Source organism: Gossypium hirsutum, chromosome D13 (genome assembly GCF_007990345.1).
Source record: "Gossypium hirsutum isolate 1008001.06 chromosome D13, Gossypium_hirsutum_v2.1, whole genome shotgun sequence".
Classification (NCBI taxonomy): Eukaryota; Viridiplantae; Streptophyta; class Magnoliopsida; order Malvales; family Malvaceae; genus Gossypium; species Gossypium hirsutum.
Window position 1 is genome coordinate 51,431,645 of NC_053449.1, and position 72,089 is coordinate 51,503,733.

General features: G+C 34.2%; 6 protein-coding genes and 1 pseudogene across 16 annotated transcripts; 4 read left to right on the plus strand and 3 right to left on the minus strand.

The window, feature by feature from the left end:
• Nucleotides 1-830: 830 nt before the first annotated feature.
• Nucleotides 831-12,420, minus strand: LOC107919263 (protein REDUCED WALL ACETYLATION 1-like; annotated as a pseudogene).
• Nucleotides 12,421-25,032: 12,612 nt separating this feature from the next.
• On the plus strand, nt 25,033-29,888 carry LOC107920225 (cytochrome c-type biogenesis ccda-like chloroplastic protein 2). 2 transcript variants are annotated; one of them, XM_041109070.1, is made up of 13 exons: nt 25,038-25,309; nt 25,393-25,491; nt 25,632-25,687; nt 25,986-26,116; nt 26,208-26,293; nt 26,415-26,446; nt 27,146-27,307; nt 27,775-27,847; nt 27,951-28,051; nt 28,163-28,255; nt 28,466-28,512; nt 28,666-28,777; nt 29,446-29,888. In XM_041109070.1, exons 1-12 carry the CDS (start codon nt 25,219-25,221, stop codon nt 28,739-28,741), a joined length of 1,047 nt encoding a protein of 348 aa, XP_040965004.1. In that variant the 5' UTR covers nt 25,038-25,218; the 3' UTR covers nt 28,742-28,777; nt 29,446-29,888. The 2 variants fall into 2 exon arrangements, with proteins under 2 accessions (XP_016705301.1, XP_040965004.1); XM_016849812.2 differs by lacking the exon at nt 29,446-29,888 and having other exon boundaries at nt 25,033-25,309; nt 28,666-28,831.
• LOC107920224 (ADP-ribosylation factor GTPase-activating protein AGD5) lies at nt 29,236-33,889 on the minus strand. Its single transcript, XM_016849811.2, is given in 12 exon segments — nt 29,236-29,652; nt 29,890-29,942; nt 30,039-30,476; nt 30,685-30,863; nt 31,029-31,178; nt 31,181-31,223; nt 31,539-31,773; nt 31,870-31,960; nt 32,057-32,111; nt 32,469-32,559; nt 32,733-32,791; nt 33,585-33,889. Coding segments are annotated over 12 exon segments (1,605 nt in total). The 5' UTR covers nt 33,636-33,889; the 3' UTR covers nt 29,236-29,492.
• Nucleotides 33,890-35,379: 1,490 nt separating this feature from the next.
• Nucleotides 35,380-37,162, plus strand: LOC107919984 (uncharacterized). Of its 3 annotated transcripts, none has more exons than XM_016849448.2 (4): nt 35,380-35,523; nt 35,987-36,226; nt 36,358-36,426; nt 36,901-37,162. In XM_016849448.2, exons 2-3 carry the CDS (start codon nt 35,999-36,001, stop codon nt 36,412-36,414), a joined length of 285 nt encoding a protein of 94 aa, XP_016704937.1. In that variant the 5' UTR covers nt 35,380-35,523; nt 35,987-35,998; the 3' UTR covers nt 36,415-36,426; nt 36,901-37,162. The 3 variants fall into 3 exon arrangements, with proteins under 3 accessions (XP_016704937.1, XP_016704939.1, XP_040965012.1); XM_016849450.2 differs by having other exon boundaries at nt 37,025-37,162; XM_041109078.1 differs by having other exon boundaries at nt 35,428-35,523; nt 36,063-36,226.
• Nucleotides 37,163-37,237: 75 nt separating this feature from the next.
• On the plus strand, nt 37,238-39,543 carry LOC121203622 (uncharacterized). 2 transcript variants are annotated; one of them, XM_041109076.1, is made up of 3 exons: nt 37,238-37,480; nt 38,634-38,970; nt 39,091-39,543. In XM_041109076.1, exons 1-3 carry the CDS (start codon nt 37,463-37,465, stop codon nt 39,351-39,353), a joined length of 618 nt encoding a protein of 205 aa, XP_040965010.1. In that variant the 5' UTR covers nt 37,238-37,462; the 3' UTR covers nt 39,354-39,543. The 2 variants fall into 2 exon arrangements, with proteins under 2 accessions (XP_040965010.1, XP_040965011.1); XM_041109077.1 differs by having other exon boundaries at nt 37,238-37,343.
• A 689-nt stretch (nt 39,544-40,232) lies between these two features.
• On the plus strand, nt 40,233-43,132 carry LOC107919983 (monodehydroascorbate reductase). 7 transcript variants are annotated; one of them, XM_016849447.2, is made up of 3 exons: nt 40,233-40,403; nt 41,306-42,701; nt 42,808-43,132. In XM_016849447.2, exons 2-3 carry the CDS (start codon nt 41,327-41,329, stop codon nt 42,957-42,959), a joined length of 1,527 nt encoding a protein of 508 aa, XP_016704936.1. In that variant the 5' UTR covers nt 40,233-40,403; nt 41,306-41,326; the 3' UTR covers nt 42,960-43,132. The 7 variants fall into 7 exon arrangements, with proteins under 7 accessions (XP_016704936.1, XP_040965007.1, XP_016704935.1 ...); XM_041109073.1 differs by having other exon boundaries at nt 41,306-42,013; nt 42,098-43,132; XM_041109075.1 differs by having other exon boundaries at nt 40,262-40,396; nt 42,770-43,132.
• A 295-nt stretch (nt 43,133-43,427) lies between these two features.
• On the minus strand, nt 43,428-46,856 carry LOC107919982 (lysine-specific histone demethylase 1 homolog 2). The gene is made up of 3 exons (XM_016849445.2): nt 46,663-46,856; nt 44,646-46,296; nt 43,428-44,544 (listed from the first exon to the last, which is right to left on the minus strand). The coding sequence occupies exons 2-3, from the start codon at nt 46,174-46,176 to the stop codon at nt 43,823-43,825; spliced, it is 2,253 nt and encodes a 750-aa protein (XP_016704934.1). The 5' UTR covers nt 46,177-46,296; nt 46,663-46,856; the 3' UTR covers nt 43,428-43,822.
• Between the last annotated feature and the right edge of the window lie 25,233 nt (nt 46,857-72,089).

Consider the following 72,089-nt stretch of genomic DNA (forward strand, 5'->3'; position numbering starts at 1 on the left):
TTCAATCAAACACCAGAAAATATTTTCCAGTAAGTCATTTTACAGAAAAGTAAAACATTTTCCAGAATTCATTTTACGGAAAACATTTTACAGCCAATCAAACAGACCCTTAGTTCCTCAAAGCCAAAATGATATAATCCGAACCTAAAACAAACCTATACACTTTCAAATGTATGATAAATCTCATAACTACATACAACAAATCTCAACCATAAATATCAGTCACATCTATGAACCATACAAGTTGCATCATCAACTATCACTACATCAAAACAAGCTTTTAGCGGCGTTTTTTTGAGCCTTTAAGTGCCGCTAAAAGTATTTGCGACGCTTGTAAAATGCCGCTATTGACAATATCGCTAAATTTTGCGGCATTTTTAGAAATAAGTGCTGCTAAAAGTCATGACCTTTAGCGGCGCTTTTCCCATAAATACCGCTAAAGATCATGACCTTTAGCGACACTTTTCCCACAAACGCCGCTATAGATCACGACTTTTAGCGGCGCTTTTGCCACAACGCCGCTATAGATCATGAGTTTTAGCGGCGCTTCTTTCACAAACGCCGCTATAAAGAACGACTTTTACCGACGCTTTTTCACAAACTCCGCTAAAAACATGACTTTTAAAAAATATATTTTAATTAAATAATATTTATCTCTATGATAAATATTATATTAGGTTTTATTTTTGAAATTTAAACTTTAAACTTTAAGGATAAAAAATATTAATTAAATTAAATTTTCTATTTAAGTTTTAACTTTAAAGCTAAATATAAAAATTAATAAATTTAAATTTAGAATTAAAATATTATGTTTAAATAAATGAGCAATCTACCTCACAACTCATCTGATCTATATTAACTTGGCCAAATATAAAAGGAGCTACAAAACGCGTAATAATTAACAATCATGGTTAAAGAAGCTAGTACACAAGGTAGCTACAAAACCCTATTTCAATAACACCAAATTCAAGTTCAAACTAATATAAACGACCATGGAATGCAACATTAAATAACACTCCACTTGAAGTTGTGGAGAAGACGCTTGTTGTCTTTTGTAGGTACAAAAGCTGATTTCAGTATATTTGTCGAGTCAAAGAGTCTGTAAGAAATCTGCAAGCAAGAAAGAAAATGTCAGGGCATGACTAATGAGAGATACTTTCAGTTCCCAAAGATGACACCGTTTTACTTACTGCAAGGTATATGGAAGTCGTAGTAATCTGGGATCAGAGAAAGGAGCAGCTTAGGCTGACCATCTGGAACCCCGGATCTGCACATTGATCGGATATTGAGTTAAAAATTCATATGCTATGATTTAGAGGTTTGAATTCGGATCAACTCCTAGCGAGCGGTTGAAGCACCAAGAATTCTCATGTTGTCAACTTCAGCTTACCTTAGCCAGATGTGAATCTGCGAGATATAGGTCTCCAGTGTAATCTTTCCAAGCCATCTGGAAATGAAAGACATATATTAGCTCCACCTTATTGGTCATTGGAAAACAAAAGAATAAAACAAGAGACGATTAAGGGTTAAACTGTAGCTTCGGAAGGATTGAGTAACATTTCTTAAACATATATACACACTGGTGAAAACAAGGAACAAAAAGTTATCGGTAAAAGCCAAAATGTTCAGATATGTCAAAATACCAAGTGCCCCATAAACCATAAGAGTGAATAGAGTATGCATGGGGCATATATAGTACAACATATAACTATTATTGAGGACAACACAGCAAAAAAAAACCAAGAAATTGAGCCGCCACATCATCTGTTCAATCAAAACACTCAATGTTGGAACTTGGAACATGGAGTAGTTTACATGATCTTTACTTTAGGGAACTCATACCTGTGCAAACCTTGCAAGACTGAAATCTTTACGCACATAATAATATGAGAAGTTCCCAAATCCAGTCATCCAAACATAAGCAGCAATGAAAATTCGGATAGCATTATAAATCTCTGATGCTGCAAAGTAATGGTACATAAAAATAAGACTTGCAAAATAAATGGGGGAAAAGTAAAGCACAAGACTATCTTTAATCATTGTTTAGCAATGCTGGAACAGTTTGCGTGTAAGCAGCATTGGCCACAAGTGTTTGCACTTTCTATGCAATCCAACACATTCTATTATTACAAGTAAATGAAGATCTTTCAAGAAGAAGATTTTGCAGGTTTATTGCATCATTTCAAAGAATTACAAACCTGCATCCAACCTTTCCACTCCTCAGTTTGATGTTTGTTCAAATAAAGTATAGATTTCCCTGAAAATGGTGACTTATCATGGTGTATCTTGAATGAAGTTATTGCCGAAACTATGATGAGAAGAAAGTAGAGGAACAAGAAATGAGATTCTCATAGTTAAGACAATATTCTTAGGGCCCAGGGAGCAGTACAGACAGAACATTCTAAGGCCAAAGAGATTCTCATAGATGATTTTAAATGCACAAATATGATGTCTAAGAATTAAAAAGAACAAAAGCACATTAACAGATCAGTTTAGTCACACTTGCTGCAGTCAATGCCAAAACTAATAATTGAACATTTACACCAGTATATCAAAACTAATAATTTGCAGACCAATTTTTCATACACAGTAAATCACGTGATACAAGAAAATAAAAAATAGAAGAAATAATGGAAGAAATGCATCATTAAAGAAGTAAGGAGCTTACTTGCATCCACCAACACCTCAATGCAACATCACGTACAGTTTTATCAGGCAAGGTAGCTGCAAACTTTATGTACTTCATAATACTTGGTTCATCTTTATACCTATATACACATACATTAAAGTAAAAGCCAGCACTTAATCTCATCTCAAAAAGAAGACATACCCAATAAATACCTCATTAAAAACAGTTATACCATAAAACGTATCAGCAAAAGCACACATTAGAGAATCTATTTCTTAATATTAACTACGTTCACCTGGACTAGGTTTCGTATATTAGTAGCACAAATTAGAAGACTTGCATATACAGTAAGAAAAGAAATAATTATTACATACTTTTCAAGGCTGTCCTCCAATATATACTGTTCGTCAATAGACCACTCGACAGCAACCCCTGCCTCATGCTTTTGCCGATTTCACCCAAAATCCACTTTACCCATAAACTCAGACCAAATTCAAATATAAAAAAACTTCCTTACTTCCACCTCATTATCTCATGCTCGCATATCAAAAAAACTTTATTCATTTCAGTTGCTCAAAAACTTACAGTTGCATAAGGAGAACAATACCAAAAACAGTAACAAAAATGTCATATAATCTCTGAAATTCAACCCCGATATTGAATCTAGAAAATAAAAGAGAGCCATCAATTTGAACTAAAACAAAAAAGAACCCAAGGTTGAAAAACAACACCAATAAACAATAAACAAAAGGAAAGGAGAGGAGTGAAGTGGGTAGGAGGCAAAATTACCTTGTGGAGGGCAACTTTTCTAAAATCCCTAATTGGCTTTGCCTTTTTCTGGTCAAAGCTTACCCATGAGATACCATCAGAAAGAGATGCTTCTGCTCTTGCTTGTCTAAGTGAAGCTTCCCGGTCTAACATCTCTTCTCGGATCTTAGCTTCTCTTATGACTTTCAAGTCTTTTTCCTAGAACACAAAAGCATGAAACAAATTACAGCAACCAAACACAAAATACAATTGTATATATGACAATTTTAATAATAATATTATTATTTTGAGATTCGATTTAGCTAGATTTTCGCTTTTGTGTCCTGCACTTAAAAAAGCCACTAACAATATTTACGTTTTGCAACATATGCTAAGAAACAATAACAAATAAACATGAAATTATGATATTTTCTGCTGCAGATTAGCTAGAGGAATGGTCAAAGACATTCAAACGAATAAAAATAAGGGAAACCAAATTGGAAATTTGAGTATACTTTAATAACAAATTTTGACAAAAAAAAAAAGATGCCAAAGTAAGAAAACAGGTATACTTTAGAAGTTAAACCGTGAATTAAACTAATAAACCGTGAACTAGAATCCCCACAAATGGAGTACAAACCCTAACATGCATAACTTTTTCTACAAAATTATCGACCTTAAAACATTTAAGCAAAAAAGAAAAAAAAAGATTAACCATCGATAAGAAAAAATCCCAAATTTGACTGAAAGAAAACCCTAAATGTAGATCGATTATTGAGGGAAAAAGGGTTACCTTTAACACAAAAATTTCGCAGCTTTGATAACAGAGTGTAGATCGATTCAACTCTTGCTTTGTTTCTTTTGATTTCTGAGTTCTCCTCTGATTTTTTTTTCTTTGTATTTTTTTCTTTTCCTTTCGATTCTCTGCTCTGCTTTCCTGTGTTTTTGCCATTGCTTCCATAATGGCGCCGTTTTCAACAAAAAAAGCCAGTACAAAATTAAATTTTGAAACAGCGCCGTTTTAAGAACCTTCAATATATGTTTGCAGCTGTTTTCAGTAAAAATGCCACTAAAAATTAACTTACTAAATAGAAATGGCGTCATTTTAAGAAACTTTAATCCATAGTTTCGGCGTTTTCCGCAAAAACGCCACTAAAATTTGAAGTAAAATGGTGACGTTTTCAAAAACATTAAATACATCCTTGTGACGTTTTCAGCATAAACGCCACTAAAAGATTACACTCATCTAGTGAAACGGGGCTATTTTTATAAATTATAATACATATTTATGGCGTTTTCCCAAAAAATGCCACAAATTAAATTAAATTCCTAAATGGATACGACGCCGTTTTGAAAAATTTTAGTACATAGTTGCAGCATTTTTACCCAAACGCTGCTAATGTTTTGTATTTCTTATAATGTGGTCCTATATATCCAAAATAAATAATTATACCTAAATATTCATATATCAATCTATTACTTTTTTAACTTATTTATTAATTCGGTTTAAACTAACATTTAAATATATCAAATGGTTTAGATTAAATTTTTTAAATATAAAAGCATTAATTAATAGTATAAAATTTTATCATTTAACAAATCTCAAGTACTAAACACTTAATTAACCTTAAATCCTAAATTAACCATTCAATATATATAAAGTCTATCTATTACATATCTCTTAAATAATTTAAACTATACTCATAATTTCAATATATTCAATTTATTATTATCCCTTTTACAATTATATAAGAACAGATTTAAAATATAAATTAAAAAAACTAATTAATCTAAACCTAAAACCTTAACTTGACCCATCAATCCTTAAACCTTAAATCATATTCTTAACCCTTAATGTCTAACCCCTAACCCTTAAACCTTAAATCCCAACCTTTAAACCATAAACCATAATCCATAATTCATAATCCCTAAATCCATACTCTATAAACCTTAAAATAGTAACTCCTAAACCGGCCTTAAATATTAAATTAATCATATACCCTAAACCAAAAACCCTAAACAAATTTATTATTATCTCTTTTATAATTATATAATAAAATATTTAAAGTATAAATTAAAAAAACAAATTAATCTAAACCTAAAACCCTAACCCGACCCCTAAATCCCTAAACCTAAATCATATTCTTAACCCCTACGTCTAACCCCAAACCCCAAACCCTTAAATCCCAACCCTTTAAACCATAATCCCTAAATCCATACCACCTAAACCTTAAAATAGTAACTCCTATACTAGCTTTAAATCTTAATTATATACCCTAAACCAAAAACCCTAAACAAATTTATTATTATCTCTTTTACAATTATATAAGAACATATTTAAAATAGAAATTAAAAAAACTAATTAATTTAAACCCAAAACCCTAACTCCACCCCTGAATCCCTAACTCTTAAACTTAATGTCTAACCCCTAACCCCTAAACATTAAATCTCAACCCTTAAACCATAATCCCTAAATCCATATATATACTCCATAAATTTAATTAACCTTAAAACAGTAACTCCTAAACTGGCCTTAAATCTTAAATTAATACTCATATACCCTAAACCAAAAACCCTAAACTATAGTGATAATTAATTCAATATTTTAAAATTAATACTATCTCTTTTACGATTATATAATAAATTATTTAATATATAAATTAAAAAACAATCAGTAATGTACCCAAAAACTTTAAAATTATTTTAAATAATAGTATCTTAATTTTTCCATTTTAACAAATATTTTTTATGTTTTTTTATTTCAAATTATTTCTATGTGTCATTATTTTTTTCTGAAGATTTTAAATATTCAATTAAAAATAAATTTAATTTTAATTAATATAAATAAACAAATTACATAATAAATAGACAGATAAAATTATTTTTGCGGCGCTTTTTTAAAAATGTCACTAAAGATTGAGTATTAGCGGCTCTTTCTCAAAAACACCGCTAAAAATAGAGCATTTGCCGCTCTTTTTCAAAAAAGCCGCTAATTCCCGAGCATTAGCAGCGCTTTTTTAAAAATGACGCTAAAGCACGAAGCATTAGCGGCGCTTTTTAAAAATGCCGCTAAATCACGGAGCATTAGTGACGCTTTTTTAAAAACGCCGCTAAAGCCTTGAACATTAGCGGCGCTTTTTTAAAAACACCGCTGAAGCCCCAAGCATTAGCGGCGCTTTTTCAAAAAACGTCGCTAAATCCCCGAAAGGTTAGAAAGCGACACCGTTGGGCTTAGATTTTTTGCGGTGCTTTTTGGAAAAACGCCGCTAGTGCTCATTTCTAGCGGCGTTTACCAAAAAGTGCCGCTAGTGCTCGATCTTTAGCGGCGTTTTTCAAAAAGCGCTGCTAATGCTTGATTTTTAGTTGCATTTTTTATCCAAACGCCGCTAAAAATGCTGCTAAAAACCTATTTTGCTGTAGTGTATGAAATAATATTCAATTCATGAACCTATTCCTAAGCCAAATAAGCTTAACCAAAGCATCATCTAAATCCAATATGTCAAAAGCAAGAGTACTAAACTTTACCCATCAAACATATTTGACTGAGCCGAATATATACATTACCTAAATCTATTTAACCATGCACATGATACATAAGCATATACTCCATATTGTCCATTAGACTACATGTATCAAAGTCAAATTCAAACAAAAAGAGATAAGCCATTTTCGCATGGCTTTTAAATACACATACACATTGGTTCCAAAATCAACATTTTAACTATGCTATACATGTTGTACATTTGAAAACAATTTAGCAAAGTACCAAAAGAAAATGTCGATAGTGTGATGGGCTTAGCTGACGATCCTCGAATACGTAGTGATCACCAAAATAAACTCTACAATTTAACTTGATATCTTGAATAATATTTAACCAATTCATACTACTAAATCATCTTACCTTTAGCTTACCATATCATAAGATAATTATTCACTTAATACTATGATTTAACTAAAATCAATATAATTACACAACCATAAGCATTTCTTCAAATTTAAATACAAGGCCAAATACATTATGCATTTCATCATCATGTAATATAAAGAATCATCTTATATATATATGATTCCAAATATAATCAACGCATAGGTTTAATACTTACAAAGCTTAACCTTAAATACAACCATAATGGTTATTACTTAAGAACTCCAAGAACACATAAATGGGCAAATTATATTTTTACCCCTAATATTTCACATTTTCACAATTTAGCCCTTTTTGCTCAAAACACAAAATACACAAAATTTGTATACACTTCTTAAGGGCCGAATATTCCTAGTGTCCATACAAGCCCACACATTTCATTCATTTCACATTTTAGTCCCTTAAAAATTTATTTTTACAATTTAACCCTAATTACTCAAATTCATCAAAAATTCAAAGACAAAGCATGTTAATCTTTCACATATCTTTCATATTTCATCATCAACTATCACAAAGCTCAAGCATTCATTAATGTCATTTCTCAAAATCATCAACAATTCACAAAATTAAGACATGGCTACTTCAAAGCAACGATCTCAAAAACGTAAAAATTATCAAAAACCGAACAAAAACTAACCTTGAATTAAGCTTCAAATTGGCCGAATATTGCTTGGCTTATTTTCTTTTTCTTTTGCATGCATTCGGCTAAGAAAGATGATAATAACCTTTATTTTTTTATGTTTTTATCTAACATATATTATAATATATTTTTAATTTAAAAATTTAACCTTATATAAATAAATATAACATATATTTTAAGGTTAACATTGTCCTTAGCCGTCCACTAATATTAGCTATGGCATAATTTCAACATAAGTGCATCATATTATAAAGACAAGTTCAATTAGGCAATCACACATTTATCTATCAAATTTTCATTTTACGCGATTAAACCCATTTTTCAAATTAAGCACTAAAACAATAAAATTAATTTACGAAACTTTCACACATGTCAATTCACACATAATAAACACAAAATAAAAATATTAAATATTTTTTTTCAAATTCGGATGTGTGGTCCCGAAACCACTGTTCCGATTAGGGTCAAAATTGGGCTGTTACAACTCTCTCCCCTTAAGGATTTTCGTCCCCGAAAATCTTACCGGTGAATAGGTTTGGATAACGTTCTTTCATTGTATCTTCTGACTCCCAAGTTGCTTCTTCAACTCCGTGTTTATACCAAAGTACTTTGACTAATGGAATTTTCTTATTTCGTAATTCTTTAACCTCACGAGCCAAAATGCTAATCGGTTCTTCTTCATATGACATATCAGAGTTAATTTTAATCTCGATCGGACTAATCACATGTGAAGGATCAGATCTGTATCTATGAAGCATCGAAACATGGAATACATTGTGAATCTTTTCTAACTTAGATGGCAACAACAATTTATAAGCAACCGGCTCGATACGCTTTATAATCTCATACGGTCCAATGAATCTCGGACTTAATTTGCCTTTGCGACCAAATCTGAGTATTTTCTTCCACGGTGAGACTTTCAAAAACACTTTGTCCCCTATTTGAAATTCTATATCTTTTCTTTTCAAGTCCGCATAAGATTTCTAACGATCCGATGCTGATTTTAGACTATCCCAAATCACTTTCACTTTCTGTTCAGTCTCTTTAATCAAATCGACCCCATATATCTTATTTTCACTAAGCTAGGTTCAATAAAATGGTGTACGACATTTACGACCGTACAAAGCCTCGTAAGGTGCCATTTTGATACTAGATTGAAAGCTGTTATTATATGCAAATTCAATCAAAGGTAAGTATCTTTCCCACATACCTTCAAACTCGAGAATGCAACATCTCAACATATCCTCAAGTATCTGAATGATTCGCTCAGATTGACCATCTGTTTGCGGATGGAAAGTTATGCTAAAATGTAGTTTCGTACCTAAAGCATCTTGTAGTTTCCTCCAAAATTGCGATGTGAACCTCGGGTCTCTGTCCGAAACAATAGAAATAGGCACACGATGCAACCTCACAATTTGAGAAACATACAATTCGGCAAGTTTATCGAGCGGGAAATATGTGTCGATTGGAATAAAGTGTGCTGATTTTGTCAACCTATCAATAATAACCCAGATTGCATTTTTCTTACTTGGTGTCAACAGTAAACTGGATACAAAATCCATCGTGACTCGGTCCCATTTCCACTCGGGAATCATAATTGGCTGAAGTAATCCAGATGGTACTTGATGCTCGGCTTTAACTTGCTGACAAATTAAACATTTTGAAACAAAGTCAGAAATGTCTCGTTTCATAACATGCCACCAATAGTGCTGTTTCAGATCGTTATACATTTTCGTGCTACCCGGATGAATAGAAAATCGACTATTATGAGCTTCATTCAAAATCATCTGAATTAGCTTTGAATTTCTCGGAACACATAATCAATTTCTGAATCTCAAACAATCCTCAGCATCAACTAGAAACTCTGAATCAACATTTGAGTCACACTGAGCTCTTTTTGCAATTAAATCATCATCAGCTTTCTAAGCTTCACAAATCTATTGAACGAATAACGGTTTTGCTTTTAACTCAGCTATTATCACACCATGATCAGACGTAGCTATATGCGCTTTCATTGCACGCAAAGAAAACAGTGATTTTCGACTTAGGGCATCAGCAACAACATTAGCCTTTCCCAGATGATAGTCAATCACAAGCTCGTAATCTTTTAGCAATTCTAACCATCGGCGCTGTCTCAAATTCAGATCTTTCTGAGTCATCAAATACTTTAGACTTTTGTGACCGGCATAAACATGACATTTTTTCCAAACAGATAATGGCGCCATATTTTAAACGCAAACACAATAGCGGCTAATTCCAGATCGTATAGTTCTTTTCGTGTGGCTTTAACTATCTCGAGGCATATGCTACAACTTTGCCTTCCTGCATCAAACACAGCCCAAACCATTTAAAGATGCATCACTATAGAAACAAAATCTTTACCCGATTCTGGCTGAACTAATACTGGAGCTTCGGTCAACAAGGCTTTCAACTGGTCGAAACTTTTCTGGCACTTCTCTGACCACTCGAACTTAAACTCTTTCTGCAATAGCTTCGTCATAGGGGTTGCAATTATAGAGAATCCTTTCACAAACCGTCTATAGTAACCAGTGTGCCCTAGAAAGCTTCAAACTTCAGAGACATTTCTCAGAGGTTTCCAATCAAGTATAGCTGAAATTTTACTCGGATCAACCCGAATACCCAATGTTGATACCATATGGCCCAGAAAACTAACTTCGCGTAACCATAACTCACATTTAATAAACTTTGCATACAATTGTTTATCTTGCAAAGTTTGTAACACAAGTCTCAGATGTTCAGCATGCTCGACTTCATCACGAGAGTAGATCAAAATGTCATCTATGAACACTACCACAAAATGATCCAAATACTGTCTAAAGATCCGATTCATCAAATCCATAAAAATAACAAGTGCATTAGTAAGTCCAAAAGGCATAACCAGGAACTCATAATGTCTGTACCTCGTTCGAAAAACTGTCTTTAGTACATCAGAGTCTTTAACTCGTAACTAATAGTAACCCGATCTCAAATCTATCTTCGAAAACACTGAAACCCCTTTTAGCTGATCGAACAAGTCGTCAATACGTGGCAATGGATATTTATTCTTTATAATCATAGTATTGAGCTGCCGATAATCAATGCACATTCTAATCATTCCATCTTTCTTTTTCACAAATAGAACTGGCGCACCCTAAGGAGAAAAACTTGGTCGTGCGAAACCTCTATCCGTCAACTCTTGTAACTACGCTTTCAACTCTTTTAATTCTGTAGGTGTTATCCTGTATGGAGCTATCGAAATCGGAGTTGTCCCCGGCACTAATTCAATCCCAAACTCAACTTCTTGAATAGGTGGCAAACCCGGTAATTCTTCAGGGAACACATTTGGATACTCACATACAACAGGTACTGATTCAATCTTCTTTTCTGTCACTTTACTATCAAGAACATATGCAAGATAAGCTTCACAACCTTCTCTCACATACTTTTGATCCAACATAAAGGATATCACTGCCGATAAACCATTCAGATCATTAGATTCAATCCGAATAATCTCGTCATTCTGGCATCTTAAATCAATAGTCTTCTTTTTGCAGTTAACCGCAGCATTGTGTAAAGTCAACCAGTCCATACCCAAAATTATATCGAACTCATCAAATGGCAACAACATCAAATCAGCAGTAAAACACAAATCTCGAATCATCAACGGACAATTCTTACACACTTTGTCAACCAACACACACTGGCCTAGGGGGTTTGATACTCTAATCACAAATTCAGTAGACTCAACAGGTAAAGTCTTACCGAATACTAAAGTTTCACACACATATGAATGAGTCAAACCAGGATCAATCAGTGCAATAACATTAGTATCATAGAGAGTGAAAGTACCAGTAATAACGTCTGAGGATGAAGCCTCCTCACGTGCGCGAATGGCATAGACTCCGGTAGGTGCACGGGTCTCGGATCTAACGGCTGTATCTTTGGTACCTCTTTGTCTGGCACTCATATTACCCGTGTTTCTGGGTGGTCTACCTCTAACTGCATGTTACCTGATCTCGTATTCTGTACCGGATTTTGGCTCGCTAACTCTGGGCACTCCCGAATAAATTGATCTTTCGATCCACATTTATAGCAAACTCGATTGTTGTACTTGCCCTAACACTCACCAACATGTCTCCTACCACACTGTTGACACTTGGGTTTATTCGGTCGGGTATTACCAATACTAGCAACTGAGGTGGCTCTTGAACTCATTGGTGGTCGTTCTTGTATAGAAAGGCCGGCAGTAGCCTTAGATCGGCTACTAACATCTTTGAACTTCTTTGTTACCGTTTGAAAATTTTTACTCGCTGATTTCTTGCGGAAATCACTAGCTTCAAACTCAGCTTTTCTTTTCTCTTTGTTGAGTTCTTTAGCCTTGCAAGCTCGCTCGACGAGTACTACGAACTCTTTTATTTCGAGTATGCCGACAAGCAATTTTATGTCTTCATTCAACCCTTCCTCGAATCTTTTACACATAGCAGTCTCGGTCACAACACACTCTCGGGCATATCAGCTAAGTCTCACAAACTCGCGCTCATAATTAGATACGGTCATACGACCCTATTTTAGCTCGAGAAATTCTTTGCGTTTCTGAAAAATGAATCGCTGACTGATATACTTTTTGCGAAATTCTGTCTGAAAGAAATCCCAAGTGACACGCTCTGTCGGAACAACCGAAACTAGAGTGTTCCACCAATAGTAAGCTGAATCCTGTAACAAAGATATAGCACATTTCAGGCACTCATCAGGTGTACAAGATAATTCATCGAAGACATGAATGGTATTATCGAGCCAAAATTCAGCTCGTTCAGCATCATCACTAGCTGTGGCCCTAAATTCTTCAGCTCCGTATTTTCTTATTTTATCAACAGGAGGTTTATTCAATCTCATAGGATCATGTAATATAAAGAATCATCTTATATATATATGATTCCAAATATAACACCACATAGGTTTAATACTTACAAAGCTTAACCTTAAATACAACCATAATGGTAATTACTCAAGAACTCCAAGTATTTACTCATCTTACTAATCATGATTTCTCAATAAGTCAAATATTCAATGCTAATAGTTATTCGAAAATATTTAATAAGTTCGCACACTTAGTGCTTAATAATCAAACTCGCACACTTAGTGCTTTACCATTAAACTCGCACACTTAGTGCTTTACAATTAAACTCACACACTTAGTGCTAATCTCATTATTATAATTTTTTTATACTCGCACACTTAGTGTCGAAAGTCAACAACTCAGTACATCTTATTTCAATAATTTTATCACTACTTGTATATATATACCAGTCAATTCAACATAATTACATAGATACTAAGATGATTTAAAACGATACAAATATATATGCTTAATAACTTACCTCGGATGTCGTCGACTAATAGATCGGCTACTCAACTACTTTCGATTTCCCCCGATCTAAATCTAATTTCTTGGTTTCTTAAAATGGTTTATTATGTTATTGACCCCAAATGAGTTATATACATAAATGCACTAACTTCTGTATTGATGATGGTGATTAGGCTTATGTCAAGCTTGAGATTATGATTGATGTATATGTTTATGTCTTGTATTATACAAATGAAACGGTAAGAAAAGGTAATGAAATGGTAAATTCATAATTAAAATGTGATATGATGAAAAAAGGATTGATGAGTTGAATAATGTACTTATATATGAGAAATTACGTATGTTATGGTTGAACTTACCTATGTTATGAATAAATATATTAATTAGTTAATTGATGTTGTTATTTAAGTTTATGCTTAATAAATGGAGTGGAAGGTACGTAAATGAAGTTATTCGTAGTTTTATGAAAAGTTTAATGATAGTATAAATTTTTTTATAAAATCCTATTATGTTAGGAATGAAAATATATATGATGTTGAAAGACTTACTCATTTATGAGTTGGTGGTTATGTAGTTGATAAATCTTGAGGCATTGATATAACTTTATATTTATCATATAAATTTCATTATTGAATTGGAATATTATGTTTAAAGTTTGTACGAGCTTACTAAGCATTCATTGCATATGTAGTTGTTTATCCCTTACTTTATAGATTATCGGAGGCTCGATCAGTTTGGAAGCTCATCGAAGAACTATCACACTATCCAGCGATTATATCTATAGATTTTGATGTCTTGGTTAAGGTTATAGTGGCATGTATAGGTGGACTTATGGTTGATGATTGGTTGAATGTTAGTTGACGAGTTTGGCATGTATATGACATTTTGGGTGATGTAGCCTTGGTACATTTGGTGCCTTATTGATATATGTTAATTTGATAATGTGTTAAAACGTGTTTGAATGGCCAAAGTGATATATAATGAATTGACCAAAAAAATGGTCAAGATATTGTGTGCTTTGGAAAGGTTTTCAACTAGATATGGCATGAATCTAATATGGTGTGGTGATTATGTAGCAATTATGTTATGTTTTGGCATGGAAACAAGTTAATTGATAATTGGATAAATATATAAATGTATAGGTGTTTTTGGTTGATGTTTTAGCCATTATGTTTTGGCTTGTAAATTTGGTATTTTAAATGATTGAAATGGTTGATATGTGGATATATGTATGTGGCCTTTTGATGGATGACTTTATAGTCTTTATGATGCTTAGATGATGGAAGTTGAACATAGTCATTTTGGTATTAAAAATGTAGTTGGTATTTATGGCTTATAATGTTAAATGTTAAATAGTAAATTAGGTACATATGAGTGTGGATTTGATATGTGTACAGAATTGTAAGTTTTGGCTAAACTAAGCATTTAGTTATACATGTTTAATTGTTGTGATTGAGGTGACTTTTAGGCATATTGGTTGTATGAATATGTACCTATTTCGACAGCTTGTTGTTGTATGGTTTGGTGTACTTTGAGATGCTTGATTACATATGATAAATTGGTTATAGGTGTGTGCATGAATGAGTGAGAAAAATGGCTCGAAAATGGCCTATTTTTCGTCCACACGGTCAAAGACATGAGCGTGTGTCTCAGCCGTGTGTCCCCTATAGGCTTTTAAAGGTTGCATTTCGAGAGTTACACGACCTGGCACACAGGCGTGTGGCTTGTCCGTGTGACCCAAGTTAGAGAGTTACATGGGCAAGGACATGGGCTGGGACACAGCTGTGTGTCCCTATTTCAAATGTCCACACAGCCTAAGACACGGGCGTGTCACTCAGCCGTGTGGATCACACGACCGTGTGACCCCTGCAGTTTTGAAAATTTTCACCTTTTCTTGAAAAATTCTATATGATTATGATTTAGTCCCGAATTGTTTCTAATGTGTTTTTAGGGCCTCGAGGGCTCGTAAAAGGGACAATATGTATGTCATTATTTGGTTTTGCATTGATTGATGTTGTGAAGTAAATCTTTTAAATTTTGATAGTTTTAAAATGTAAAATCCAGTAATGCTCCAAAACCCTATTTTAACGACGGATACGGGTTAAGGATGTTACAGAGGTCCTACATTTGTTGCAGATACTCCACAACTCGTGTGAGCAAGTCCATTTTACAACTCATGTGAGCAATGATGTAAATGAAAGGAATGGTAAATATTCAAATGACTTACGTCATGAATCTATGAAAAGGAATGAAACGGTAATGTTTAATTAAAGTATGTTTATGTTCATGAAATTGATTATTTCAAATGGTGTTGTTCATGTATATGACTTACCTTATGTTATTTCAAGTGATTTATGAGTTGATGCTCTAACATGTGTTGTGGATGATGCTTAGGCTTGTGTCAAGCTTATGATTGGATTATGTCATGCTTAATCTTAATGAAATACATTGAAATGGTAATTGTTCAAATGGTAATATGCTTATGTTCATGAAAAGGTGGTATAAATCAAAATATGTAATTTCTTATAAAATGGTTTATCATGTAGTTGATTCCAAAAGAATTATGTTTAAATGCACTAGCTTGTGGTTATGATTGATGTTTATGCTTATGTCTTGTGTGTTATGCAAATGAAACGGGTAAGAAAAGGTAATGAAATGGTAAGTTCATAGTTTAGATGTAATATGATGAAATAAAAGGATTGATTAGTTAAATAACTTACTTATATGGAATGAATTTACTTATGTCATGAATAAACACACTAATTCGTAAATTGATAATGTAATTAAGCTTTTGCTAAGTAAATGAAATGGTAAGTAAGTAAATGGAATGGTTCATTGTTTTAAGAAAAGGTTGATGATTATGTAATACAACTTATAAGACCTTATTATGTTATGAATGGAAAGTATTTGGGATGTTATTGTAACAGCCCGTTTTCAGTGAAATCGAAATAGTGGTTTTAGGACCACAAATTTAAGTCTGGAAGGAAATTATTTTAATATTATTTCATGGTCTACATTATGATTGAAATATCGTATGAAAATTTTGTAAAGAAATTTTATAGATTACATGTCTAATTAGATGGAAAGGACCAAATTGCATAAAATGCAAAAGTTGAGTTCTAGTAGCTATAGGTATCAAATAGCTATGAAATTCAAAATCATAGGTCCTTATATGGCAAATAGACCATTAAGAGGAGTTAGTAGAGAAGTATGATGATTCATCAATGGAAAATTAAATAAAGAAAATGACTAAATTGGAAAGATGAAATAATAAAAGATGAAATTTTAATTAAATAAGAAATATCATCATTTTATATCATCTTTCCAAAATTAAAGACATGGAAACCCTAGTTATGGATGGTGAGTTTAAGCAAGCTATTTTGGCTTAATTAGGTATGAATTCTTGTCCCGTTTTTAGTAATTTTTATATTTCCGAGATCGTAACCTATCTCGGGGATTAATTTATAAAGTTATCAAAGTACTAGGGTTTTGAAAAGGATGAGTGTGCATGAATTATGAAGTTTTATGGTAGAAAATGAAAGGTTGTTGATAGATAAACAACTTTTGTAAAGTAAATTTTGATGAAATTATGATTTAGGGGCTAAATTGAAAAGATGTAAAGTTCATGGAAAAATTATAAATTTTGTGAAATACATGGGTTGCTATTGTGATATATGAAAATTGGCTAGGCTTGGAATAAGAATTAAATTGCATGAATTTTATTTTCCGAGCCTAGGGACGAAATTAGAATTAATTAAAAGTGTAGGGGCAAAATGGTAATTTTGCCTAAGATGTGAAATGGATGGAATTGAGTATGAATTGTATTAAATTAATGATAAATTCATTCATATAGATCCAGATAGACCAAAATACGGAGTTAGATCGAGGAAAAGAAAAAGTGTCGGATTAGTAGATTACAAATCCACGAACACTTGTCGAGGTAAGTTCATGTAACTAAATTGTATATTTATATGTTTGGAATTGAATGTTGTGTATGTGAATTGTGTAATTGACATGTATGAAAATTAAATCAGTCACATATTCGACAATGTCCGACAAAGTATTAAGTCCCGTTTGAATAAATGAAATTCGATGGATACAGGGTTCCCGTATTAGTTGTGGTCTTGCATGTGTTACGGACACACCACAGCTCGAAAGAGCGTCCTGTTATTAGCTTTCATGAGCTTATCGATATATGGTTCTTGCGAGCTTCCCATTAATAGCTCTTCGGAGCATCCTGATTTGGTTGTGATCCTATATGTATTGTGGACACATCGCAGCTCTTATGAGTGTCCCGATATATGGCTCTTCGTGAGCTTCCCGATTAAAGGCTCTTTGTGAGCTTCTCGTTAATGACTCTCCAGAGCTTTCTGATATTGGCTCGCTCGAACCTTCCCGACATTGGTTTGTATGAGCTTCCTGATAATGGCTCTCCGAAGCTTCCCGTTACATGGCTCATATGAGCTTCCCGTTATGTAGCTCGAAAGAGTTTCCCGTTTATATGCTAAAATGAGCATTCCAGAATTTGAATTGACAGATTACAGATTTGTACACTTTGTGTGTACTACCCAGGTATCCATTGATATTTTAAATGATTCAATGAGCAAAATCCTGATATGAGAAAATTAATGAATTCAAAGTGAATCGTTACCCGTATATACCTAAAATGCATGGAAAGGATTTATGAACATAAGAAGTGGAAAGCTATGAACATGGAAACTTGATATTGTTTAGCTCATACATGTTCCTTGACATTTATATGAAATACATGTCTAACATGATTGATGAGGATATGTGCTAAGGCTTTGGCTATCTTGTTTGAGTATGCCTTGTATGCTTACCTTAAATGTAAATGAATGGTAAGTTAATTTCCCGTTATACGAACTTACTAAGCTTTAAAAGCTTACTCTATTCTATTTTTCTTGTTTTATAGTACTCGGAAGCTCGTAAAGGTTGGAAGCTGGTCGGAGCAACATCACACTATCCTTCAGCTCATTTCGGTATAATTAGTAAATTACTTTTGGTTATAATGACATGTATAGGGTAATTTGATCCATGTTGAATTAAAAGTATTTTTGTTGTAATTAACCATTGGAATGACTTGTGTTGGGCATATTTTGATGTAATTATATGTCTTTATCATGCTTGATATGTGTTTGAAATGGTTGAATGATGGAAGTTATATAGGCATAATAATGAATGGTTTGAGATAGCAAAATTGGTAAAATATACATATATGTGTATGGTTATTTTGGTAAGTTTGGATACTTGAACATATGTGATGTATAAAGTTTGATTTTGGCTTGAATTGAGGATTTTGTTATGGCTTGTAAGTGTGCAAATTGATATGTTTAGGTGAAACCAAAAAAAGGGTGAGAAATGTGGCCTTAGAAATGGTCTATTTTCATCCACAAGGGCAGAGACACGGACATGTGTCTCAGCCGTGTGTGACACACAGCCTATCACATAGACGTGTGATTTGGCCGTGTGTCCCTACATCTTAAAAATTAAGAAAGAAAATGCTCAAAATTATCCACACGGCCTAGCACACGGGCGTGTGGCTTGGCCGTGTGACTCCTGCACCTAATTAATGCAAGTCATTATGCTCACACGGCCTAGCACACGGGCATGTCTCTTGACTATGTGAGACACATGGCCTGGCCACACAAGCATGTGTCCCCTACACCTAGGAAAAATTTTGAAGTTTTGCAAAAAATTCTCTGAGTGCTCAAATTAGTTTGAGCCTTGAAGGCTCACATAAAGGACAATATAATTGATTATGATTGATTTCTAATATGAATGAGAAATGATATGAAATGTTTTCACTTGATCTATAAACTCCGATAATACTTCGAATCCTATTCCGGCGAAGGATATGGGTTAGAGGTGTTACATTGATTGACCTACTCATTTGTGAGTTGATAGTTATATAGTTTGATAAATATTGTGGCATTGGTATAGCTTTATATACCATATTTCAAATGTTTCCAATTTAGTCTCGAATTGTTTCTAAAGTTTTTCTAAGGCATCGAAGGCTCGATTAAGGGACGTTATGCATGTGTATGAATGAACTTTGCTATGTTTAATGAAATGATTGGAAATGTATGTTTTTATGTTATAATTTTACAGTAATGCTCCGTAACCCTATTACGACGACGGATACGGGTTAGGGCTGTTACAAGTTACATATATGCGATAATTGATTATCGATAGCATGTGAAAGATCATGCGAACCAGCTAATGATTGCCACAATTTAGTGTGGCAAATTAAAATCTTTTCGACATTTAACGATATTGTTTTCTAATCGTTTTAGATTATTTTGTTACGTTTTCCAATTCTATTAGCTTATGTTTAATTTTAGCAAAATAAGTATTTTTACGTATATTTTGGCAATATAATGACCTATTGGCCAATATGAGCCTAGGGAAGGACTAACAAGTCGATTTAGTGTGTAGAACACTGTTTCCAGGTTAAGAAACAAAGGACGACGCCAGCGTCACAGCACCAGCACGTGGTGTCGCAACACCGCACTTCGAAGCCAAAGAAGTCACCTAAAAAGTTTAATGTCGTGACATTGGAGCGACAAAATGCACATATAAGTCAAGGGTGTTTTCATATGCATAACACATTTTATCCAGCCTTATGGCTTGTATTTGACCTAGCTAGGGAATGAGACATTACTATATATATAGTCATATTTAGGCTAAGTTTAAGGAATTCGTTGTTTAGATTGTTACTCTGATAAAAATAGAGAGAATTTGTTCTCAACTATTAAATATATTTTTCTGGAATAACAATTTTTTCGGTTTCTATTTGAGAAGAGAATTTTTGTTTTCACCTAAAAGAAAAGAAAACTATTTCTAGTTCTGTGTTTTGATTCGATTTGTTCAAGCCCACACTCAAAGTAATTTGTGGTACGAGAATAATGGAAAAGATCATTTGGTTGAAAGTCAAGAATGACAAGGATTCGTCTATCCGAAAACACAGGTATGATTTCGGTTTGGTTTATTACAATAAATATCACAAACCGGATTGGTTTTCAAAATTTTTAATTTTTGTTGTGGAATAAAAAAAATTTTAACCGTATTTTTTCCAACATAACACTTATCACATCATGTACCACAAATTAGTCATCGTGAGACAATCTCACCGAGTGACATGTTGTGACTAGTTGTCTTCTTTGAAGTTCTTTGAAGAAAAACTTCTTTTTATATCGCATGATAATACCTACAATATGGCCGCCCAACTATCATAACGATTACAAGATAATTCTTTTTACTTTATGAAAATCTCTTCAATGAAATCCACATGGCAATCCTACCGTGGGATAGTTAAATAGTCATGTCATCATAAGATACCATTGATAAAGGTCGTAGGTCTTGTTTAAAGACTTTCTCCCACTTAATCTTTAAAAGACATGCAAAGTTTTTAATGTCCGGTTTTAATCATAAATGATTAATATATGTATGACAAATATATGCGACATTTTTCCCTGAACTATAAGGCATGCGTATCATACATATGCATGGACATACATTTGCATTCGAATAAATATCATCATGCTATCATGAATAAAAGCATAAAATTTAAAAGACCCTGACTAGCCAAAATTTACATTATTCCATCCTAGAAGAATAATAAAATTACAAAAGTCATCCCAAAGGATATTTTAGGCCTTCTAGTTTGGCACTATGGACTTCTGCTGTAGGACCAGTTCACATCGTTGTCGTTTAACCACCACTGTCATCGCGTCGTTGCTGTTAGGCCGCCACTGACCATTGTCACCGACCATCGTCGAACAGTCTTTGGCCATTGTCAGACTATTTTCGACCTCTGTTGTCAGCCACTACCGTCAACCATCACCATCGTTAGTCCTCTTCCATCGACCATCGTTGTCAGCAATCATCGGACTACCTTTGCCCATCACCAGACCATTGCCAACCACCATCATCCGTCACCGACCAAGATCGTCAGCCTCTATCACCGGCCACTACCATCGACCATCATTATCGAACCATTGATAGCCTTCTCTACCGAACCACAGTCGGTCTTTCACCGGTTGGTTGGTTCTGGTTTGCGTCGTTTTGATTAGCTTGGATGCATTTCAATTCTCCAGGTTTTGCCAAAAATAGTGGTTACATAAGACTTATGTTTGTTTTCGGCTCACATAAATTATTCTAAAATAATAATATAAATTAAATCTTATGTAGGGATGATAGTCCACAATCTAATCACATACCTGAATAATAATAATAATTACATTCAAATTTATAGGAATCACAACTTTGGCAAAATTACTTTATCGTATAAATAACAAAATAATAATTGTACATTCATTCACATACATATTCCTAAACATGCTAATAGTTACAAGAATGTTACATCGTATAAAAAATTAATCACACATGAAAAAGAGAGAAGATTCCGGTATTGGTTTATACTATAAACATAGCACCACCCAAACCTGGCTTTGATATCAATTGTTGGAAAAAATTCAGTTTGAAAATGGTTTCTTGCACAACAGAAAAATAAAATTATAAAAATCGAGCCAATTTATGATATTTATATACATTTTCCTGAAATCACATTTGTGTTTTGGGCTAGATGGATCCTTGTCTTTCTCAGCTTTCAATTGAACGGCCTTCTTCGCTATTCTCATACCACGAACTGCTTTGAGTGTGGGCTCGAACACTTTCTAATCAAACACAAAACCTAAAAATATTTTCTTTACTTTTAGTGGGAAAGTAAAACTTTCTCTCTTATAGAAACCAGTAGAATTGGTATTATCAGAAAAAAGAATTTGTACTTAGAAATAAATTCTTACTATTTTCAAGAAAAATAGTAACATCTCAAAGTTGTAGATAACTAGTTGTATTTTTAGGCCCGCTGATGCCATCTATTTATAGGGAGAGGTAGTAAAACCCTAGTTGAATTAGTAGAATGCATTTAATGCCTAGTTGATAGAAAAACAATCCCCTAGTTGAATTAAGAGAGAGAAGTGTGGCAACCCTAGTTTAAAATACTAGGGTTTGTTATACCATTATATTCAATATGAGGGACTTTGGGTCTCTCATGTATCGGGTTCAATTATAAGTGCTTCCTGGACTTTTAACCTAGCACTTTATAATTAAATCCAACCCAATACATGTTTTTCTATTTTTTAAAATAAACATTATAAATTAATTTAAATTAATTAATTTTCCAATTAAATAATTTTCTCAACTCAATTCTGATTTCTTTAAAATCATGATAACTTTAACGTTAAAGAATCTATGAGAAAATATATTTAAGTTTTCTACATTCAACGGATTCAAAATGACCAATTAATTTAATTCCATTTTCAAACTTCATTTCCAAATGTTATTCATTTCTTTAACCTTATCGTTTCTATCCATTTTTGTTCATTTAATTCAACATGCAATTCATTTCTAGTTTCAACGAGCTAGTGGAAGAACCAATTGAACATATGTGATTAGGGCTCAAATGATTTATAATTAAGTTACAACTTTTCGCCTATTAATTTTTTAACTCATTTAGTCATAAAGTCATTCTACTATAGTATCGTGGCTAAGCTCTCCCAAATGACATACCATTACGAAAGCTACTCGATCAGTGTTCATCCAATGAACTTGTCATTAGTGTGTTATCCTTATAGGATATCCTTAATCTCTTTGAGATAAATTCATTCTCCCAATATGATCTCATTTTATCTCATGATAACCATTATATCTTCATTCATGAAAAGTCAACTACTATCAAATAGTAATTAAGTCATTCATCACAAAGACAAACGACTTGTGATCACGTTTTCTTTTCATCTACCATGTAATGCCAATGAGAGGATATTATTTACCCATGTCTTGGACTATAAATTTCATTGTTGGGAATGATGCTACATACTGCAGAAATTGTATGCCCAACGTACCAACTTTCGGTTACTTATCTATTCAAACTCAGACTTTTACTTACATCAAAGTATACGAGTCACACATACATAGCCTATCATCCACTTAGGATTAAGTTATGTCACACTATGAACATTACAAGTGAATAAATTAAAAAATAAATTCAGGATTTATTCTGCTTGGGTCCAATCCGATGTACTGTCAATCTAGTTAGTCACGTCTATGTCTCTATCTTTTGGGAGTCATTCGATGTACTTCGTAGACGAATATTATTAGTCTTTCAATTAGTTTGCTCATTTTCAATTAGACTAATGACATGTTTAAGTTAGTCTACTAATATAAATTGTCTTTCCGTATTACGATCCTACCATGTAATACCATTTAGTATTAGTTAAATATTATACAACCAATGAGCTAATATTTGCTTCTATTTTGCTTTACATGCTAAAACTACATGAGACATTATACAAAGGATATTAATGTAAGTCATGAATAATTTTATTAACCAATTTGTTTGAATAAACTACAAGTGTACAAACAAATATACTACACTTAGGGCACTAGACCCAATAGAGTTTTCTCTTGTGTTTGAAGCTTGGGTATCTCTTTCTCGAGTCTTAAAGTGTTGTTGAATAGTATTTATACCAAGGAACAAAGTCTGTGGATGTTTATGGTCATTGGGGATGAAAACTAGCCGTTGGAAGCATTAATTTTAGGTTAAAAAAGTGTCACTGCAGTCCAGGTCTCAAGACTTGGCAAAATGTCTCGAGACATGGTTGAAAAATAGTCATTATATAATTGTTGACAAGTTATGTATCGAGACATATAGTCAAATATCTCTAAACATACTAGCCAATGTCTCTAGATATGCAACCCTTAAATTAGAATTTTGCTTCAAAGTTTCATGTCTTGAGTATGTCTCGAGACTCGCATGCCAAAGTCCCTTAAAAATATTTTTGAACACTTTAAAACACTTATATTAACCCAAAAATATTTAGATAAATTAAAATACATCTAAAAGATGTTTTTGTGTAGATTGCAAGTCTTTGAAAATGCTTTGAAAATGTTCGATAAAATTTTTAATCATATTTTTACCAAATGACTTAGGAAATATAATACATATAAAATTTATCTTAAATGTTGTTATATCAAAAGCTTGGGACATTAAAGCTAACACTTTATTTGTAGTAAAATTAACTTCTAGGGTAAAGTACAAAAGTAGTCACTCAATTATGTCTTTAGTTCTATTTTGGTCACCCAATTATTAATTTTTCAATTTAGTCACTCAACTTTTCAAAATCAAATATTTTAATCACTCTCCCGTTATTTGTATTTAGACGAGTGACAAAAAGCTGATATGGGCTTTTTTGCTTAATAACCAATTTATCCCTTTAATGTTTATAAAATTTATTAATTTAGTTCTAATTCTAAAAATTTTAAAAAGAAACAAATTAAAAAAAATCATTTTTTGATAAAAAATATAAAAATGGTTTAAAATCTAAAAATTATAAATAAAATATAAAAAATAAAAAACATATGTATTGATTTTTTTTAAAAATGTATCAAGTGATTAAAAAAAAAGGAGTACGAAATAGATTGATGAGTATTAGAGAGAGAGGAAATTAAACATCCCTATGGCACATGGAATTGACAAATTTGTCTCGTTTGGTTGGTGACCACATTGAAAGTTTTAAAATTTGGTTGACTAAAAAAAAACTTAAGCATAGTTGAGTGACTTGCACGAGAATTTACCCTTCTTAATATTTTGTCAAAAAAAAAATCCAATTAAATTCAGTCAATCGTGCTGGTGAATGCCCATCAATCCAATTAAGCCGTTAACATCAATCAGTTTAACTTACAACTCCAAAAAACCGTTTAAAACACGAAACACCATCTTAAATATCTCCTTCTCTCTGTTTGGTTCCCGAGAAAATAAAAACCTCAGCAAATTCAAAATCACCCCCCAAAGTTCTCTCTGCCGCCAAACACAGTCTGTTCTCTTTAAGATGACTTTAGTTCTAAACCACAGCGTCACCTCTTCCTTCTCTAATTTCTTCAAAATCTCAAGCCTTAAAAATCACCCACGAACCTGCTATGGTAAGTTACAGATTAATTACTAGTTTAATTTGTTGAAATTATCGAATTTTAAGCTCTATAACTTATTTAGTTTTGTTTTTCAGGTAAATATACTATGACAATCAATAAACCAACAGGAAGTCAGGATCTTTGCAATGATTTTGAGTCCTTGAAATTTACTGCTCTTGTAAATACTATAGCAGGTAAATTACTGTCTTCTTCCATTAGAAGAAATGCTAATCCTATATTATAATTTTTCTAATATTTTATTTAGCTATAAGTTACTTTATGAGTGCTGGGTTGTTTTTTTCATCTTTTGAGTTTTCATTTCTTTGTTCGTTAGTGGCAAATTTGGTTGCAATTGACTCTGCAAAGGCTTTAAGTGAAGATAATATTTTGGTGAGTTCAATGATTACGTCTATTTGTTATCTTGTCAAGTTCAATTTTCTTCAATCTAATGTCTTGAAACTTTGTTTATTTTGGATTCTGGTATGTGCCATCACAACTATGTTCAATTTTTTAATGTATTTTCCAAAGAGACCTTAGAGAGTCATATCCTCGTATTTATCCGTAGGACATTATTTTTAAAAAAAATGAGGAATTGAATTAATATGTATCCTTTGATTTTGAGCATATATATCTCAAAGTTATATGTCCGGATAATGTAACGAACTTGAGTTATTTGCCTTGGACGTAGGAAGGAGCTGCTTCACTTTACACTTTGGCTGATGGAAGTTCTGGAGATTGGTTTGGAGGTCTACTATATTCAGCTGGCCAACAAGCTAATGAAGCCGTTCAGGGCCAATTATCAGCTCTCAGTTTTACTAGGTTCTTCTCCGTGTTTTTCCCTTTGAATCTGTAGCTCTTTTGTGGTTGATGTTCGGTAATGTGTCATTTTCTTTTTCCCTGGCTTTTGCAGTTTGGCTGTTATTTTTGGGGCTGGTCTTGTAACAAGCCTTTCACCATGTACACTAAGTGTTCTGCCATTAACACTTGGATACATTGGTAAGTAATATGCATACTTTGCCTTAATCTCAATGCATGGTTTGAAATGAATTGGTGCGGTTACTTTCTTGTATGTCCCTCTCAATTTTATGCTCTTCTGAGTCTGGTTCAAACCTTCCAGGTGCATTTGGTTCAGGCAAGGGCAGAACTGAGGTAATACTTGCTATGTGATTCATCTTCTTTGCTGCATGCATCTACAAGATTTCTAGATAGAACCTTTTGATTTTCATTGAAGCGTTGGCAGTTGCAATGAATATTTTTGTAAGTCAATTATAATTGCAAGCTCCTATCATTAGAAAACAAGTAAAGCTGTCAATAAAATTTTAGCTTGCAGATGACCTAAAATTTAAAACCAAAAGTTACATATATTGATCAAAGTTGAGTTTTCAGCAGTACTGGTGCAGCCTGTTCCATGTTTTCTTTACATTTCTTTTCTATGTTGCTCCAACTCTTCATTTTTTTTGAAGTGCTCATATCAGATATTCATGTTTGGAATATATCCAGACATGGTATGGTGATATAACCCTCCAAAAGAGCTTAGAAAAATTTTAAAAATACCCGTGTCGGGGACATACCATGTCTATGCAGCTAAGTCCTATGTTGCTTCGACCCTTCATTTCTCTTGAAACTCCCATGTCCAATACATTATCCAAACACATGGAAAATTTTAAAGAAAATGGAAAACAAATACCCGTATCCAACACTCACCTCTAAGTTTTACCAATATAGCTAAATCTGATTGAAGCATACACGGGTCCTCCCTTTCTTGTACATGAGATGCACAATCACAAACACAATCATGGAAGTAATAAGTGTTTATTCTCAAATGACTCTGGGTTCTTTTTCTGTCAGGTAATTGCAAATTCAATGGCTTTCTCACTAGGATTAGCGACTACATTAGCACTCCTGGGTATAGGAGCCTCCTTTGCTGGGAAGGCATATGGACAGATAGGGCAAGGGTTGCCACTGGCTGCTTCTGGTTTGGCTGTTATCATGGGTCTTAATCTACTTGAGGTATTGAATCAAACTACTAATGTTGTTATTTGGTTTATGCAGTTTTTCCCGGGTTAAATGTTTTGTTGATGGTAAGTAATTTGTCATCAATCATATAGTTTCTCTTGTTGATATGATTAGAATTATTACACTTTGCCTTTGAAGTTCATATTTTGTATCAGTGTGTATGAAACCCCTATATTCCTGTTCCTCATATTGTCACTTGTGCTCGTGTCTGTGTCTTTTAGATGTTTTTCCATTCCATCTAGTTCTTCGGGAGGTTGGAATCAGCTCTTACAAGTTACTTGATGCCTTAAAATTTCTGTCTGGATTAGAAATCTACAACTTCAGATAGCTTCTAATACTATGCAGAACGGCTAACCAGATTAGCAATGTCTTATTCAACCTTGTACGGTTGTACTTGAGTTTCTTCCACTCAGACGTTCCCAATCTAATTCCTGTTCTTCTGCTCCAAACAAACCTTACAGGTCATCGAGTTACAACTTCCCTCTTTCTTTAGCAATTTTGACCCTCGCACTGCAGCTGCCAACTTGCCATCAGGTAAACAACTCGATTATTTTACCCTACTAAAAGAAAATTAATTACATGCATGAACCTGTAAAAGGTTTCAAAGTGTTAATTTCGAACTTGTTTTGTATTTTAGGTGTGCAAGCGTATTTAGCTGGGCTTACATTTGCATTAGCTGCCTCACCTTGCAGCACACCAGTGCTGGCCACTTTGCTGGGATACGTAGCCACATCCAAGGTAAACTCGACAATAAAGAGACTATGTAGCTGTTGTTGAGTCTATAGAAGAACGAAATCTCTTTTTATTTGGCAAAAATCCAATATGTAATGTGTTACACCTGTACAATAGGATCCAGTAATAGGAGGCAGCTTACTCTTGACATATACAACCGGCTATGTTGCTCCTCTACTTCTTGCCGCTTCTTTTGCTGGAGCATTGCAGGTAGGCATGATGCCATTCATTTTGAAATCAGAGCTGAATCTTGTTGGCCGTTCGTTAAAGGCTAACATACATCCGTTGCTTGTACTACGGAAAAATCAGTCATAAGTCAAAAATAATTGCAGCCACCTTATCTTACTCCGACTTTTGCTTCTAAAATACTTCAATTGTTTTTAACTCGAAAATTCAACTTAACTATATATGTACTGGCAGAATCTGTTGTCGTTCAGGAAATTCTCAGCATGGATCAACCCGGTGAGGTATGCTCAAAAATGTTCTTGACCACTATTTTTTGTCAAGTAATATTACTCTGCCGTGGTGAAGCATCTGCGTCTTATTTCTTCTTCATAATTGCTCTTAGATTTGCTGTATATTCGGTGTGACAGACTGTTAATACTTGGTTTCTTTTGCAGTGGTGCGCTTCTACTCGGTGGGGGTGTATATACTTTCTTGGATAGGCTTTTCCCAGCTACTACGATGGCCATGTAAAGGAATGTTATTCTCTGTGATCAAAATAAACACAAGGTAAAATAGAACTACAGACAATTATACATAAATGTTGGATCAACGTTATCAGTATTTCGTGTTCTTTCTCTTTTACAGATCATTTGATTTTATAATGAATCTCTCTTTTACAAATATAGGTAATTAGGCATCATTTGATATTTTATATATTGTGGTTTTGATTATGCTAAGAAGCTGTAAGGATTGATATTGCCATTGAATTGCTTATAAAGCCATAGCATGTTCTAAATAAGTACGCAAAAGGATGGTAATTAGAGGGGTTGGTCTCTTGCAGTACCAGTCTCAAGTATCAAAAGATCTATTATATATTTATTTAAAATTTTATCCACATACAAAATAATTATATATATTGTTAGAGCATATCGTGTTAATATCGTGCTGGTAACTTTTTTTTTTTAACTAAAAAGATGATTAATGTGAATATCGAAATGCAAAATAATGTTGCCCAAAGAAACATGTTTGAATGAGAACAATTAAGACATCTCGTATATTTATTAAATGCTTGGCAAGCATCTATTCATACAAATAAAGCCATCACTCAGATATGGAGATATAAAAAGAAACTATAAAAAAATGGGAAACAAAACTGAAATTGCTGCATCTACAAATAGTTTACAATTGTGCCCCGGTAGAGGTAAATTCCCTGTAAAATAACTTTTTGTTTTTAGGTTTACTATGACAAAAACAAAAGCCAAAATCATCACCTGGCTGCAACTCAGCGTTTCGTGAACATCCCCTGTGTCAATGATGAAAAATCATAATCCTTTCCTGCTTGTGAAGAATTCGTTGATGAAACTGGAGAAGCCGATTGAGGCTTGCTTGCTCCATTAGTTGCAACACTGCTTGCTGGGGTAGCTTGCCCCAATGCATAAAAGCTGCAAGAAAAAGACATGGCAAAAGTTACGATCATGGAATATGGAGCAAAACCTAATTGTGAAACTAATGATTCATCAAATAGTTATTTATTAGAACATGTTCATGGCATGGGATTCTCGGAATACAATTATAAACTTAATACGCGTAATGCATAACCCAGAATTTGTGGCAATGTAGACCGGTATTACAGGAGAAACTCATCAATAAAATGAAGAATAAAGAGATTAAATATGTACCTGGATGATGCAACATTGTTTCCTGCTTGTTGAGTCTGTCCTATTTGCATTGTCTAAAGCAGAGTATAAAAAAAAAGGGATAAAAAAATGAGAAACTAGCAAGATATATTTCTTTAAAGAAACTATTGCAACTATAGTAGGAAATCTACCTGCATGAGTTTCTGCAGATCAGCCTGTGCACCAACTGGCATCATCATTCCAGGTATTTGATAACCAATGTTGGGCCAAGCTTGAGTGGGTACACTAGTGCTGGTGGATGGAGGTTGTTGCATATTTCCAGCAGCAGCCATGAGGAGGGACTGTTGATGCGCTAGCAAAGCTAGTTGTTGTTGAGTGGGTAAGCTTGTGGTGGTTGATGGAGGCTGTTGACTGTTTCCAGGAGCAGCTTTAGCTGCAGCAGCCATAAGAAGGGACTGTTGCTGTGCTAACATAGCTAGTTGTTGAGTGGGTATCATGGTGCCATTGGATGGAGACTGTTGAGCATTTCCAGGAGCAGATTTAGCTGCAGCAGCCATGAGAAAGGACTGTTGCTGAGCTAGCGCAGCTAGTTGTTGTTGATGCATTGCAAAAGGCGACGGCGTGTTGGACTGAAATTGATTGAACCATGAGATAACAACATAAGACCCCACTAAATAAAAAGAGACAAAAAAATCATGTTCAAAGTTCAAACGCATGACAAGGGGAAATGTTAAGGAATAATCTGATTAGCTCCAACCAGCAAATGGCCAAGCAGTATAGGTTTCTGTTTTGCACTAACTGTTCCTAAGATGTGAGAAAACAATGTTGAAAACATACCTTTTCGAAAAGGCTCATAATATCATCTTTTATGTCTTTTTGTGGCTTCTCTGTGACTTGGTTGGTTGTTATTGGAGGCGAATCATTAAATAAATTCTCAATTCCAGTAGCAGACTGAGTATTCTTCTCACCAGCTTTTGGTGGATCATTTTGGCCAGTTGCAGAAGTGTCTCCAGCAGCTACAAAAATTATCATTTGTCAAAACCAGCAGCAATAATAAAATGATACCACCATAACTTTCAATACCAAGGTGGTTGGCACTTGGTAGAAAGATGTTAACATAATAAACATAAAAGGTAAGGCAATTCCAATAACCAAAAACTATGGGGAAATTCAGGACATACACTGGAAACCTGCCCAATCAATATCATCAGTAGAAGCTGCCCCAGAACCAGAAGCATTTTCACTTGAAGCATCATCCATGGACATCATGTTGAAGAGGTCCGTAGCATACTCAAATTTAGGAGGCGTGACAGGGGAGGAGTTGCTGCCTCAACTGGTGCCACAACAACCGTTTCAGGCTCCCGGACAGGTGTAACCTGTTAGATCAGCACAACAGTACGAAAGTAAAATATTTGTTAGAACATTAAAGAGAGTACATTACCAGAAGAAATATGATATAACGAGAAGAAAGAAAGCGAGTTGAACAATATGCAAAACGATATCAAGATCATAGTTCTAATTCATACTATTTGTTTGCATTCTTTACACATGGCAATTTTCTCATACTTTCACTCTTAACACTACTAGCTCTTAGGCTATTCACATAAAATATATCAAGAAAAACATGAATGATTGTGGTTTTCTAGACGAGTTAGAAATGAGAGTACATAACCAGCAAAAGAACTTAATACCTGATTAGGTCCCTTAGGAGGAATAGGAAGACTAATTCTTGTTGCAGGAAGGTTTTCTTTTCTGCTAGATGCTTGAATGGTTCTCCTTTCCTCGAATGAATTATCAGAATTACTAACGTGCCCATGACCACTTTTTTCTGTGGGTCTCTGCCAATGCGAAGTAGCTCTTTCATCTAACCCTCTAGGTGGTGATCTGGATCTTCTATTTCTAGGAATCCATCTCTTTTCCTCGTACCTATAAAAATATACAACAAATATTGGAATAGTACAAAAATGCTCTTCACTAAAACTAAATACTACCCAAAAAAAGAGAAGAAGAACCAATGGCTACTTTGCACGGATGAAGTTCTCAATTCCAACTCTATCATAATGAGGGGGCAGCTCAGCTTCCCAGTAACTGTTTGCCTTCTCATTTCCCATCGCTGTATAATAAGACAAGCCATAGTCATATGAGTATGCTCTACTCCATCAATATCAATCAGAATTATACAGTTTCATGACCTAACAAGAAAGCTTACATTGAATAAAAGCAACCTGCTCAGGGAGCCATGTGTCCAGGGTAGCAGATCGAACCTGCAGCAAGAGACAGTAAGATGCAAACATGCACTGGGGAAACATAAAGCTTAGTCTGTTCACTGATGCAACAGAAACAGCCAGTCAGTTCAAAAAGTTAATTCCTAACCTCTCTAATCCTTTATAGTCTAAGATATTATCATAAAAATTATGTCAAGAATATATGTCAAGTGCATTTCTGAGGCACCAAGTTTTGTTTCTAAGAATGTAAGTACACCAATCCAATCGCTGGTGACAAACCAAAATGTATATGTGAATTAAGAATAGAAACTGAGACAGTGTCAGCTATTCAATGAGCTTTTCTGAGTCAGGAAGAACCGAAGTATGCATTCCAGACTCCGGAGATAAGAAAATCACCTTTGATATGTGCACCCCGAGACTTCTGTGGATCCCGGAACATTGCATGCATATAAAGACACCTAAATTCACACTAGCCCATCTCGGACCTCTGCAGAGAAATAAGAGACAATTATTAGAACCTGCGATGAAAATGAATGGTATCACCGCCGACTGATGACCTATACAAAATATCCATTTTGTTAAGACAGTGTCTATTTTGGGTACTCCCTTATTTGCTATTATGATATCCCAATAATCTTTCTTGATTTGCTTGTTACATACTTGGATTTGCAGTCAGCACATTCCTTATTCTCCGGAATTTTTAGAAGACCTTCCAAAATCTACATATGAGATCAAAAGATAAGAACTTTAATCCAGATAAGATAACAGGCTGACTGGTCATCAAATATGCAATAACCAAAACCATCCATTAAATGAGTCTATCATACCATATAGGTTAACATATCTGCAAAAGAATTGAAAATGCAGGACAATATGTATGTATAATATATAATATATACATATACATACACGTACACATATGCATATACATGCAAAGAATACGGAGGAATTTAGCGCCCTACAAGATATAATTTATAGGCCTCTTTGCCACATAGGAAGATTGCATAAAATTGTTCCCGATGTCCAAAGATCAACCTTTGGAAAGTTTTAAAAATACGAACAAATCAATCATATTCAGCAAATTTGACGAAGATATTAGAAAGGAAGTGCATAATTAGGCAAAATTGATTTAAGAAAACCCAAGTTCAGATCTGCGAAAACAGCAAAGCATAATATATGATACTAATTAAAATGCAATTTTTTAGTGAAGAAATTCCATTGATCACAATGAATTTACCACCCAACTTGATCTATCTAAACCGATCTTATCCTGATAATAATTTGAATATGATCACCATTTCCTTGATACAAAACAATTTTTTAAATCAGCTCGTACTCGCCATCCGACATTCAATTCGATCAAATCCATTAAACAAATAAATTCAAATCAAATAACCAACAAATTCAGATGAAATAAAAGAAAATTCAGGTAAAAAGCAACAACAGAAAATGACACAACAAACACAGATCGAAACAATACAAGAAGGTCAAAAATGGTAAAATTAAGATCACCTTTCGGTGTTTCTCGTTGAGTTCCTTTGAAACGTGGGCCTTCTCGTTCATGTTTCAAGAAAACTAAAAGGAAAAAGAAAATCTATGGCGCGCGCGTGCGTGAGAGAGAGAGAGAGAGAGAGAGAGAGAGAGACGATGGCGATTACGAAGAGTCGAACATAAAGAAGAAAGGGTAATTTCGAAAGAAAGATAAGGTCAATTCGGTCTTTTTCCAGGCCTCTCTTTCTCTCTTTCTTTCCCTCTCTCTCCCCTTCTGGTTTTCTTCCTCGGACTTTTTATGCGATTCAAAAGAAAATGAATGCAGAATAATAATAAAAAATTAAATGAAAAAAAAAATTGGTCTCCGCTCCTTTGACCTTTATTTTATTTTTTTATAATATTATCTTATTTATTAATTTCCCGGGAATTTTCGGTTTCGAATTTTCGGGCCCCTATATTTTCTCTTTGGTTTTTCACGCGCGTGCGAGAAGTTGTTGCTTTGGCTGGCGCCGCGGAGTTTTACATTTACGGTTACCTCGTACGTGTGAATACGTTGCCCGCCTTTCCCGTCTTTAATTTCGATTTTTGTTTTTAGTGACTACTATTATCTTAGAGATATTTTCGCATATTTAATATGCTTTTATTCAATAATTTTACTATTTTAAGCATGCTTCACGTCTAAATATAGTTATCCTAGTTTTGTTTTTCTTAAATAAAATATTTGATATATTAATATTATTATTATTTTTAATTTCACATTAAATAATTTTTCTAAATTTATTATCCATAATCTAAATTATTACTTGAGTTCGCTGATTCAAAAAAAAATTAAAATTTTTTCTTAAATGGTATTATATCCCATGATATGATGTAACATTTTTTTATCTACATAATTAGCATCGACATTATAATATTTGGATTCACGATCTAAATAATTTGTAGCTTTAATTATAAATTTTTTTTATATATTTAATTTGAATAAAAACTTATGATAAGCTATATCTTTTTACAATACATAAATTAAGTAAAAATTATATAAATTTCATAAAAAAGTTTTATAAATTATCTAAAACTTTCATAACATAACTTATAAATAATATAATTTTTTACCATAAATTTAGAAAACTTTTTTTATTATTATAAATAAGATATGATAAAAAAGCTATAATAATTTTTATGAATAAATATATTATTTTTTATAATATATAACATGAATGCATATATAAGTTATATCCCTACTTAGCCATAATTTTTTATAAATAAATATATTAGAATACTTTTATAACATGTCAAATATTTTTGGTCATAATTTTAAAAAGTTTTTAAGATTTAAATAATATTTTTTTGTTATAACTTTATAAAATACACAAATAAATTTTTAATATAAAATTTGTTTTGTCATAATCATTCAAAACACTAATACATGTTCGTGTTTATACTTATAATATAATTTGTATAATTTGTATAAAAATAATTTTTTAAAATTAGATTTAAGTGTAATTATTTGCGATTACTCTTATCTTTACCCTCTTCTTGAGAATTGAGAAAGGTGCTTCAATTATACTTAATTCGATGAGATCTATCAATTACAATAGTCACTCAAATATATCACTATTGTGTAATTACATCTCAATCCAATTAATAAGTGACTTTCTAAAAATTGCCTTATTAAATTATTAAATTTTGAACAATTTTTAAGATATTTAAAAATTATTTAATTAATTTATTTATCTTTACCACAAAAATTAACACTTACAAAAAAATAAAAGATTTCGGGAATCTGATCGATTTGTTCCCTAAATTCTTTTTGAAAAGATTCCCTAAATTTAAATGATAATTTTTTTAACCTTGTTAAATTTCCACGAAACGCTGCGTTTAATTGAGTAAGCGTACGTTATTTCACGGAATAACTCTCCCCACCTCCCCAAAGTTGCCTCCTTTCCTTTGTGTGAGAACCTCTGTAAGTTCCCCTTTTTTCTTCCCCTTCTTTTGTAATTTCAACTATGTTTGTATTATTAAATGAAAAATAATTAAATCCTGCATCCAATTTAGGTCTAATTATTAAGTATTTGGAGACACTTACATAATAGGGTACTTTTTAAAAAAACATTATTGGTTCCGTTTTTCCTCTTTTCTTTCGGAAATATTTTCAATTATCATTGTTATAAGAATGACCCAGAAGAATATTGAGAAATCTAGTTCACATTAAGTAATTATTTTTCCATAATTTTCTTGAATTTTGAAGCAAAATGGAACTTTTTTAGTTGCAAAGACTGCAGTCTAGGGATAAGGTTAGAAATTGTAGATTTTGGTATTGGGACCTTTTTCATTAACCAACTGGTTAAATCCAAGTTCAGAATTGGAAGTATTTGTTATAACCCGAATTTGATTTTTTATACTTGTTGGTGGGTTGGTTTGTTTAGTTCTTGTTCATCATGGAAAGTTTCGAACAAGTAAAGGGAAATGGTGGTGTTATTGATCAAACTATTGAGGACGCAGGGGCCACTAATCCCAGAGTTCAGTGGAAGCAAATGGGGTACGAAGAGAAGACCGTGGCTGTTCACGAAGAAATGAAAAGGATGAACCGGCTTCCTGCGACTAGTTCTTATGTTACTCACCGCATGCGTGTTCTTAATAAAATTCTTCAACTGTTGTCTATTCAGGTAATCAAATATGTTGGCTTGATTGGTTTTGTGCCGATGCTTGAAAATTATAAAGTTGAGTTTGGAAGTTGGCTTGATAGTTTTGTGAAAGAGAGGGATTTGATGATTTATTGCCTTTTTGTTTATACCAGAGAACTGCTTCACAAGAAGAAGAGTTGGAGTTGCTCTTTGCTGGGTTGTCCTTATGAACTGGCACAATGGTAAGCTTTTGAACTCGATATCTACTTCATCCATAAGGATGGTTTTTGTATTTTATCTTCTTAGATGATTAGTGTCAGCTTATGTGGAATTGGAGGTGGAACTCGAATAAGCCACTGATTAATCTGCATATGGTAATGCTCATTAAGCGGTAGCTTATGACAAGTTATGATGCATGATAAGATGTAATGCTAATTACATCTTGTACTGCATCATAACTTGTAAGTTACCGATTAATCTGCATAGGGTAATGCTCATTATTTCTTACAATGATCATAACTTGTTTGTAAGTTACTGGTTAATCCACATAGGATAATGCTCATTACATCTTATAATGCACCATAACTTTTCTAAGCTACCATTAATCCTGCCTGCCACTAGATTAATGAGTTGTATAGCTAACTAATGCCAATTGTTGTTATATGCATTTTGTTGCTGGAGTAATTGTCTGAAATTGTTAAATGTTTCCTTTGTAGGTTGATTAACATCATGGCAAAGCGTTAAACCAAGGATCTTTTCCTGCAGACAACTTTTCCCAAATGTTTTATACTGTGTAAAGTATATCTCTTAGTCTAATGTCTAATCACTGATGCTTTGCAGATCTGTATTGCAAACCTTCCAATCACATGTTTTTTGGTATTTTGGTAAGAGAAAAGGCTTTGTCGCCTTGTTTTTGTCAAATAACCTTTTGCATGTGTTACATTCTAAAGATATAAAAAATCTTAGTTACTTCAGACACAATGTTGAGTCAGGTAGACTTTTAGGTTCTTTATAACTGGATTTTCTTTTTGAGGCTGGTTACAACTTCTGCAGTCAATGGTAGAGCATTGTTTGGTGATTTGAACTGATGTACTTAAAGAAAGCAGGGAAATGAGATTTTAGAAGCACTGATGAATGCAAAGGGTTCCTTTGGGCAAAGGTTTGGATCTATTTTGATCTGACTTATTTTTCTTGAAGTACTCAAGTCTGATACTTATGCAGATATGAATACAAGGATATGACTGTCCAAGGATCATAAAACTATTACAAGAATTGAACATGCTTGGACGCTCACATGTGAGTCCTAGTGACATAAGTTTGGATGAGTGAATACTGAATATGGTACTACTAATAGGTGCTTCAAATATGGGGTTGAATGTGAATTAATGGGAGAATTCTTAACACCACTGCATGCAATTGTATAACAATTGTTCGTTGATGTTGTGTTCTAACATTTAGGGTTTTAATATCACAAATATTTCAATCATGATTCTTAACATCCTTAGCGTGTAAGGTTGGGTTTGAGTGCAAGTAACTCCACTCATCTCCCATATTAAAAGGTGGGGATATTTTTTTTCCTCCGACTTCGATCAATTATTTATATGTGCATGGACGAGTCAAATTTTATTTTATTTATTTCTTTAATCCATAAAAAAGAAATTACTAAATTTATAATTATTTTAAAATTTTAATTAAAACATATGCAAAATAGTTGTAAAATTAAAAGAAGGCACTTTAAATTGTTTTAAGATGATGGGTCCAAAAATTTCAATATATTTTATTTGAGTTTGTTAGTCATTTGGTGAAAGAGTATATATAAAACACCTAAATCAAATAACGAAAGCCTTTGGTGTTAAAATAGCCACCGGGGGTGTCTCTTGCAACTGAGTGTAGGTGGTGACAGCTCAATAAGTTATTGGTGGGATTACGTCAATAACCTTTGGGTCGTAGTTTTCTCTCCCTTTTGAGGGAGTTTTTTTTTTCTCCTATTCTTTTTATGTTTTCTGATTCTAGGCTTTTAGCCATCCGACTAATGTCGAATCCAAACTTTGATGTTGGGAACGGTTGGTATTATCGTTGTGCGCCTTTGGGCGCTCTTTTCGCACTCAGGCATTTTTAAAGACTGTACTGTATTGTAATATGTTTGATATTTGGTCACCTCATTATGGGAAAATATGATTGACCCATTTCTTTTAAAAGGACCTGTTAAAAAATAATATCAAGGACCATTTGATAGGTGTAAATATGTTATTCATCATATTCAAGCTTACATTGTTAATAAATAGAAACTCAAATAATTTTTTTTGAAATTTGAGGACATCTGATGCAATTAACCGCTCCACATACACTGCTAGAGCTAGTAGCCAAGTCAAGCAAATGAATAAAAAATAATGGAATACAAGTCACCTAATCGTCCCTTTTCGTATTCTTCTCGAATCTATTACTGCAGCACAAGAGAAAGGAAAGTGAAAGTAAAAAAAAGAAAAAGAAAATGGGGATATGGGACTTGATTTCATGGTCAACCGACTCAGTGAGGGGCCTTTGGCAGAGCTCTTGCGGTCATGGTTCCACAGTGATCACAAAGGGAAAGGAGGTATCAGTTGATGCACTGCAAAAGGTGAACCATCATGGTTCCGCAGCCATCAGCAAGGGCAAGGAGATGTCGTGTACTGCACTGGAAAAGATGAACCATCACCTGTCTGACCCTGAAACCCGGTCAAAGATCTCAAGGGTAGCTACCGATATTGCCAAGAATGCTACCGTTGAGGGCCTTAAAACCATCCCTGGTATTCATTATTGGGTTGTTTATTTCTAATGTTTGCAGCTGATAGATTGTTGATCAATTTGCATTTGCTAGAGCTTAGCCCATGGTTTAAGGGTATTTTAGCATTTAACTATGTTTGCAGGTGCATATCCAACATACAAAATTGTATCAAAGTCGATAAGTGATGATGATCAGAAGTTCAAAAGTGAGAACAAGTCCAAGAAACAGGAAGAAGCTTTGAAGGCATTGCAAGCTACAGTAAGCAAACTGGAGAAAGAAGTCGATGTTCTGCGCGAGCAAGCAGCGAGACAAGCTGTAAAGACAAAGCCTCGAAACACAGTTCAAGCTTCTGAGAAACCAGAAGATGAGATGCAATTCCATTGGTTCATCCTTGACCATTTCTAGAGGATGAAGGAAGAATGTCAAGTATGATCTGTACTTCATTGATCATTTTGTGTGAAAATGTTCTTGTTTCCAACCTTTTTGTTCAAATTACAAGATATGTTTTATGCTGTATGAACTATGTCAAGGATGACAATGATTGTGAATGTATCATTCAAGTTTAGGCAAAAAAAGAGGAAGTGTTTCAAGTTCAGAGTTTAATCTTAAAGGATACATTAAAATAACTTTCACAGATTCCCGTTCTTTTTTACCAAATACTATCACATTCTTCAATGTTTGAGTTGAGCTTTCTTTTCTAGATCGCATTAGCAAAGTCCAAACAATCGTCACAAGTCAACTAATTTCCCAAACTTGAAAATTGACAGTTTCAATCAATGAAATTTAATAAAATTCACCCCATTGTGCATATAATAAAAGGCCTTTCACTTCTAAGAACTGTTGGACTGCATTAATCTGCTAGCAATTTTAGCATTTTGCAGCATAATATGTTTGTTTTTACTGTGATATTTTCATGACTAGTTTCCCTCTTCGAGGTCGCGCAAAATTTGCTGAATGCCAGCTCTTGTGGGTGCTTGCTTGAGCAGATAGAGAAAAATTGCATGAACCAGTATGTTACAACCTATGCTTGGGCTCTTCCTTTTTAATGACCCATATGTTTAAGTGATAGATCTTCCAAGGACCTCTAAATACATGGAAATCTTCGAAAAAGTAAAAGCATCTGTATCCAACACTCACCCGAATAGCATAAGTTCCAAATGCTTTTGACTGCTGAAGGTATGGTTTCATTTTTGTTAAGAAGCATGATGATTATCCACCAACAGTTTCCAAACCTAATTGATCCTTTTGGTTTCTCTAGTTGCAATTCATGTATCTTGCATCTGATACTTTGCCTCAATGAATTCTAATGTGCTACATTCTTAGCTTTTCTTGCAAAAGAAGAAAAGCTTTTAGCAGGAATCTTCATATATCTTTGCACTTCTCTCATTTCGACTTGTTTTTGTTTCCTGGTGTTTTCCTCTGCAAACAATTTGGAGCATTAGCCAAAGGTAACAGGTACATACAATTCTTCTAAAATTTTGCTTATAGATCTACGCTAGGAAAAGAAATTAACATATTCGTTTAAGGCACTAATACTATGTTATCAGTATCTTTACAACTGCTTTTAGTAGCATATGTGAAGATGTCTATTTCATGAGAACCTGGACTCGAAGGCGATTATGTTTTAACTTCTTTTTCCAAGTGGTTTTTTTTTTCTTTTTATGTATTTGAAGAATCATGTCTATGTCAAATATTTGTTGAACGTAATTCCGATACAGGTACTTCAAAGAAAACGAAATGTTTGGGTAATATAACTTGGTTATCCTCTTTCTCCAGTCAAATGAAAATGTAATTGCAATATTTTTATTCAATGATATGCTAGACTTGGAATGAAATTCGATTAGAATGCCACAGCATTTAACTACTACTACAGCAATTAGTAAGGATTTCTTTTCTATTCTTTTCTTTTCAGCAATTTATATTATACGTGTATGTATATATGCATGTTTGTATATACTATGTTGCTTCAGTTTTTCATTTATCTTGAAGTACCAATCTCCGACATTCATCTTCGATGCATGTCAAGATATGAGTATAACCCTCCAAGTACCATCCAAATACATGAAAAGATAATTTAGAAATAAGTGAACATAGACCTATTCGCGTATCTGACACTCACACCTGTATAGAGGAATGTATGCATTGGTGCAGAAAGATATGAATGTAACGCTTGTCTGTTCATTATCAAAATCTTTTAAATATAATTATCTATGTATGTTCAACTTAGAGCCATATTCATAAACTTTGAATATTAAGGAAAAACCTAGCATAGATTTGGTTAATTTTAGTACATTTTCGATCTTTTTAGTTTTGAAAAGCTACTTTCTGAGCTACGATTTACTTTCTGTTGGATTCAGGTATTTACCAGATACTTGCTAATGGCTTCTTCGTTCAATTTCGTTATTGGAAGTGCAAAGTTTATATTTGCCCCCATTGAAAGATGTTTGAACTGTAAAAGAAATTTTGATGAAAATATGAAGGTTCTGCAAAAACTGTTGAAAGAGCTGAACACCGTTAAGGAAGTTATTGAACTAAGACTAAGTGCAGAGATTCATGGTGGGACAATGCAAACAGAAGAAGTGAAGAACTGGTTGGATGATGTTCAGAGGATCAAAACCGAAATCGAAATCATCGAACGTAAGGCCAAAGAAAAGAAGTTCCTTTCACGGGTGTTTCTTGGAAAAATGGTTGAGGAAAAGGTCGTTGAACTCAAGGCATTTCTAAGGAAAGGCAAAGCATTTCTTGGCATGGTTAAGTCCTTCAAGTACATAATTGTTGGTGGGGGAGTTGCAGCAGGGTATGCAGCTAGGGAGTTTGATAGGCAAGGCCTTAAACCAGGGCAGTTGGCGATTATTTCGAAAGAGGCAGTGGCGCCTTATGAACGTCCTACTTTGAGCAAGGGATATCTGAATCCGAATCCAAAGGCTGCTGCTAGACTGCCTGAATTCCATGTCTGTGTTGGAAGTGGAGGTGACAGATTACTTCCTGATTGGTACAAAGAAAAAGGAATCCAATTGATCCTTGGAACCGAAATAGTCAAAGTAAATCTTGCTTTGAAGACTCTCGTAAGTGCTGCTGGAGAAATCTTTAAGTTTCAGACATTGATAATTGCAACAGGCTCCACTGTAATAAGGTTGACCGATTTCCAGGTAGAAGGAGCTGATGCCAAGAACATGTTCTATCTGAGAGAACTCGAAGATGCTGATAAGCTTGTTGAATCTATTAAAATGAAGAAATATGGAAAAGCTGTTATTATTGGAGGAGGATACATCGGTCTTGAAGTTGCAGCAGCCATGAGCATCAACGATTTTGATGTCACCATGGTTTACCCCGACCCTTGGTGCATGCCTAGGCTTTTCACCCCAACCATGGCTGCATTCTATGAAAGTTACTATGAAAATAAAGGGATCAAAATCATCAAAGGAACAGTGTCAGTTGGCTTCAATGCTAATGCAAATGGGGAAGTTAAGGGAGTGAAACTCAAGGATGGCAGGGTGCTTGAAGCCGACATTGTTGTTGTCGGTGTTGGGGCAAGACCGCTGACAGCATTATTCAAAGGACAGCTTGAAGAAGACAAAGGTGGAATTAAAACCGATGGATTCTTCAAAACAAGCATGCCTGGCGTATATGCAGTAGGAGACGTGGCCACTTTCCCTATTAAATTATACAATGAAATGAGGAGAGTCGAACATGTTGACCATGCCCGGAAATCAGCCAAGCACGCTGTGAAGGCTATCAAAGCAAATGAAACAGGTAAAGAACTTGAAGAATATGATTATCTTCCATACTTCTACTCTCGAACCTTCGAACTTTCATGGCAGTTCTATGGAGACAATGTTGGCGAAACTTTGTTTTTCAGAGACGACAATCCATTATCACCGAAGCCAAAATTTGGGTCTTACTGGATCAAAGATGGAAAGATTGTTGGAGCTTTCCTTGAAGGTGGGACACCTGAAGAAAACAAGGCTATTGCAAAAGTTTCAAGACTCAATCCTCCACTTGAGAACTTAGATCAACTTAAAAAGGAAGGGCTTTCATTTGCCAGCAAGTTTTAAAATGTTTATGAATCACTTTAATGGGACAAAATTCAAAGATCGTCATTGTAATTTGACCTATATACAGTTCATGGCTTGTATTTACATTTGCTTGTTTAATATTTGAATGTCATTGATTGATTGCTTCAATGTTTCCATAAGTCGGTTTCAATTCAGCTTTATTTGCGTTATATATTCCACTCTTTTCTATGCCCGTACTTAACAGAAAAATAGACCTCGCACTCGGTGCATATTTTTGGTCTTCATGCTCTTCAATACATACAATATATAGAAGGAAAACTTGATGTAGTTTTCGTTCATATGACATATACATGCACACATGACTCCGGGAATATATACGATGCATCAATAAGCCATTTCAATGGAGCTTGTCACGGAAAAAAGTGCATAAAATCAATATCTTCAGTGATTTGAATCATGTGGATACACCAACGATTGAAAATTTTACTATATGCAATATACAAGATACAACAGTACTAAGTTTTTAATATGGAGTCTGGTTATGGAAATACAATGACATTCAATCACAACTTAAAACTACTACACCTACATAATGGACCAATGGATCCTTCAATTAGCAACCAATTTGGCCAACTGATCTACGTTCTTTGGCTAAGAAAGAATTTACTACATTTAGTAACTCTGACAAAGCCATTACTCTAGACGTCAATGGAAGAACAACCTACCTAATTAGTTTTATGTACATGCACCAGAGAAGACATTCTATTTTTTCCACTCATGGAGCAGTACCATGCATCAATAGGTTTCATTTTAACAAAGAGTACACAAAACTTTCATGCAATGACACCGGTAGCTCATCTAAACTGTATTTAGCAGTGGTGCAGATATACGGTACCTGCTCCTACCTTTTCTTGCACTAGATATGCTAGTAACCAAGGAGTTATATGTGATTCCAAGAGCATTAGCTCCCATAAGCTTTAATCCAATATTATTTATCAAATAAACCAACTTACTTTCATCTTCTCCAGTTACCATCTGTAGCTCATGTGCCTGTTCACGGGACAATGCTGCGTACAGCTGCAATGATTGATTCGATTGGGGGCCACAGCTTTTTTCCAGCACCTTCCTCATATCATCTGTGCAATTATCAAAAGTAATTCTCAAAATCCCCAATGATTTAGGGTCCTCTGTTAATGGATTGAACACAAAAGAGAACTTCCCAAATACTAGATCAGGCATCTTGAACAGATCACCCAATTGATCACTGCTTGGTCCAACATTCCGCTGCACAGACCTCCTAAAGTAGTTTTGGCGACCTCTTGTGGCACGGAGAATACGCGAAGCTTCCCTTAACCCACTCAAATAGGCACCATGCATGGTGGCTGGATATTGCCGAGTTGTGGCTTCACCAGCAAAAAACAACCTATTGCCTATACTTTCTGCAAGTATATCATAATCCCTGCCGGATGACTGTACCCTAACATGAGAGTATGAACCATATGAAAAGGGATCATTTCCCCATCTTGTACAAATTGTCTGTATAGGGTCAGGTACATCTACACCTTTTGGACCATATATACCTGCAAGGAAAATCAATAGATCACAAGGCTGCTTTCCCAATATAGAGACAGAAAATAGCAGAGCATAACCATGAAAAACGAGGCTAAATAATATATAGCACCTCTAAGTTTGCTTAGAACGCGATGGAGCAAGAGTGAAGGATCTGTGCGCTCAAATGTTTGTGCAGCTTTACCAGCCACCAGCGCAATCAACACCGGACCCCCGGAAACAGTGTGGTAGCTGTAGAATAAAAAGAACTCCCCACGGTTATCACTGGTATCATTGAGACATCCAAATGTGTCCAACTCTTCTCCCCAAAAAACATGAGAGAAAATCATGGCAACTTTATTCAGGAGCCCAAAACCTAATCTGTCAATTGCAGCTAGCTTTCTTTGAGGTAACTCTGGCTCAAATCTAATGGTCCTTCTCTTCAAGACTCCAAGAGGCACAGTACACAGAACCATATCTGCTTGGAATGCTTGCTTACCGGTAACAACCTCAACTCCTTCAACGCCATATCTAATAGCATCAACTGTTTTCCCATAGATTATGGGAACTCCATCACATAATGCTTTTATCAATCTCCAGTTCCCTCCAGCAAGAAAACAATGGTCTCCACCCATCTCATAAGGATCATCCTGGTCCCAGTAGGCAGCAGACAAGTCAGAAAGACATCCTGCATTTGCATATTCCAAATTAGCAAGATGCCATTCCAAAAGTTGTCTCTCCTCTGGGCTTCTAGCCACACCATACAACTGTCTTAGCTTTTCCAGAACAGATCCAAGAGAAATATAATTAGCAAATCCACCCATTATTTTTCTCAGTTCATTGACTTTGTCAAGCAACTTGTTAAAGATCATTTCAGTCTTCGAGTCGATTACCTTATTGACAGGCACCCCATCAGGTTTATATAAAGGGCAATTATCTCGGACCTTATGAAGTGGAATAGAAAGTTGCCGGGCCAGAACTCCAAGAGGATTGGCATGGATGCCAGTGATTACACTACCACCAAGATCCACAGCACCACGCTTATCCTTCTTACCCATCAGTTGAGTATAAACTCTTCCCCCAGGTCGATTCCTCCCTTCTATAACAACGACCTTGAAACCAAAAGATATAAGTTGCCTTGCTGCTGCCAAGCCAGCAAGTCCAGCTCCAACTATTATCACAGAACCCTCAGTAGCCTCCGCTGGGATGTAAGAGGAAAAGGACGGTGAAACTCCAAAATTAATATACCCATTATACAGAAGAAAATCATAAGCAGCAGACAACAGATGTTCATATTCATTACTCACGGTTTCTCTTATATGTCCTTTAGATAACCATATCCGTACATTACTCCTCCACCGAGAAAGGATATGATTCCTAAGAACAATATAATCATTCTGCTCTTTTCCACCTATATCTCTTACCACTCCTGCTTTAATTTCATCCTCAATCAGCGCATCAATAGGGAAACCCAAAGATAATGCTATCATTGCCTCAGTTTCAGTCTCTTTCTCCAACTCCTCCTTTGTTCTAATCTTCCTAAACGAACCACCTATATGCTTCTCTATGAACTCATCCATTAAATTCTCATCATAATTCTTCACTGCGGATTTCTTCCTCAACGACCTCTTTGAAACCAACCCTTCTGAAACTGGCGTCTCCATGTCACTTTTTCTTAACAAAACCAACTCCTCAAAATCCTTCAAAATGTATGAAAGCTACCAGTCCAATCAAAACCAACATTCATTTCATACAAAATCTGACATGAAGGCATTTCCTTGTCCCTACAATTCCAAAGAACTCAATGAATTTCTCAACTCAAAAACTAATGGGCATTTGGTCTTTCCACGATTTTATGAAAAAAAAACACATCAAGAACTGAATCTACCAGTATTATGTCCAAAATTTCTCAATTTTCTAACAAACTTGAAATTAAAAAAAAAGAAAACCAAAAAATATTGCAGCTCTAACAACAAAAACCCATTTCTTTTCTTATAGTACTACTACTACAACAACAACAACAAAGAAGAAGAAAACAACCACTTCGAAATTAGAGCTTTGAACACTCAATTTGGTTCATAAAAACCAATAAAAAATAAACAACGAAACGGATGCAAGAAAATCTTGAGCAGGAAGAGTGGGTGACTCACCTTTACAGGAGGCCGAGTTGAGTGGCGAATTCGGGGAAATTTAGACAGCTAGTGGGAGTTTAATTAGGGTTTTTTTTTCCATTAGGTGAAAACCTCGAGAAATGTGAAATAGAATTTAGAAATTTGGATTGGAGGGAATTGGGAACGAGGAGGTTGGTTTGGGTCTTAATGGGCCGAAATCGGTCAGAAATGGCTCACCAATACATGGCTTAGAAAACTCATATTCCATTCATATTAGCCTAGTAAAGCTGGGTGAGCCAGATGATGCCAAGTAAAATTATTATTGTTTCACAATTCACACTAGGGATGATAAAATCTGAAATCTTCCATGAATTATGAATTCATCTGCTTTAATTAAACCAGAGTTGTTTTGGTTGGTGAATTTTTCCTTTTGGATGATTTTATATTTATATTGTCTTAATCCGTTTTACTATATAAAATTAGAATTGTATCATTTGTTATAAAATAAAGAGAGTTGGAGAGAATAGAGAATAAAGAAAATATAAAAGCAATAGAGAATGTATTTTATTGATAAAAAGAGATGATTACAATACTTTATCAGAGTCTCTATTTATAGGCATAAGAAGTATAAAAGAAGTAGAGATCTAATTCTAATAACTATTAGAATTTAAAATACATTAAAACTTTATCTTGATCATGATGGACATCCACTTAAGAAGATATTTATAACATTCCACCTTGAATGTCCATTGGTACATAATGTGCTTCGTTAAAACCTTATTAGGAAAAATCATGTGGGATAAAAACCTAATGAAGGAAAAAAGTACACAATCTATAATACGCATAATATGCTGCCTCATTAAAAACATTATCAAGAAAACCCAATAGGACAAAACCTCGATTAAGGGAAAAAGAGTGCAACGCATATTTACTCACTCTCATGAAAACATCACATATTTTCTCATATTCTACGCATTCAATCTTAACTACTAGTTTTTTCAATGTATTTGCTAAGCATTTATATTATTATTCTTTTAAAAGTCATGAGCGATGAAAATTTGGGAAAATATATTTTGATCTCTTCAAAAGATTCAAGAATAATCATAACAAACTTTAATCATGATTCTTTTATAAAAACACAAATAGGTATTTTGGATCATTTTATAATCCTCCTTCAACTACTATTCACTAAGTCAAATTTACCACATATGTTTAAATTATTTCAATTCACATAAATGAACAATTTCTCGAGAATTTCAATATGTTTCTAGCATCCTAAATCCTTCAAAGATTTTAATATAAACTTTACTATATAGTGATTCATAAATGTTGTAATAATAACCAATAGATGTAAGTTAAATCTTTTATGAATTGTCAATTTAATAATATATCTAAAGGTTATTGCATCCACCATAAAAGAATATTATATCTTTTCATGATCAATGCCAGGACTTAGCTAAAAACTTCCTATTTTTATTCTACTTTTGCAAAACTACTTCATTTGCACCCTCATTGGCTTTATACCTTTAGATATTTTGACTATTGGTTTAAAAACTCAACGAATTTAATTGCACTTGAGTTGCGTATTTCTATTTTGATCAATTAATTCCATATCTATATTTCTCAATAGATTTATTCAAGATCCTCCTTTTATTTCATTATTTCAATAAAAACATTGCATTTAAAATCATTGTCGACCATTTTTATTATTCGGTTCTATATTTTCTTAAATTGACATAACTTATAAAAATCTCTTATTTTCATTAAAATTCAGTTTCAGGTACTTAAATCTCTTCTGAATTTTTACTTATTAGTTATATCTTGGGTTTCTTCTAGAGCACCCGCCTCCACTATATGACCATCTAAAAGAATTTTCATTTTTGGAATAGACCAATCTATTATTTATTCTAACTAATTGTCCTACTGGGATTTTGATTCAAATTAAAATATTAGATGGTATATAACACTTGGTTATTTTCATTAAGTTTGTAAATACATCTAACAGTTAACCTGTAATGAGTTATCCTTATTGAACTTCTAGTTCAAATTACTCTCCCCCTACCTCATTACAAGTTATTATTTCTCTAACCCTAATGTCGGGAAAACTATCGAATCAAAATAGTAATCACAAATCATGTCATAATTGAATCTCGAATACATTTAAAACATCTAATAATATAAAGAAACTTGTAATTAATATATATTCCCAACTTTCTTTCAGGATTCGCTCATCTATGTAGGTTGTGGTGGAGCAATTGGAACATATACACACATACAAAAATCCAAAGATGAGAAATATTTAGCTCTTGATCAAAAATCAATTGTAATGGGGAGTATTTATAACTTATTGGCTTGATGCGTACAACATATAAATCAACATAATCTCATGTTGAAATAGGAAGTTTAGTTCTATTAAGTAATGGTTTAGACATTAATCAGAGGTGTTCAATCAATAATTTCTCTAAATCATTATGCGCAAACTTTTACAAAATTTTTTCAAACTCAATCAATAAAAGACTGAAATATAAACTCATCAGTATATTAGCAAAGATGAATTGTCTTAATTGCATGATCAACTTTCTGAGCTTCGTAAATTTGCTGAATAAATAACGGTCTTGCTTTTAACTCGGCTATTATCGCACTATCATCTCACATAGCCATATGTGCATTTATTGCACGCAAAGCAAACAGTGATTTTCGGCTTAAAGCATCAGCAACAACATTAGCCTTTCTCGGATGATAGTCAATAACAAGCTCGTAATCTTTTAACAACTTTAACCATCGGCGCTGTCTCAAATTCAGATCTTTCTGAGTCATCAAATACTTCAGGCGTTTCTGATCAGAATAAACATGACATTTTTCACCGAACAGATAGTGGCGCCATATTTTCAATGCAAACACAATAGCTGCCAATTCCAGATCGTGCATCGGATAGTTTTTTTCGTGCAACTGTAGCTGTCTCGAGGCATAAGCTACAACTTTGCCTTCCTACATCAAAACACAACCCAAACCATTTAAAGATGCATCACTATAGATAACGAACTTTTTACCCGGTTCTGGCTGAACTAGTACTAGAGCTTCGGTCAAAAGGGCTTTCAACTGATCAAAACTTTTCTGGCACTTTTCTGACCACTCGAACTTGACGTCTTTCTGTAGTAGCTTTGTTATCGGGGTCGCAATCATAGAGAAACCTTTCACGAACCGTCTATAGTAACCAGCAAGTCCCAGAAAACTCTGAACTTTCGAAACATTTCTCGAAGGTTTCTATTCAAGTATAGTTGAGATCTTACTCGGATTATTTCGAATACCTGATGCTGATATAACATGTCCTAGAAAGCTAACTTCACTTAACCAGAACTCACATTTACTGAACTTTGCATACAACTGTTTGTCTCTTAAAGTCTGTAACACAAGTCGCAAATGTTTGGTATGTTCGTTTTCATCACAAGAGTAGATTAGAATATCATCAATAAACACGACCACAAACCGGTCCAAATACTATCTAAAAATTCGGTTCATCAAATCCATGAAAAAAGCAGGTGCATTAGTAAGTCCGAAAGGCATAACCAGAAACTCATAGTGTCCGTACCTCGTCTGAAAAGCAGTTTTAGGCACATCGGAGTCTTTAACTCGCAACAGATAATAGCTTGATCTCAAATTTATCTTAAAAAATACTGTAGTCCTTTTCAATTGATCGAATAGATCGTCAATACGTGGCAACGGATATTTATTCTTTATGGTCACCTTATTGAGTTGTCTGTAATCGATGCACATTCTCATAGTTCCGTCTTTCTTTTTCACAAACAAAACTGGTGCACCCTAGGGAGAGTAGCTCGGTCGCTCAAAACCTCTATCTGTCAACTCTTGCAATTGTGCTTTCAATTCTTTTAATTCAGTAGGTTTCATTCTGTACAGAGCTATCGAAATCGGAGTCATCTCCACACTAACTCAATCCCAAATTCTACCTTTCGAATCAGTGGTAAACCCGACAATTCTTTAGGAAACACATCCGTATATTCGCACACAACTGGTACTGATTCAATCTTCCTTTCGGTCACTTTACTATCAAGTACATATGAAAAGTATGCTTCACAACCCTTTCTCACATACTTCTGAGCTAACATCGAGGATATTACTGCCGGTAAACCATTCAGATCACTAGATTCAATCCGAATGATCTCATCATTCTGACACCGTAAATCAATAGTCTTTCTTTTTTAGTTTACAACAGCATCGTGCAAAGTCAACCAATCCATACCCAGAATTATATCGAACTCGTCGAATGGTAACAACATCAAATCAATTGGAAAACACAAGTTTCGAATCATCAATAGATAATTCTTACAAACTTTGTCAACCAGAACACACCGGCCTAAGGGGTTCGATACTCTAATCACAAACTCAGTAAACTCAACAGGCAGAGTCTTACTGGATACTAAAGTTTTACACATATATGAATGAGTCGAACCAGGATCAATTAATGCAATTACACTAGTATCATAGAGGTGAATATACCAGTAATAACATCTGAGGATAAAGCCTCCTCGCGAGCACGAATAGCATATGCTCTGGCAGTTGCGCGAGCCTCAGATTGAACTGCTGTGTCCGTAGTCCCTCTCTGAGTACCACTCCTAACTCCTGTGTTTCTGGGTGGTCTACCTCTAGCTGTAGCACTACTCGACCTCACACTCTAAACATTATCTTTCTCAACTAGCTCCGAACAATCCATAATGAAATGATCTCGCAAACCACATTTGCAACAAACTCTGTTGTTATACTTGCCCCAGCATTCACCAACATGCCGTCTTCCACACTGTCGACACTCAGATTTATTATTTATGACACTGCCAACACTTGATTCTTGTGTAATTTGTGGCTTGGAGTTAGAATATTGATTCACACATTGTCTATTTGCATACCCAACTGAAGCATTTGAACAACTGGGTGCATCTCTAAATCTTTTTAACGAAGACTGATATGGTTTACTCATTGATCTTTTTCTCTCGTCTCTAACTTCAAAATCTACTTTCTTCTTTTCTTTGCTGAGTTCTTCAGTTTTACAAGCTCTTTTAACTAAAACCACAAACTCAGTCAAATCGAGAATTCCAACTAGAAGTTTAATATCTTCATTTAAACCCTCGACGAATCGTTTACACATTATAGCTTCAGTCGAAACACACTCTCGGGCATATTGACTAAGACTCACGAACTCCCGCTCATATTTTGTTACGGTCATACGACCCTGTTTAAGCTCAAGAAATTCTTTGCGTTTCTGATTGATAAATCTCTGGCTGTTGTATTTCTTGCAAAACTCTGTCTGAAAAAAAATCCTAAGTGACCCGCTCTTTCGGAACAACCGAAACCAGTGTATTCCATCAGTGATATGCAATGTCTTGAAGTAATGATATGGCACATTTCAAGCACTCATCGTATGTATAAGATAGTTCATCGAAGACTTGAAAAGTATTATCGAGCCAAAACTCAGCCCGTTCAGCATCATCATTAACAGTGGTCCTAAACTCTTTAGCCCCGTATTTTTCTAATTTTATCAACATGAGGCTTATTTAATCTCATCGGATTAATCATTTGAGGTATCATAGGTATCGGAGGTGGATTAGTTGGGGGTGAAGGTTGTTGTGCAGCCGGATTAGTCTGGATATACTGAGTAAACCAATCATTAATCATTAGGTAAAAGACTTTTTTAGCCTCGCCCTCTTGGGTACTCGAAGTCGGTCAAGAATCAACCGGCGCTGTCCCTTGCATGGGAGCAGGCGCTATACTCTCAACATCATCAGTTATGGCTCGATCGGGATCAGGATCCATTTACTAAATGAAAACACATTTTCAATGTTAGGAATCATCACACTATCGCAGTATAAAATATGGCATGTATAGCTAGACTCATACGTGCTAAGTTAGTCCGAGAATCGATTAAACCGTAGCTCTAATACCAATCAAATATAACATCCTAACCCATAACCGTCACCGAAATAAGGTTACGAGGAATTACCAGACTAAACTTAATTTCGAACGATCATAAATATACACATGTTCAAACTCTTAAACCAACCAAGTCTTAAATACAAAAAAAAAACTAATAGAAACTTATTACGATTCGTTTCATATCATATATCGGACATATTCATAATCACGTAGCTCACAAGTAAGAATATCCAGAATATTCTTTTTAACTAATTGAAACACCACATTCGGTCATACATCATATCGCCTACTCAGCTAACAAACCAACTATAAACAACAATGATATATCTATCTATATAAAGCTCACATTTAGAATTTACCTATTTTACATGTAACCATTATGTTATAACATGCACATATATATAAAACCTTTGTAAATACAAAAAATTATATATATTACGCCGAATATGTCATAAGCATTTGTATACCTTCATAGTATATTCAATCATTTTTAATCAAATACTCAAAACCATTTATCAAAATCGCTTATAGGTATTTAGTCATCAAATAACTAAAGTTACTATTCATATGATCAATTTCTAAACCTTTAGCCGAATACAATTATGCTTAAAACTTATGCTTTAACCAAAGTCAAATTCACCGATACTCAAACATTTCCATGCATAACATACTAAAGCCAGATCCTATATATATATGCCAGTAATATTTATCCCCCAATGTATCAAAGGTCATTTAAAAGACCAATTCCATAAACAAGACTCATTATGCAAATTACCAATTCCAACTACCATATATTCATGGTAAATCAATATACAACTTTCACATAGCAAAAGATAATCCAAATTCAATCTCAATTACTGAATATAAAGATATATCCATCCATGGTCTCAAACATAGCTCACACATATATCATATCATATCAATCAACTTTACTTGCCTATCACAACCAATATGCAAAATTATCAAAACATAATATCTTCCAAAACATAATGTCGAAACCAATTTTTTTTTTGGAAAAAAACAAAAATTAGCTGTCGACTTAAAAAAAAACAAAAATTGGGAGTCGCCACCAATTTTTATTAAGGTGTGATTGGATCACCTAAAAAATAGCTTTGGTCTACGAGTTTCAGAAAAACGGATTCGGGAGTCAGTTACGTATGAGGAAGGATTAGCACCCTCGTAACGCCCAAAAATTGGTACCAAATTGATTAATTAATGTCTTAAAGTTGAGAGTTTAAAAAAATATTATCCTTAGTTAAATTAAATTATTTATTAAGACTTTCTCATTTTAAAAAGAAAAATATCACACCCAATGCGTTAGGGTACAACATTTTATTCTCTTCAAGATGAGTTAGTCCAAAAAAACTCGTGTAATAAAATTTAAGAAAATATTTAATTGTTTAAAATTTATGAAGAAATCGCAGCCCAATACGTTAGGGCACAATTTCTTAAAATCCCAAACATTCAATATTTCCTTTATTTAAAAAAAATCTTTATCTCGAGAAATCAACGTGTCACATCCAATACGTTAGGACACAACATATTGAAATCTCGATGACAAGTTTTATTTTGTTTGATTAAAGAGCAATCCTCGATTGTTAGATTTTACGAAGAAAATCGGAACCCAATACGTTAGGGCTTAATTTTCTTGAAAATCTTAAATACGAGTATTATCTCTATTTTGAAAACTTTTGAATAAAATGATTTTGATGCTTGAATGATATCGAACATAGCCTTTTAAGCGAATAGAATGCGATAAATGATAATATACAACATGGAGCGATAATTCGTAAATAAAACATACACTAATGAATGATAAATAATAAATGAATTCGAAAAAAATACATAAACCTATTTAAGAGAGAATTTAAACGTAATAGCTAAAATAATATGAAATCAATAATTTATAGAATAAAAATAATTTATTACAAATTACATATGTATATATAAAATAGTATTGTATAAAAACATTTTCATATAAATCTTTAAGACATATAAATATGTAAGGTGAATTTTGAAAATATATTACAAAATAGGAATATCAAAGAATATATACAAATCATGTTGAATTTACCTAAAATATAAAAAAAGTGTGATAAATCGAAATAATAGCAATATATATTGAATATCAAAATAATGATACATTATAATTTTTAAAAGGGTAATATATATACATATAATTCAATAAACTTATAGCCATAATACACATAAAACGTAAAATAAAATGGAAAATACTAAGCTTAATCATTAAAATAGTATTAGATTCAAAATTAAATATTTTAAAAAAAAAGTGGAGTAAGAAATCAAGCACATTAAATTAATAAGGATTTAAATTGAAGAATTAAAGGAAAAAAAAATGAAGGGCCCAATTAAAAGGCGCGAATAACTAAAAAAAAAAATGAATAAAATTCACAGTGGTATCACATTCTCCCTTTTTTAAAATCGTAAATAAGTAAAAAAAAATAATCGAGAAAAAAACAGTAAGCCACCTTTAAAAAAACTGCCAATCGTTCTCCATTTTTATTGATTTTTCTCCTCTTCCTCTTTTTTTTTTTAAAAACTGCCAATCGTTCTCCCTTTTTATTGATTTTTCTCCTCTTCTTCTTTTTTTTTTTACAATGAAGGGAGAGGCCTCTATTTATACTTGAGCCTTCTCAAATCTAACGGTACAGATCAATTACATCAACGGCTAAGATTAAAAGGTATCTACAAATTAAATCTCTAAGATTACAAAATCATATCTTTTAAGATTGCATATCATATCTAAGATTACATATCATATCTAAGATTGCATATCATATCTAAGATTACATATCATATCTAAGTTTGCATATCATATCTAAGATTACATATCATATCTAAGTTTGCATATCATATCTAAGATTACATATCATATCTAAGATTGCATATCCTTGAAGATTATGTTTCCATATGCATCAAGCTTGTAGATAGACCTTCAACCTTTTCAAGTAACGGGCCATCCCGATCGGGCCAAATGATATTATTTTGGGTTTATTATTTTTTTATGAGCCCGGGCTAAATTGGCCTATTACAGCTGCCCCTCTTTGCTCATTATCGTGTAACGAGAATGGAGCAAAGACTTTAGAAATGACCAATTTTGCCTGGCCGTGCTAGACTTTAGCGCTCTTCTTCTTCTTCTTCAAATAGCCTCATTCCTTCCTACTGCATCTTCAGAGGTATAGGAACTGGTGCTTCAATCTACTCCACTGCAATATCAGGGAGATAGGGTTTGTACGTTGTAGTTTCTCAAGAGAACAAAATTTGCTATCTTTAATTTGCTCCACTGCAATTTCAGGGAGATAAGACTTATAGCTTCAACTTGATCTACTACAACTTAAAGATGAATTTGATGCGATCTGCTCTACTGTAATTTTAGAGAGATAAGATCCATCATTCTAATCCACTCCACTACAAGTTTAGAGAGATAGGATTATAGGCTTTAATCTGCTCCATTGCAACTTCAGGGAGATAAGATTTACCATCTGCAATGTCGGGGCAACAAGATTCGCCGTCGTGGCTTCAATCTGCTCTGCTACAACGCCAGAAAAGTAAGATTCGCCGTTGCGGCTTCAATATTTTTAAATTTCAATGTTGAGGAAACAAGATTCACCGTCGTAGCTTCAATCTATTCCATTACACTGCCAGGGGAGTAAGATTCGCCGTTGCGGCTTCAATCTGCTCCACTGTAATGCCAAGGAGATAGGATTCGCTGCCCACAGCTTCAATCCGCTCCACTTCAGCTAATCCAAGCCTTAACGCCAATGAGATATGATTCGCCGTCGTGGATTCAATCTACTCCGCTATAACGCCAGGGAAATAAGATTCGCCATTGTGGCTTCAATCTTTTCTATTGCTACATCAAGGCGATAAGACTGATGTCTTCGATCTGCTTCACTGCCAGTACAGGAAGGCAAGATCTGCTATTTTCAACCTACTCCACTGCTGCTCAGGGATATATGATTCACAATCTTCAATCTATTCCACTGCTGCCTAAGGAGATAGAATTCTCAATCTTCAACCTATTCCTGTAACAGCCCAATTTCGACCCTAATCGGACATAGTGGTTTCGGGACCACAAGTCCCAGACAAAAAAATATTTTAATATTTTTTTGTGTGTTTATTTTGTGTGCATTTGATTGTGTGAAATTTTCGTGTTTTAATTTTGTTGTTTGAGTGTCCGATTAAATAAAAGGATTAAATCGCATAAAATGAAAATTTAGGGGTTAATTATAAAAGCACCTAATTGTTGTTGTCTTTTTAAATGGAAGGATTTATGATGCAATAAGACCATAAAGTAGATAGTGGGTGATATATGACATAATTGACCTTAATATATATGTTATAAAAATTTATTATAATAAGGTTAATTTAGTCAAATGTTAAATTAAACATTAAAATTAAAATAATTGATGAAAAGATGAATGTTTTCATCTTAACTTAGCCGAATTCATGCAAAAGAAAAAAAGAAAGGAAGTCAAGTAATATTCGGCCATTTTAAAGCTTGATTAAGGTTAGTTCTTTATTCGGTTTTTGATAATTTTTACATTTTTGAGATCGTTGCTTCGAATACTATCCGACCCATGTTTAAATTTTTGATTTTGATGAATATTTTGAGTTGTTCCATTGATGAAAATTTGTGTTATGTGATGTTTGATGATGAATAATGAAAGATATATTTTAGATTAATATGTTTTGTATTGGAATTTTTAGTGAAATTGAGTAAATAGGGCTAAATTATGAAATTAAATTTTTGGGGGACTAAAGTGTGAAATAAATGCAATGTGTGGACTTGTATGAGAACCATGAATATTCGGCCCTTGTGTAGTATGGGCCAATTTTGTATAAATTGTGTTTTATGCAATAGGGACTAAATGGCAAAAAGTGTAAATATTAGGGGCAAAATAGTAATTTGCCAAATTATGTGTTTTTGGATTAAATTGAATGTGTTAATAAATAAATTATCTTATTTTGAATATATTTAGATCGAGAACCAAAGAAATCGGAGTTAGATCGGGGAAAAGCCAAATTAGTCGAATAATCGTCCGACTTCAATTTTCCATCGTCCGAGGTAAGTCTATTAGCTATTTAACGTCATAAAAATAATACATAAGTATGCATATGTATTTATTTTTGATGAATTATAATTTAAAGTATATCAGTTGAATAAATTAAAAGTATGATTGGTTTATATGTATTCTCTTTGATATTCGAACCTAGAGGTTTATACTTATATAGGTAATTGAATTTAGTTAAAGTGCAAAGGTAAATAAGTATATACATAAATGCTAATGAATTTAGTTGAATTATAAGAGTTTTATATATATACAGGGTTCGAATTCATACATGTATATACATGTATAAATTATTGATTTAATCAAAGATATGTATATGAATATATGTGTACTTAGGGATTCGTAAATATACATAGATATAAGAGTTTTATTATTAAACATGTAAATATACATGTATATATACACTTTTGAATCGAATTAAGATGTGTCATTATAAAAGTATATGCGGTTTGAGTGTATATGTATGCATGTATAAGATTTAGTTTTGAAATTTGTTATTAGATGATATTTGCATATGTTAGTTTTGATCATGTATATATATGTGTGTATAATTTTAATATGTTGGAATGTAAAGTGTATATTATTCAAGAATATTTTTAGTTAAATAGTATTATATTTGTAGTAGGATTTGAATTATAAGGTTATGCATAAATATGTTCAGTTGATTTATTGAATTGTCAAATTGGATTTGGTGGTTGAGTTTTATATATATATTCATGTGTTCCTATGATATAAATTTTGAGTTTTGAGCTGAATATTTAAGCATGGAATTTATATACCTATATAGTTCGAAAATGAGTAATATTTGGGTGAATTGAGTGTTTGAGCTTGGGGCCTAAAATGATTTTTGTCAATGAGATAATTCAGACTTTACGTCTAGCAGGCTTGATGCCGGTGAATTGTTTCAGACTTTACGTCTAGCAGGCTTGACGCCGGTGAAATATTTCGGACTTTACGTCTAGCAGGCTAATTGCCAGTGTATTGAATCAGGTTTTAAGCCTAGCAGACTAAGTGCCGGTGAATCTGTTGAAATTGTGTGAATTGTTTAGATTTATGTGTTTGAAGATGTTGTGCATAAACTCGACATAGGTGGTTGATATATATATATATTTATATGGGTGCATTTGGTATAAGAAACTGATGAGTAATCTTATGTGCAATTGCTAATACATATATGTGTAAATATTTGTTTATAAGTAAAAGTTGAATGCGAATGTATTCGGTTATAGGCATAAATATGAGTTAGGTTAAAAGTTTATGATCGATATATATATACATGTATAATGAGATATGAAATGTGATTGATAAAGTTATATATATTCGATTGTATGTGCATGATAAGTACATATATGACTTTGGATAAATGTATGTGGTAAATACATGTACACATTTGGTTATAATATTTGTTAAGCTTATGTATATATGCACTCGGCTAATATGTTTAAAGTGTATATACATTTGGTTCTAATATTTGTCATGCATATATGTATATATGCATTCGGCGATTCATGGTTGTAGACTATATGCATAAAATGTATATACATTTGTCTGTTTATGTGTATTAGATAAATATACATCTTTTTAGATTTAAACAAAATGACTCAATATAGCAGTGTTTGATTAGTAATCATATTTGATATTTGTGATTTCAATAAATTTACTTAAAGAATTATATGATTCTTTTATATGTATTTTAGATATGCTATAGACTTACTAAGCTATAAAAGCTTACTTTGATTGTTTTTGTCCATTTGTTTTTTTTTTATAGATTTTGGAGACGCGTTATGAGCTCGGGGATCATCAGCATAGTCTATCACACTATCGACTTCTTTTGGTATTTTGTTAAATATTTGAACTCGATCTTATGGTATGTATAGGTTTGAGTACGATGTTGGTTAGATTTTGATTGTAAATTATAAATAGCTATGCGAAAAAGATTTAATTTTCATGTTTGTGATCAGTTTGGTTTTAAAATGGTTGTGTTTGTTCGGTAATGCCTAGTAACCCTAATTCGGCGACGGATACGGGTTAGGGGTGTTACATTTTATTGGTATCAGAGCTACGGTTTAGTCGATTCTCGGACTAACGTAGTGTGTATGAGTCTAGCTATACATGCCATAATTTTTATATTGAGATAGTGTGATGACTGCTGACATCTAAAAATGTGTTTTCGTATAGTAATGGATCTCGAACGAGACGTAGCCGATGTTGTTGAGAGTATAGCGCCTGCTCCCGCGCAAGGGACAGAGCCAGTAGATTCTCGACCAATCTCGAGTAACTAGGAGGGAGAGGCTAAACAAGCCTTTTACCAAATGATGAATGACTGGTTTACTCAATATGTCTGAACTAATCCGGTTGTACAACGACCTCCACCCCCGACTAATCCATCTTCGGTTCCTGTTATACCTCAAGTAAGTGATCCGATGAGATTACTTAAACCTCCTATTGATAAAATTCGAAAACACGGGGCCAAAGAGTTCAGAGCTACTGATGATGATGATGCTGAGCGAGCTGAATTCTGGCTTGATAATACCATTCGAGTGTTTGATGAGTTATCTTGCACCCCTGATGAGTGCTTGAAATGTGCCATATCCTTGCTATGGGACACTGCATATCACTGGTGGAATACACTAGTATCGGTGGTTCTGAAAGAGCGAGTGACCTGGGAATTCTTTCAGACTGAGTTCCGTAAGGAATACATCAGCCAGAGATTCATTGATCAGAAACGTAAGGAATTTCTTGAATTGAAACAGGGTCGGATGACAGTGACAGAATATGAGCGGAAATTTGTGAGACTCAGTAGATATGCTCGAGAGTGTGTTTCGACTGAAGCTATTATGTGTAAAAGATTTGAAGATGGGCTGAATGAATATATTAAACTGTTAGTAGGCATACTTGAGATAAAGGAGTTCGTAGTACTTGTTGAACGAGCTTGTAAAGCTGAGGAGCTCGGGAAAGAGAAGAGGAAAGCTGACTATGAAGGTCGAGATTCCCGTAAACGATCATTTAGTAAATCATTCCTGTCGACATCAAGGAAATCCAGAGAGGATCATAGCCGATCTAAAGCTACTACAGGGTTTCCTAAGTATGATCGAGATCGACCCTCTGTGAGTTCACGAGCTACTTCAGTTGCTAGCGTTGGTAGTGTTCGACAAAATAGATCAGAGTGCAAGCATTGTGGGAAATGACATCCTGGAGATTGCAAATTACATGATCGGTCTTGCTTCAAGTGTGGTTCAAAGGATCATTGCATTCGAGAGTGTCCGATGGTAGCTGATCAAAATACTGTGCAGAATACCAGATCGAGTAATGTGTCAATACGGGGTAGACCGCCAAGGCATTTGGGTAATGCAAGTGGTAGTCAGAGAGGGACAAAGGACATAGCAGTTCAATCTGATGCTCGTGCACCTGCCAGAGCATATGCTATTCGAGCTCGAGAGGAGGCATCTTCTCCAGATGTTATTACTGGTACTTTCACTCTTTATGATACTAATGTTATTGCATTGATTGATCCTGGTTCGACTCATTCTTATGTGTGTGAGACTTTAGTATTCAGTAAGACTTTGCCTGTTGAGTCTACTGAGTTTGTAATTAAAGTATCGAACCCCTTGGGCTGGTGTGTTTTGGTTGACAAAGTGTGCAAGAATTGTCCGTTGATGATTCGAGATTTATGTTTTTCGGCTGATTTGATGTTGTTACCATTCGACGAGTTTGATATAATTCTGGGTATGGATTGGTTAACTCTGCATGATGCTATAGTAAACTGCAAACGGAAAACTATTGATCTACGGTGTCAGAATGATGAGATTATTCGGATTGAATCTAATGATCTGAATGGTTTACCAACAATAATATCCTCGATGTCGGCTCAGAAGTATGTGAGAAAAGGTTGTGAAGCTTACCTTGCATTTGTTCTTGATAGTAAAGTGACCAAAAAGAAGATTGAATCTGTGCCAGTAGTGTGTGAGTATTCAGACGTGTTTCCCAAAGAATTACCAGGTTTGCCACCTATTCGAGAGGTAGAGTTTGGTATTGAGTTAGTACTAGGGACGACTCTAATTTCGATAGCTCCGTACCGTATGGCACCGACCGAATTAAAAGAATTGAAAGTACAGTTGCAAGAGTTGACTGATAAAGGTTTTGCACGACCGAGTTTCTCTCCTTGGGGTGCACTAGTTCTATTTGTGAGAAAGAAAGACGGAACGATGAGAATGTGCATTGATTACCGGTAACTCAATAAGGTGACTATAAAGAATAAGTATCCGTTACCATGGATTGATGATTTGTTCGATCAGTTGAAAGGGGCTACTGTGTTTTCGAAGATAGATCTGAGATCAGGCTACTATCAGTTGCAAGTTAAAGACTCTGATGTGCCAAAGACTGCTTTTCGAACGAGGTACGGACATTATGAGTTCTTGGTTATGCCTTTCGGACTTACTAATGCACCTGCTATTTTCATGAATTTGATGAATCGGGTCTTTAGAAAGTATCTGGATCGGTTTGTGGTAGTATTTATTGATGACATTTTGATCTACTCTCGTGACGAAAATGAGCATGCCGAACATCTGAGACTTGTGTTACAAACTTTGCGAGATAAGCAGTTGTATGCAAAGTTTAGTAAATGTGAGTTCTGGTTACGTAAAGTCAGTTTTCTGGGCCATGTTGTATCAGCATCGGTATTCGGGTTGATCCGAGTAAAATTTCAGCTATACTTGATTGGAAACCTCCGAGGAATGTTTCGGAAGTTCGAAGCTTTCTGGGGCTCGCTGTTTATTATAGACAGTTCATGAAAAGGTTCTCTGTGATTGCGACTCCGATGACAAAGTTACTATAAAAAGACGTTAAGTTCGAGTGGTCAGAAAAGTGTCAGAAAAGTTTTGATCAATTGAAAGTTCTTTTGACCGAAGCTCTAGTCTTAGTTCAGCCAGAATCGGGTAAAGAGTTTGTTATTTATAGTGATGCATCCTTAAATGGTTTGGGCTGTGTTTTGATGCAGGAAGGCAAAGTTGTAGCCTATGCCTCGAGACAGTTAAAGTCGCACGAAAAGAATTACCCGACTCACGATCTGGAATTGGCCGCTATTGTATTTGCGTTGAAAATATGGCGCCACTATCTGTTTGGAGAAAAATGTCATGTTTATTCCGATCAAAAAAGCCTGAAATATTTGATGACTCAAAAATATTTGAATTTGAGACAGCGTCGATGGTTGGAATTGCTAAAAGATTACGAGCTTGTGATTGACTATCATTCGAGAAAGGCTAATGTTGTTGCTGATGCCCTAAGTCGAAAATCACTGTTTGCTTTGCGTGCAATGAACGCGCATATGGCTATGTTTGATGATGGTGCGATAGTAGCTGAGTTGAAAGCAAAATTGTTATTTGTTCAACAGATTTGTGAAGCTCAGAAAGTCGATGATGATTTAATTGCAAAACGAGCTCAGTGTGACTTAAATGTTGATTCAGAGTTTCTAGTTGATGCTGAGAAGTGTTTGAGATTCAGAAACCGATTATGTGTTCCGAAAAATTCGGAGTTAATTCAGATGATTTTGAATGAAGCCCATAATAGTAGATTTTCTGTTCATCCGGGTAGCACGAAAATGTATAACGATCTGAAACAGCATTATTGGTGGCATGGTATGAAACGAGACATTTCTGACTTTGTTTCGAAATGTTTAATATGTCAGCAAGTAAAAGCCGAGCATCAGGTACCTTCTGGATTGCTTCAGCCGATCATGATACCTAAATGGAAATGTGATTGAATTACGATGGATTTTGTATCCGGTTTACCGTTGACATCGAGCAAGAAAGATGCAATTTGGGTTATTGTTGATAGGTTGACAAAATCGGCACACTTTATTCCGATTCGCACAGATTTCCCACTCAATAAACTTGCTGAATTGTATGTTTCTCAAATTGTGAGATTGCATGGTGTGCCTATTTCTATTGTTTCAGACAGAGATCCGAGATTCACATCGCGATTTTGGAAGAAACTACAAGATGCTTTAGGTACGAAACTGCATTTTAGCACAGCTTTCCATCCGCAGACAGATGGTCAATCCGAACGAATTATTCAGATACTTGAGCATATGTTGAGATGTTGCATTCTCGAGTTTGAAGGTACGTGGGAACGATACTTACCTTTGATTGAATTTGCTTATAATAATAGCTTTCAATCTAGTATCAAAATGGCACCTTACGAGGCTTTGTATGGTCGTAAATGTCGTACACCGTTGTATTGGACCGAGCTTGGTGAAAATAAGATACACGGAGTTGATTTGATTAAAGAGACTGAATAGAAAGTGAAAGTGATCCGGGATAATCTGAAATCAACATCGGATCGTCAGAAATCTTATGCGGATTTGAAAAGAAAGGATATAGAATTTCAGATCGGGGATAAAGTGTTTTTGAAAGTCTCACCGTGGAAGAAAATACTCAGATTCGGTCGTAAAGGCAAATTGAGTCCGAGATTCATTGGACCGTATGAGATTATAGAGCGAGTTGGACCAGTTGCTTATAGATTGATGTTACCGCCTGACTTAGAAAAGATTCATAACATATTCCATGTTTCGATGCTCAGTAGATACCGATCTGATCCTTCATATGTGATTAGTCCGACGGAGATTGAAATTAACTCTGATATGTCATATGAAGAAGAACCGATTAGCATTCTAGCTCGTGAGATCAAAGAATTACGAAATAAGAAAATTCCGTTAGTTAAAGTATTGTGGCATAAACACGGAGTTGAAGAAGCAACTTGGGAGTCAGAAGATACAATGAAAGAGCGTTATCCAAACCTATTCACCGGTAAGATTTTCGAGGACGAAAATCCCTAAGGGGGGAGAGTTGTAACAGCTCAATTTCGACCCTAATCAAACATAGTGGTTTCGGGACCACAAGTTCGAGACAAAAAATATTTTAATATTTTTTTGTGTTTTTATTTTGTGTGCATTTGATTGTGTGAAATTTTTGTGTTTTAATTTTGTTGTTTGAGTGTCCGATTAAATAAAAGGATTAAATCGCATAAAATGAAAATTTAGGGGTTAATTATAAAAGCACCTAATTATTGTTGTCTTTTTAAATGGAAGGATTTATGATGCAATAAGACCATAAAGTAGATGGTGGGTGATATATGACATAATTGACCTTAACATATATGTTAGAAAAATTTATTATAATAAGGTTAATTTAGTCAAATGTTAAATTAAACATTAAAATTAAAATAATTGATGAAAGATGAATGTTTTCATCTTAACTTAGCCGAATTCATGCAAAAGAAAAAAAAAGAAAGGAAGTCAAGTAATATTCAGCCATTTTAAAGCTTGATTAAGGTTAGTTCTTTGTTCGGTTTTTGATAATTTTTACGTTTTTGAGATCGTTGCTTCGAATACTATCCGACCCATGTTTAAATTTTTGATTTTGATGAATATTTTGAGTTGTTCCATTGATGAACATTTGTGTTATGTGATGTTTGATGATGAATAATGAAAGATATATTTTAGATTAATATGTTTTGTATTGGAATTTTTAGTGAAATTGAGTAAATAAGGCTAAATTGTGAAATTAAATTTTTGGGGGACTAAAGTGTGAAATAAATACAATGTGTGGACTTGTATGAGAACCATGAATATTCGGCCCTTGTGTAGTATGGGCAAATTTTGTATAAATTGTGTTTTATGCAATAGGGACTAAATGGCAAAAAGTGTAAATATTAGGGGCAAAATAGTAATTTGCCAAATTATGTGTTTTTGGATTAAATTGAATGTGTTAATAAATAAATTATCTTATTTTGAATATATTTAGATCGAGAACCAAAGAAATCGGAGTTAGATCGGGGAAAAGCCAAATTAGTCGAATAATCGTCCGACTTCGATTTTCCATCGTCCGAGGTAAGTCTATTAGCTATTTAATGTCATAAAAATAATACATAAGTATGTATATGTATTTATTTTTGATGAATTATAATTTAAAGTATACCGGTTGAAAAAATTAAAAGTATGATTGGTTTATATGTATTTTCTTTTATATTCGAACCTAGAGGTTTATACTTATATAGGTAATTGAATTTAGTTAAAGTGCAAAGGTAAATAAGTATATACATAAATGTTAATGAATTTAGTTGAAGTATAAGAGTTTTATATATATACAGGGTTCGAATTCATACACGTATATACATGTATAAATTATTGATTTAATCAAAGATATGTATATGAATATATGTGTACTTAGGGATTCGTAAATATACATAGATATAAGAGTTTTATTATTAAACATGTAAATATACATGTATATATACACTTTTGAATTGAATTAAGATGTGTCATTATAAAAGTATATGCGGTTTGAGTGTATATGTATGCATGTATAAGATTTAGTTTTGAAATTTGTTATTAGATGATATTTGCATATGTTAGTTTTGATCATGTATATATATGTGTGTATAATTTTAATATGTTGGAATGTAAAGTGTATATTATTCAAGAATATTTTTAGTTAAATAGTATTATATTTGTAGTAGGATTTGAAGTATAAGGTTATGCATAAATATGTTCAGTTGATTTATTGAATTGTCGAATTGGATTTGGTGGTTGAGTTTTATATATATATTCATGTGTTTCTATGATATAAATTTTGAGTTTTGAGCTGAATATTTAAGCATGGAATTTATATACCTATACAGTTCGAAAATGAGTAATATTTGGATGAATTGAGTGTTTGAGCTTGGGGCCTAAAATGATTATTGTCAATGAGATAATTCAAACTTTACGTCTAGCAGGCTTGATGCCGGTGAATTGTTTCAGACTTTACATCTAGCAAGCTTGACGCCGGTGAAATATTTCGGACTTTACGTCTAGCAGGCTAATTGCCAGTGTATTGAATCAGGTTTTAAGCCTAGCAGGCTAAGTGCCGGTGAATCTGTTGAAATTGTGTGAATTGTTCAGATTTATGTGTTTGAAGATGTTGTGCATAAACTCGACATAGGTGGTTGATATGTATATATTTATATGGGTGCATTTGGTATAAGAAACTGATGAGTAATCTTATGTGCAATTGCTAATACATATATGTGTAAATATTTGTTTATAAGTAAAAGTTGAATGCGAATGTATTCGGTTATAGGCATAAATATGAGTTAGGTTAAAAGTTTATGATCGATATATATATATACATGTATAATGAGATATGAAATGTGATTGATAAAGTTATATATATATTCGATTGTATGTGCATGATAAGTACATATATGACTTTGGATAAATGTATGTGGTAAATACATGTACACATTTGGTTATAATATTTGTTAAGCTTATGTATATATGCACTCGGCTAATATGTTTAAAGTGTATATACATTTGGTTCTAATATTTGTCATGCATATATGTATATATGCATTCGGCGATTCATGGTTGTAGACTATATGCATAAAATGTATATACATTTGTCTGTTTATGTGTATTAGATAAATATACATCTTTTTAGATTTAAACAAAATGACTCAATATAGCAATGTTTGATTAGTAATCATATTTGATATTTGTGATTTCAATAAATTTACTTAAAGAATTATATGATTCTTTTATATGTATTTTAGATATGCTATAGACTTACTAAGCTATAAAAGCTTACTTTGATTGTTTTTGTCCATTTGTTTTTTTTATAGATTTTGGAGACGCGTTACGAGCTCGGGGATCATCAGCATAGTCTATCACACTATCGACTTCTTTTGGTATTTTGTTAAATATTTGAACTCGATCTTATGGCATGTATAGGTTTGAGTACGATGTTGGTTAGATTTTGATTGTAAATTATAAATAGCTATGCGAAAAAGATTTAATTTCATGTTTGTGATCAGTTTGGTTTTAAAAATGGTTGTGTTTGTTCGGTAATGCCTAGTAACCCTAATTCGGTGACGGATACGGGTTAGGGGTGTTACAATTCCACTGCTGACCAGGGAGATAGGATTCACAATCTTTAACCTATTCCACTGCTAACCAGGGAGATAGGGCTGGGGTCATCGATTTGTTTCCCTGTAGGTGCAGGAAGGCAAGATCTGCTGTTTTTAGCCTGCTCCGCTGCAACCCAGGGAGGCAAGGCTGGTGTCTTCGATCTGCTTCGATGTCGGTGCAGGAAGGCAAGATCTGCTATTTTTAACCTGCTCCACTGCAACCCAGGGAGGCAAGGCTGGTGTCTTCGATCTGCTTCGATGTCGGTGCAGGAAGGCAAGATCTGCTATTTTTAGCTTGCTCCGCTGCAACCCTTGGAGGCAAGGCTAGTGTCTTCGATCTGCTTCGCTGTCGGTGCAGGAAGGCAAGATCTGCTATTTTTAGCCTACTCCGTTGGAACCCAGGGAGGCAAGGCTGGTGTCTTCGATCTGCTTCGCTGTCGGTGCAGGAAGGCAAGATCTGATATCTTCGATCTATTTAACGCCAATACATGAAGACAAGATCTGCTTTCTTCGGTCTACTTTGCCACCAGTATGGGATGACAAGATCTGCATCTTCGATCCACTTCGCTACCAATATAGGAAGACAGGTTCTGCCATCTTCAATCTACTTCACGCCAATACATGAAGACAAGATCTGCTTTCTTCGATCTACTTCGCCACCAGTATGGGAAGAGAAGATCTGCATCTTCAATCCACTTCGCTACCAATATAGGTAGACAAGATCTGCTATCTTCGATCTACTTCACGCCAATACATGAAGACAATATCTGCTTTCTTCGATCTACTTCGCCACCAGTCTGGGGAGAGAAGATCTGCATCTTCGATCCACTTTGCTACCAATATAGGAAGACAAGATCTGCTACATTCGATCTACTTCATGCCAATACATGAAGACAAGATCTGCTTTCTTCGATCTACTTTGCCACCAGTATGGGAAGACAAGATCTGCATCTTCGATCCACTTCGCTACCAATATAGGAAGACAGGATCTGCTATCTTTACTGATCTGCTCTCTAGGGAACATGACCTATATAATGAACCTAATTATGCCTAATGATTAGGATGGCATAAAATGAATCAAATGCTCCTAACTAGACATGTGTGCATAATTTTTTTTCGAGAATAATCCCACTTAGGTTGTCATTGCTCGATGTTTATTAAGGCTTTAACACTGATGTGCTACAATGCCTTCTTGCTTGGCTAGCTTTTCTGAAGAAACATTTAGTCAGGTTGCCCCCCACTGTAAATCTCGAAGTTCAATCCATTAGGGCACAAAATTTGTACCATCATTCTCCCACTGTAACCCAAAGGTAGGAATATATGGCTTTTTCTCGATCCTCTCCTATCACAATTCAAGGATACTGGATCTAAATCTCTCTGGTCTTTTACACCATTCCCAGGGTATCGTACCAAAGGCTCATGCATAGATGAAGAATTTCTTCTCTGAGGAAACCTCTTCCTATTGTCTGGTGATCATTGCTTGCTTGTTCATTTAAGCTTTGTCATCATCATGTCATTTGTTCCATCAATGTTTTTAACAACAAAATCCAAAGAGAAAGTCCTGATTTAGACTCTTCATTTTCAGATTTCCAACCTTTAAACTTGGTGCATTCTAAACAATAGTCCTGTTTTAGGTTCCTGTATTATTTAAAAACTTCTAGAGTAATATGCCAAACTTCCCTTGTGAAAGTTTTATTAGTCCATTAATCATTATTCCAATGCAACATGCTTGCAAAAAGGGTATAACAATGGATGAGAATACAATTGGTTCTGAGCATAGCTCGAAAGGAATAGATTATCAAAAATAGTAAATAAGGATAGCAAAGAAATTGATTGGGAATGTGTATCTTGGAAAAGAATGAAGTATTCCAAGAATAACAAATTCAATATAAAAATTGGCTGCTCTAGATATCGCAGTTTGAGCTTCTCTATACAAACTTTCTGGAGACCATTCTGAGTTTGACATATGTTTAGGAGATCCACAGTACTCTACCAATGCCCCAAGATATTGCCTACCCTTTCCTGATAATCCAGGTATCACCTCGTGCCCCATTCTGATCAATATTTGAGCCGCCCTTTTCGAGTTTTCAACTCAAACCCCCTTTGGTCTCAAGGTGCCCTTTGCGGGTTTTCACTTTGGCCTCTCCATTTTCCTTTTATTTTTATTTTTCTTTTTATCACTTTCATTTTTTATTTTGATTTTGACTTTTTTTTTTGAATCTAAACTCATAGGATTATGCATGTCCTTGTTATCCTTTCTGATTGACGCTTTTCCAGATAAGGCCTTCAACATAAGGTCCTTCCCAACTGGGGATAAAGTTCTTTTTGTATGGGAAGGATCTTCTTCAATACCAGGTCCCTCTCAAGGAATTCTCTAGGGCGGACCCTTTTTTGTGAGCTCGCATCATTTTCTTTTGGCACATTTGACCATGATGGATAACTTTGAACATTCCTCTCCAATCGGAATTGGGTCCAAAAAACTCAGAGAGAAAAAATCTTGTCTTCAATAGGCAAAACCGCGATGGGCCCAAGAGAAAGGCATTACCCCGGCAGATTTTTTTCTGGGCAATATGACATTAATCGTGAACAGACTGTAAACTTTTGATATTGTACTGTTGTTCAAATTTAGTATATTTTCAGATATAATCCTTTTGTCGTTCCATACTGACATATGATTTTCACGAATTTACTAACGGTCGACTTTGTGACATTGGCATATAAAGCAGCTTCCACCCATTTAGTAAAGTAATTAACAACCACAAATATGAATCGATGACCGTCAAACTCTTTTGGCGAGATCGACCAAATGACCTTCATGCCCCACATAAGGAGAAGTCATGTATCCCAATGATTCTTTGTAGGGTAAGATCCGTCTCTCGACTTGTTCTACCATCCTTAACAAGTCTGGAAATAGGCTACAATCTATTTCATCTTCAAAGTCATGAGATCCCTCTAAACACATATCTCGCTCAAAAGAAGGTTCGAAATCTGTAGTAATGTCACTCATGTCATTGATATCTGGGGACCTATAATAAATACCAAAGACTTTACAAAAGAATATATGAATTTATGAATAATTATTTATACAATATGATTATGAATGAATAAAAGAATAATTGTGGAAGAAAATCCAAAAGAAAGAACGAATAAATGTAAAGATATATTTTATTAGAATAATGACGTTCAGACATGAGCCTTTTTCACAAAGGAATTTCTACCATTTTTAGGCTAAAAATAACAAAAATGTTCTGAACATTACTCTAAATAAGCTCTAAAAACTACAGGAATTTCTTTTGCAATCCAATTGCTTAGAACACTTCAGATTTATAAGGGCGGATATCTAACAAGGTCCCTTTTCATTTGTATCCTCATATATGTCATTGATGTGAACACTTCCCATCATTATGTGTATGTTTTTCTCCTCTTTAATTTCCTCACAAAGCTTCATCTCCTTGTCGTCCATCATGCCATGAATCAAGGCCTTGAATTTCACACTCTCTTGGGTCTCGTGATGGAACTCACAATGGTTCCTTGTCTTTCCATGGTTTCCTCCTGAATCAGAAATAACTAATCCCATTCCTGCCCTCACGTCTACCCCATTATCAATATGATTGGGTAGTGGATTTTTTACGCTAGACGAGTCATCAAATCTGACAACACCCATGTTAATGAGTCTTTCAACCAGTTTCTTGAAGGCGGTGCATTCTCTATTGAGTGCCCCGTAATTCCTGCGTGGTATTCACACTGAGCATTTACGTTATACCATTTAGCAAATGGAGGCAACATTGGTTTCTGGTAAAAAGGGGACACCACATGCGCATTAAATAGGCTTTGATATAGCTCGTTATATGACATCAGTATAGGCATAAACTGAGGCTTTTCTGTATTTGCCTTCGTGTAAGATTCTCGCTTTAAAGGACTCTGATGGCTGGTGGTTTCTGTCTTCGGCCGGCCCACAGCGATTGGTTTTGAATGACCCTTATTATATCGGCCTGCATTATCCCCCTTATTCCCCTTTCTCTTTAGGGCCTTTATAGTATCTGAGTATTCTACCCTCGCCTGTTTTATTTCTGCTGGATTATCAAGAGTAATAGGATTGACTAAATTGTTCCTCAGATTGGATCTTGAGCCTGTCGGACGATTTATTGGTGTTAAGGTATTGGTTTGATATTGCTGGGATTTGATAGTAAGGGGTGCCCCTTGTGGGTGCATATCTGGCTGGACATTTATCGGGATAAAATTTGAGGGATAATTAGGGTCTTCATTATCCTCCCCAAAGTGGACCACTGGGCTTTCCTCTCTTTCTAACCCTCTAGCCAATAACTGGGTTATCTGGTTTATCACATTGCTTTGAAATTCTAGCATCTGATCCTTCATATTTTGTTGAAATTTGGTCAATTGCTCTAGCATCTGTACTTGCATCTGCTCTATTCTCTCCAATCTTTGATCCATGCCTCCTGACTTTGCTTGGGTACTGTAACGGTGTTT

Bases quoted from the DNA above. Each gene is read 5' to 3' on its own strand.
- LOC107920225 (XM_016849812.2), top strand. From the start codon at position 25,219: ATGACTTTAGTTCTAAACCACAGCGTCACCTCTTCCTTCTCTAATTTC. The intron at 26,117-26,207 runs GTTCTTCTCCGT...TGGCTTTTGCAG, and splicing joins TCAGCTCTCAGTTTTACTAG to TTTGGCTGTTATTTTTGGGG. The intron at 26,294-26,414 runs GTAAGTAATATG...CAAACCTTCCAG, and splicing joins ATTAACACTTGGATACATTG to GTGCATTTGGTTCAGGCAAG.
- LOC107919984 (XM_016849448.2), top strand. From the start codon at position 35,999: ATGGAAAGTTTCGAACAAGTAAAGGGAAATGGTGGTGTTATTGATCAA. The intron at 36,227-36,357 runs GTAATCAAATAT...TGTTTATACCAG, and splicing joins TTCAACTGTTGTCTATTCAG to AGAACTGCTTCACAAGAAGA.
- LOC121203622 (XM_041109076.1), top strand. The intron at 38,971-39,090 runs GTATTCATTATT...CTATGTTTGCAG, and splicing joins GGGCCTTAAAACCATCCCTG to GTGCATATCCAACATACAAA.
- LOC107919983 (XM_016849446.2), top strand. From the start codon at position 41,327: ATGGCTTCTTCGTTCAATTTCGTTATTGGAAGTGCAAAGTTTATATTT.
- LOC107919982 (XM_016849445.2), bottom strand. From the start codon at position 46,176: ATGGAGACGCCAGTTTCAGAAGGGTTGGTTTCAAAGAGGTCGTTGAGG. The intron at 44,545-44,645 runs GTGCTATATATT...TTTTCCTTGCAG, and splicing joins CGTTCTAAGCAAACTTAGAG to GTATATATGGTCCAAAAGGT.